At 37.1% G+C, this 72,089-nt stretch overlaps 1 protein-coding gene across 2 annotated transcripts; it reads right to left on the minus strand.

Annotated features, from left to right (window-relative positions):
- Positions 1 to 816: 816 nt before the first annotated feature.
- Positions 817 to 58,594, minus strand: LOC134747637 (putative uncharacterized protein DDB_G0271606). Of its 2 annotated transcripts, none has more exons than XM_063682243.1 (7): positions 58,578 to 58,594; positions 55,849 to 55,981; positions 55,321 to 55,391; positions 5,492 to 5,617; positions 2,649 to 2,924; positions 1,751 to 1,954; positions 817 to 1,407 (listed from the first exon to the last, which is right to left on the minus strand). In XM_063682243.1, the coding sequence occupies exons 1-7, from the start codon at positions 58,587 to 58,589 to the stop codon at positions 880 to 882; spliced, it is 1,350 nt and encodes a 449-aa protein (XP_063538313.1). In that variant the 5' UTR covers positions 58,590 to 58,594; the 3' UTR covers positions 817 to 879. The 2 variants fall into 2 exon arrangements, with proteins under 2 accessions (XP_063538313.1, XP_063538312.1); XM_063682242.1 differs by having other exon boundaries at positions 1,751 to 1,957.
- Positions 58,595 to 72,089: the final 13,495 nt, after the last annotated feature.

The raw sequence follows: 72,089 nt of genomic DNA on the forward strand, positions 1-72,089 counted from the left end.
CCAGTGAAGTGTTTTCTTTTAATTTTAAAAGTGAGACTGAAAAATGTACGTTCAGGAGCGAGATTTATAAACTATACCAACTTTTAGGAAACTTTCTGCTATTTGCTCGACGCTGACAATAGGGTATTCTCCTACTAGTCAAATTGCTTTTCTATAATTGAACTTGTGTTTAAAAATAACTGCTATCTTGTTTTTCTAATAATTATCTGGTGCTTGATTTCATGCATAGTGTGAAATAATTTATTTTAAATACAGTCAAATACCCTATTCTTTAGTGTCCTCTAAATAGGCCGATTTTTTATTTCTTGTCCTGTAGATTTGGATTCAAATTTGATAGGTTTAAAGAGATAACGATACGAAATCCTAATTAGTCCCAGTAAAAATGTATGAAATTCTCCGCCAAGTGTGGTGTTCGTAATACAGGGGATTTTTTTAAAGACATACCTACAGAATAGGGAACCACCACCACCAAATTTTTTAATCAAAATCTGAAGAAAAAATCAACAACAAATAAAAAATTGGCCCAAATCTCTTATTGACCATTGATGTTACATGTCAATGTTTAAGCTTGGAGAGAATTCGTTCATAGCATTTTTTCCTACGCTGTTTGTATCATCCGGCAAGATGGAAAGGTCTATGATGATGAATGTTAAAAATTGATAATCTAAAATTTATTGGCTTTACATCGTGACATGACCCATGACCATATTAGAAATAACAATAAAATAAGGCTTTTAAAACATTAATACATATTTAATTAAAGTAGTTACACTTTGTATAAGAATATGGCATCACAGAGAAAAATACTTTCAGCACCTCAATTTTCTTACCAATTAAAGAACTTACCTAACGATTACATTACGAAAATTTTCCTACACTTCATTGGTACTGCCCGAAAATAGAATGGGCGAATTTACCAAAGTACTGGACTGGGGGGAAGTTGGGAGCGGCGGCCTGGTAGGCTGGAGGTTGTGACTGGTAAGCCTGGGCCTGGTAAGGGACCACTACAGGTCCTTGGCGGATGAAGATTTGCCGCGGTTTGGTTTGGATAGGGATGAGGTTTTGAGATTCTGGTTTGGAGATTTGCCGAGCAGGAAGTTGTTGGACTTGGTATTGGGGCTGAGGTTGGTACTGGATTACTTGAAGTTGAGGTTGAGATTGATATTGAATTTGTTGCTGAGATTGCTGCTGCTGCTGATTTTGTTGAGGTTGAGGTTGATATTGCAGTTGTTGTTGAGGTTGCTGCTGTTGTTGAGCTTGTTGTTGCTGATATTGTTGCTGTTGTAGCTGCTGTTGTTGTTGTTGTGGTTGGTATTGAAGTTGTTGTGGTTGAACGTAGGTTGCTGTAGGGGCCCCTACGGAGAAACTGGCGTAGCTGACGGCTCCTTGAGGTTGTGCGTTGTAGTTCTGGAAAAAGTAAAAACATCTTTCACATCTCGAGGATTACAAGAAAGGGTTAGTGTGTAGTAAGATATTGCAATTTCAGCGGGCAGTTAGCAAAAGGCCGATGACATCGCCAATATGTTTGGAAAAAACAAAACACAAGGAACCTGTTTAAAAAAAACTTACGTGTTAAGTTTCGTAAGGAGATCTATACCCAATAGTGGGTGAAAAGGGGTCGAACAAGAGAGAGATTTATAACTTGTTTACAACCTGTTTGTAGTATTTAACTTAAATTGGCCTCGTTTTTAGTAACTTAAGTATTAATGACATTGTTACTCCTGATACCAAACTCAGTTTAAATCTTCACCTGTTGTATTTGTGGCTGTGGTTTAGCCCTCTCTTCCGCTGCCTTCACAGCTTCAGGTTGTCCGGTCTTCAGCTCTCTCTGGGCTGGTCTTTGATGTTGCTCCTCACTTATGCCTTCATCTGCGTATGTGATTCCAGGCTGAGCTTGCACTAATCGGATCAGAGGCGGCTGGTATCCTTGGTTCTGGTATTGAGGGGCTGGGGCCTGCTGTAATAACAATAATAAATATTCTTTATACACCACAAAGAAAACAAAATTTAAAAACAGATTTACAATGTATAAATAAAGGTAGCAGCAGGCGGTCGTTCTGCGGTTATTAATAATTTCAACGGAGATGGTGGGATGACCTGGATAGCAGCTTCCTGAATAACTGACCAGAGAAAACACCAAATCGGGAGTCGTGGAAATCAAGGGGCCTTTGCCCATCAGTAGGACACGCAGGCAGGTTAGGCTAAGACACACTAAAATTTTGATATACGTATATAGGTTGTAATAAAGTAGTAGTAGTAGTAGGGTGATCAAACTTTCAGACTAATATCAGACAATAGACGTGTCCAAGAAAAATTCGGGCTTTTAAGTTTCACAGACGAACTTGATAGTGCAACATGGTGTCATATTCTGTTTCGTGGTAACTAAATGGTCAAAGGTAAAATTTTAACTACCTGAGCAACCGGATAATATACAGAGCCGAACAGCGAAATCTACCTACTTCAATTATCAAGCCACCTTTTTTTGGTTAATAACACTTTGTTTAAAAAAAACTAAAAACTACTAAACAGTTAATGGCAACAAGAACCACTACGCCAAAAAACATAATATGCCAAAATATATAGCAGCAGTGTACTTACTTACTGTACTTAGTGATGTGATATGAAATAAAAAATGATTGAGCAATAACCTGGTATTGAATCGGTTGATTAAAGGCTTGCTGATAAACAGGGAACTGCTGAATAGGCTGAGGTTGATACACAATCTGCTGCGGCGCCAACTGTTGAGGATACGGTTGGTAGTTGACCGTCAGCCGAGCGATGGCCTGCTTGGGGTTGGGCAGCTTCGGGTTGTATTCCTGCAACTGGATGGCATTCTGCTGGGGCTGGTAGGTGATCTTGTGCTCGGAGTACGCCAGCTGGGATGGGATTGGGGCTGATATCTCGTATGTTGTGGGTGATGATAGCTGTAAAGAAATTGAAAAATATGTTAAAAACCTGACCATTTTCATTGATTCATTCCTTAATTGTTACCAATGTATTGCATGATCAATTAACCATTTATCATCACTATACCTTCCAAAATATTCTCACAACGCCAGTGTTTCTCAGAAGTGTCTCAATTCATTAATATAAAGTTAAAAAATAATATGATGAATTTTTGGGATCCTTCTTAAGCGACGGTAAAAATATACCACGTAGTTTCTAAAAGATTTTCAGGTATGGCACATCATTAATCATTTCTATTTGCATAGCTAAATCAATAAGAAGCTCTAAAAATAAACGATCAAGACACTTAACGGGTAAGTTTGCACAGAAAACCTATTCAGACGAAGTGGCTAATGAAAATTCCATTTAGTTTAATGGCGACTCATTTTAGGATAAGGACTATCATAAACATTAAGTTTACATGCGCTCTAGATAGTTTTAGCATTATTGTTGTTTTCATTAATTTTCTCCATTTTGTCTTTGGTATCGGCACCAGAGTTGAGGTCACAAAACACATGTCATGTAATGCAAGATTAACTGCAAAGTGTCTTCAATGGATTTGGACCATTTACGTTTACTCAATTATTCATTCACTAACATTTTTGCAATCAGTACTCCGTAGTTGTGTGTGTAATAATTTGCCTGATTCTCCTCAAGTCTCCTGTCAATATATTTATATACATACACCTATATATTATTATTTAGAAATATATCTCTCTTATCATGTAAGCCATTCATAGTCATTTCTATTCACGGCGGAATTTATCACCCCAACGGGATCTATTAAATGCTGTATTATCCCCTTCATCTCCATCTTTAAAGATTATATTCGGATGGCGACTGCAGCATTGCATTAAATAGTGTTTTGTTTTCAAGTCTATAAAATGCATGTATATGTTAGTCTGTAAGGTATTTTGTAATTTGGGCCTTGTTGCCTAATTTAAATTTTTAAATAAATAAAAATAATTGCCGCATTACGTTTACAGAGTTGGCGAAGGCGTCAATTTCCTTGATAAATTGCGTGGCTATCGTTGCTGAAATGTTGTCGCGATTAGAACGTACAATCCGTCATTTTTTTTTATTACTCTGTAACTATAGCCGGTCGAACAACTTTGTCAGTAGAAAAAGGCGCGAAATTCAAATTTTCTATGGGACTAACCCTTCCCGCCTTCACTTTAAAAAAATTGTCGCTCTTTTCTACTGACGGAAATAGCTTGACAGACTTTATTTGCCTCGCGCTGTATAATCCGCCATTTGGAAAAAATCCGAGAACTGAAACGACATAAAAAATATCAAACTTGCTCAAAATTTCAAGAGAGAGGTTAAAAAATGCGTCTTGTAAAGGACAACAGCAGGATAGACATACGAGTCAAGCATTCTGTTGCAGTCGCCATCCGAATATCACCTTAACAGTCGAACAGGATCGCAATGTGTCTAAATTATGACTTCGGCAATTGAGTTGAGGTTCTACTTGTAACATGCTAAGTGTGAATAATTAGTTTACTTTACGACTACTGGGAACGCTTTGTCATAGTAATTATGGGAGTTCTACTATCGTTTAGTAGTTAATGCCGTTAATGGTCTTGAATGGCGTCTTGAAGTATCCTTTAAAACTGCGTAGTCTAATAGACCGTGGCACTTAAGTCTATTGCTATTATATTCGGCATGTGCTTAACATCATCATCATCATAACTCTTAAGAGCCTGGCTCTTGTCGGTGGAGTAACCGCCACTCCGATCTTCTTTTTGCCACTGTTTTGAGCTCCTGATACGTCACTACATTGATTTTCTCTTGGTCCAAAAACGCACGTCTCGGTCTTCCTCTGCCTCTGCTTTTTTATTCTTATGTGCTTAACAATTATCTTAAAAAGTGATGTCGCAGCGCGTCTCCGTTGCCGCTTGGGTTAAAATGGTTTCATATGTCTGGCTGTTCTCGTATATCCGCATATCCCAATTGATGGTCGACCTTATGCACATTGCCAACGTCCACGAATGGTCAACTAATGAGGGCTACCGTTTTTGTGCTCACCAGTTGCCGCCACTGTAGATGTAGGTCCAGAAAAACAGATCTAAAAATTCTTCTATGCTTAATTTTATAAAATCAATACGTTCTCATATACACAAAGGTATTTTAGCGTCTAAATGTGCCATTTTTTCAACCTGTTTAATTTTGCATACATATTTTAGTTGGCACTTTTTTAAACCACTAATATTGAGATATATCTATTGTTTTTGTTTATAATCAAAGTTGGACAAAGATTTACCACAATTATAAATAATGAGTGAAAATTCCCGATAAAAAAGCTTGAAAACCTCAAAAGTTCTATGCATTTGACGTTTTGAAAGACCTCCATCTACACTAGCGATAGCGCTTCTAGCGGCGAAATTAAACGCGGTAGCCCTCATTGTGTAAGAGATGGCCAGCGATTGCGGCAGGGATGGGAAGACCATGGCCGGTCAGTACGTCGGATACCTTGGCCAACTCTGTGGCTGATAGCGACGCACATTGTTGGCCTTTTCACCATTAGTTAGTTGTGTAGACTTACACGAGGCTGATAGACGGGAATTGGAGAGAAGAGATGGCTGGCGATGGCAGCAGGGAATGGAGGACCCTGGCCGGTCAGCACGTCGGATATCTTGGCCACTTGGGACACTGGCTGAGCGTAGATTTGCTGTAGACAAAAAGTTTCAGTTAGCTTTGCATGTCGCGTCAAAAGTATAGATTGGTAAGCTAATTTCACTGTAAATGATCGTTAAGGCCCCAGTACACAGTGGCTAACGATGGGCCATGCCAAGCCACTGCCATGGGCGACTGTGTGAACACCTACGCTACAATTCCTTTGAAGTGTCATAAAACTGACAACTTCCCGATTGCGCACCACGATAGACACCTGATGGCCAATCGTCCGCCATTGACCCCTGTACACGATGGCGATGGTTTATCATGGAACTTCCTTGCCCACTGTGTACTGGGGCCTTGAAGAATTAACAACGATCACCTTCGTTGGAACCGCCTTTACGAATAAGGTACTTTAGCTCATTAAGCGCTACCATCAACAACTGTTTGGTATGTCGGTAAAAGTCATAGGTTGTTTATAACCTCAATTTTAAATTTTAATATTCACCATTGTCCTATATTAAATACTCCCTCTACCAAAAGTTCAATTTGTTTCGAAAACACGACCAAATTCGATAAGTAAAGTAGTAATAATAATGACTATTTGTAAGAGTAATCTAGTGAAATACAGGCCCGTAACTACACTGTTTATTAGTTCAAGCAAAGATAGATATAACTCCGGTTCAAGTTACTAGTAGAGGTATAACTATGGTATAACTATTCCATTCCCACTCAAAAACTACCTAAAGTATAATCAAACGAAGTCAGCCAGTCGTTTTTTTACCTGATCCTCGACCCGAGTTTGGACAGGCGGTGACGTGGGTACAGTCGTTACAGAGGCCGTGATAGATAGAGATATTGAAGGCTCCCAGCATTTGGAAAATATTGCTAAATACGGAATTACAGTCTGACAAAAAAGAATAGAAATTAAAAATTGGCAACACTGTAGTGTCGTCCCGTTTTTCTTAGATTAATTTGAAAGGGACGACACTTAACAGTGTTGCCACTTTTTAATTTCTACTCTTTTTTGCCAGACTATAGTGGTGCTTAAAACATGCATGTGTTTTGAAAAATTCGAGCTACACGAGCTACACATAATTATTTATATAGACAACAGTGAGAAAATTTAAAGGAAACTTATTATAAATTTTACAGAATTAGAAAGAGGAATTAAACTTTTGCGGGCATATATTTGATTTATGTAAGTTAAGGTAGGTACTTGTTACGAGTTATAAATAGGCAGACCAGGCTAACTCTGCACAAACTTTTACGTGACGTGTGGAAGTGCCATAATAGATCAAAAAATTTAATTAAAGAAAAAAAAATCACATTCCTTTAATTAAAAAAGAATTGGAGTAACGCTTGCAGACGTTTCTGCTTCATAAGAAACAGTTTTGCCGTAATAGAAGTCATATTTTATTTTATTTTTGCAATTTTTCATAGTGACGTCCTGTCATAGAAAAGTCGGTCCAGAGATAGCTCGTTCCGATTCTAGTTACTTTATTTTTAGAGTTATATTTCATCTTATACATGTTCAACAAATATCTTTCACAATTTATTTCTTCAAACTGCTGTCAGTTTTCTCTTTGTAATTTTGGATATCACTGTAAGTGAATGTCTGTCTCAATTTAGAATAAGCAAAGATAGATATAACTTCGTAATAGATAGATACAGTCTAAGGAAAAAACGTGCCTCGAAAATCACGAAAATTTGATTCTCGTTCAGAGGGCGCTACTAGTTTTGGCCTACAGTCGTATAGATGGCGTTGACGGTTTCGTTTGTTATTTAACAATTTTAACGCATATCAGTGAAAGAACATGGGTCAAAATCATAAAAATATTTAATGCAAATAAAAAAAATCATTTATCTATATTTAAATACATTCTATCGTATTTTTATAAATCTTCATTTTTAGTTTTAAAGTGTGTCGACAGATGGCAGTGAATTTACTGGGGTTACAAAATTTACTATGACAGTACCGCTCTAGTATAAGTTACTCTATGGAATAAGGAAACGGACACGCGCCCTGCCGGGCTAGCACATGATTAGCGCGAGAGTATCTCGCCGCGACATAGACTACCCGTCCCCCTTTAATTCATACAGTTAGTAAAAGACGGGTAATCTATCTCGCGGCGAGATTATAACTGTCGCGCCAATCATGTGCTCGGGCTGCTGGTTTTCAAAAAACGCAATCTCGACATTATGCCCCAGCTCCAACACTTTGCATTTCTTTGTAAAAACGCAAAACATTCTCCCATCTCAATAAATTTGGGTAACGCTTGCAAAAATGCCTCCGTGTGCCATCACAAGGAGGGCTATGAATCATAAATTAAGGGTCCAATTTGGGTCAACGAAGGAGCCGTTTCAGCAGAATTTAGGGGCGGCGCAACCCGACAGTCGAATGCGCTATTAGCACGGTACCCCTGGTGACAACCAGTACCTTCACTCCGTGTAGCAGATTAAGTATATAGTTCATTAAAGATCTTTCTCGGTCCCTAAAGGCGGGTTTTTTAGTGTCACGCGGACCGTCCGTGCGGACCGCTCCGCACCGCCAAATTGTATGAGAAAGCTGTCCGCGCGGAGAGTCGTCCGCGCGAACCACTCTAAAACGCTTCCTGCACTTATTATATTACATATTGGTCCGGTGCGGAGCGATCCGCACGGACGGTCCGCGTGACACTAAAACCCGCCTTATTGCTGAGGCTCGCGACCTTCGTTAAAGATAAAGATAGTTTATTTTTCAAGTCATTATCATCCCCATCATCTCAGCCGACAAAGCCAAACAACAAGCCAAGCCAAGCCAAGCTGCTGGACAAAGGCCTCCCCCAAGGATTTCCACAACGAACGGTCATTCGCTGCCCTCAACCAACGGTAAGGGGCAGAAAGGCTCTCGAGTGGCGACCACGTACCGGAAGACGCAGCGTGGTAATGACCCATGACTAGATGGACCTAGATTTCGTAAATCTAGCTTCTAATAAAACAGTTATGACCGAAAAAGTAAAATTTGTCTCAACTCTCCTTGGTCTCCCCTACGTTTATGCAGATTGCAGTTAAATAACTGTTTCCCCATTACCGTGGAACTAAGGAAGATTATTTCTTTAGAAAATGTTTATGTACCAGTTTATGGGCCAAGGGATTAAAAGAAATAAAGACGGGAACAAGATTAACTACATTGTCGTGTTGCGCCGCCATTTTAAACGATGCTGTCTGTTTAATGGAGCAAAACGGCGATGATGCTTTGCGTAGGGATTTATTATTGCGGAAATAATTGCATTTATATTATTCTCTTGATTTTATTCTGTATTTGTAGAGATTCTTAATAATTCAGGCAGTAACTTTGACTCCGAGTGAAAGGGGTGAGAATGTCAAGAAGTAACAAAGTACTCGTAAGGTTTTATTAGGTTACAAATAAGCAATAACAATTTCAGTCAAAGTCCAAAGTCTGGGAAAGTCTCTGTATGTAATTTATGTAGGTACCTACCCAGAAAAGGAAAAAAATTAGTGCATAATGTAGGTAACTAAAGTGTTCCTATAATTAATGTTGTTTTAGACCGCGTTAGACCCGTTGGCCTACCCGCGAATAAATTTCATTATTTTAGCTTTTTTCCGATGTTTAAGCCAAGTTGCACTAGCTGACGGAAGACTGACGTCCTAGCAAAATGTCAATGGAGATATTGGTAAACCATTATCCCGAAAATCATCCCGAAAGTAAAAAGCGGGGTGGAATTGAGATAATTAATGAAGTGACTGCTAATTTGGGTGCATAATATGCTCAAATTGATTGATTGTTATGAGAATTTTTCCAGGCGCTATATTACTTTTGCTGCTGTTACTACGAAAGATAGAGGAGAATGGAAGAGAAAAACATGTTGTGCCGACCCCACATGTAACGTGGGATAAGGGCAGGAAGAAGAAGAAGAAGAGATTCTTAATAATTCAGGCAGTAACTTTTTCGAGTCAAAGGGTGAGAATGTCAAGAAGTAACAAGTATATTACTTTTGCTGCTGTTACTAAGTCCACGCAGACGAAGTCGCGGGCAGAAGCTAGTATTTAATAAAATTGATTTCTTCCCTAGTAAAGTTTTAAGTTTGAATATGTCAAATTCTCTACCAAGGCTACGGCCTGCTTATTGAAGCAAAATTCCAGCGATATTTAAACAATCTGGAGACAAAGCGGGCAGAGATAAGGCGATTAACGTCGGAATTACTGTTGACAACCCTTGGCCACTGTTCCAAAAGCGTTATATTTTACTTAAATTAGATTGCTGTAGCTTCCACGTCTTACGCAGCGTACTATGTAGGCGAACAACACGCGAAGCGAAGCGATGCGGCGCGGGGTGATTCAATCCTTTGATACCTAATAGAAGTGTCCTATGTGAGCGATCTCGTTTCGAACGCGAACGCCATGGGCCAGGCCAGCCGCGCCGCGCCGCCGCGCCGCTTCGCTTCGCGTTCGCGTGTTGTTCGCTTACGTAAGACGCAGCGTTAGTGTTTTACCAGGTGCACCTTAAAGGAACCGGCCTTCGTATGGACTACATAATCTTAAGAATTGGCGCAGGCACTAGCACTAGTGTTTGCGAAGCCGATTGTTATCTGACCTTCCTAGTCCGAAGCGACACTTAGGCATTATTGGGTTTAATCAAGTTTCTTAAGATATCTTTTTTTACCAAAAAGCGATTGGTAAACATCAAATCATGGCAAAGCCAGCTTTATTAAAAGGGTGGTCAATTGTTAAGTTTGATACCTAAATTTGAACTACTTCTTGGCTACGTTCGAAGTTGGTGATGGGGGAAATACAAGCGACGCCAACGCATAACATGGTGAAAATATGAACTTTTGTGGTACGACATTTTCATACTATTTTGCAGCTGTCATCTGTCAAATAAGCAATATGTCCTACAATCACTAGGATGCACGGAGCGATTTGTGTCTAACCTAACATAATATATGTATATGTTGTCAATTCAACGCAAGTATTCGATTTTAGCGCGAGTAGAATCTAGCCCCGGTTATTACTCCCTAGAACTACTTCCTGGGTCCGTCGTGACCTTGCCCTGCTTATATAACGACATATCTTTATATGGACCGTCTCTTAGCTTGGACCTTATATGAGCTAGTGGAGTATTATTTTTAGAGTCCTAGTCCTTGTAGTATGAAGGCGGGTTACGGGCGATTTGATGGATGGAGATCAGAGAGATAGAGGAGCAAGAACATATTATATGTATTTTAGCTTGTACAGTCAAGGAGTTTAATTTCAGTACCAGTTCGTACCAGGGGAATGCAAACCGGTTTTTAATCGTATAAAAACCGGTTATTAACCGAATTTTCATACAAATGAAAACCGGTTTGCATTCCCCAATTCGTACAGTTGAGTTCATAAATATGTATACATTTTACGCGTATACACGTTACGGACTGATCATTTGGGGCAACTCAGTTGATATACAGAGGGCATTCATCGTTCAAAAAAAGTGTATTCGGGCTGCATCTGGCGCTCAATATTTAGCCCACTGCAGACCAATATTTAAGGAGCTAAAAGTTCTTCCCCTGCCCTGCTTGTACATATATGAGGTTGTTAAATTTGTCAGAAAACACCCAAATCTATTTCCTCTACATGATGCCGTTCATAATAAAACAAGTGGAAGGTATCCAAGCAAACTATTTGTTCCAAGACAAAAAGTAAACATATTTAGTAAAAATGTTTATATCATGGCAATTAAATTGTATAATAAGATTCCAAATGACATAAAATCACTAGATATAAATAAATTTCAGAAAAAAATGTTTGATTGGTTACTTGACATGTGTTTTTATTCGATCAATGAGTTCCTTAATTATTAATAAACTAATTATTTTATTGTTGTAATATAATTTTAATGTATTGTAATTGATTCCTGACTTAACTACTATTGTGCCAAGACCTAGGTAATTATAAGGTTTGTAAAAACTCGATATGTAAATATTAAAATATATTATATGCATGTTAGTAATAATCAAGTAGGTATAGCAACTTAGTTGTAAGTAATACATATTTCTACGCCGATAGAGGCAGAATATGCCGCACTTATTGTAATTTGACCATCTTTGTACCATATTCTATGAAATAAACATTTGTATTTGTATTTGTATTTTTTCACCTTATTGCAATATTTGCAATGGATTAAGGAGAAGAAATGTACACATATTTTTACCTATGAACTCGACTGTACCTTGTCACAATCAATATGAAAGTCGCTAGGGACCTCATACTATTGTCACTGTGATAAAGGTACTGAAATTCATTCCTTGACCGTAATTAAAATACTTACATATTTTTAGCCCATGAGACGAACACATGTAAATACAATTTTTTACTTTTTATTTTATAGGATATTTAAAATTTATTTTTTGGGTGTGAAAAATCTGTGTCGATAACATTTAAAATTCTAAGCTTCTCAAGATTGACTGTGTGTCTTCGAACTACCAATAAAGTGTGGTCCTTAATAAGGCTTTAAAGCAGTACCCGACGGGTCTCAATTTGAACCTTATCCATTTGATGTTTCACATTTAACTCCATTTCTCGTGACGGCTGGTAACTACCTAAAGCTATTCCTATTCCGGATTCCATTGCAATGGAATTTGAATCTACCACTTCACTAAATAACAACATTTAAAAATAAACTTTAACACAACTCGTTAAAGTCCATATTTAATTCAAAAGTATTTAAAAAAATACTGGCTGGATTCGATCGGCCATTTTAGGAAACAGTGATGTAACGGTTGCTATTTAAATATGGAAACTGATTGAAAAGTCGTGATTGAGCGTGTAACGTCGACTGATATTACATAGGCCTTATTGTCAAGATATAAAGTTCACTTTTGGCTAGTTGTTTGTTGTATTTATACTATCCGCAAACCAAACTGACGACCGAGAACTTAAAACTTCTCATTCCCACTTGCATAATCGTAGCAGGAGTGAGAGATGGTAATTATGATCTCTGTCGTCATTTGGTTTGTAGGTTCACACGGATATTAGCTTTTTTATGGAGTAATTAAGTGATTAAGTTGAAAGTGGCTTGACATTTTGATCGAGTATGGTTGTATTGCTTGGTAAAGTTTAAAAAGCATTTTAGTTTGTAGTTTGTAATTGCAATAAGTTATTGGGAAAATTAAACGCATAGCCAAAAATGAGAAACTTATACGCTTTTTGCAAAATATTTAAATAATTCAGAGGGCCTACCCAAGATGACAATCGTTTGCAGAAAACGAAACGAAACGCTTTTGTTTCTCTAACACTCTTCCATATTAGTGCGTTAGAGACATAGCGTTTCATTTCTCTGCGAACGATTGTCATGTTTGCTAGGCCCTCAGGGGAATAAATTGTGTGTAATTAATAATAATATACCGACGCTTATATACTGCCAATCAAGTGAAACGCAGTAACTCTATTACGTATGCAGCATACTTAATAAAATTTCCAGACCGATAAGACCTTCAAAAATTCAAGAAAAGAGCGTAATACTCCCTCCATCTTAACGCCCATCCATCCACCATCCATCCATCCATCCATCCATGCCATCCATCTTAGCTCCATCTTAGGCCGGCAACGCACTTTGCTACTCCTCTGGAGTCTTAGCACGGTACGCTTATCACCATGCCTGTCACGTTCTAACAAGTATGTGAGTGCGAAAGTGACGGACTTAGTGATAGGGGAAACCATGCTGCGCGGGCTGGTGTTGCAGATGTCTATGCTTATTGCTTAACGTCTGTTCGTTTGCCACCTATATCCTAAAAAAACTTTTAGAAATAACGACAGTGTGTATAGAATAATGTCTGCTCCGCAAAAGAAGTTGGTACGAAAGCAAAAGTACATTTACCCTTTATCAGGCTCACATCTCAAAACTGAGAGTCGAATGTCAGTCTTACTCATCGAAAATAGGACACATGTTTGAAGTGTATGTGGGAAATATATATCCCTTAGCCTGGTGAAGGGTTAACAGAATGGCGAAAGCATTGAAGTTGAAAGAAACACAATTCTAACAGCCACTCACACAATCACAAAAAAAAGGCACCTCATCATTCTAACGAACTAGCAGGCCAATTCGAACGTACATTGCCATCAGAACGATCTTTGAATCATGTTATTTCGTTATCGTGCGTCTCGCTCGCGGCAATACATGTACAGAAAAGTACGAGCGAAATGCACGACTAAAACATGATTCAAATATAATTCTGACGTCAGTGTACGAATTGGCCTGTAGGTTTATGCCGAAGATGAATGCCTGAAAAGGCGCGGACGGACCGCAAATTGCTAATAATTTCAAAGGCATAATTCAGGCAAATCACCTGGGGGCCTATTTCTTAGTAAATGAGCTAGGTTCTGATTGCTATCTAGATTAAATTTGAAGTGTGATTTGCGCAAGGCGCTGTAACTGTGCTTCTTGCCTAAGAAACGGCAAAATAACAAATGCCTACGTTATAGCAACAACCGCATTATTAAGCGACATTTTATTGTTACTAGGTATTTCATAAAATCCATGTATAAATGTTGAATAAGCAGAAAAACAGATGATCAGTGAAGTACAACATCGTACACCGGACGCCATTCATTTATTATGTAAGACGATTTCTGCCAGTTTTTGACCCCCTCCCTACCCTATGTAAGACAAAATACGAAAAGCCTGACCCCCTCCTCCCTATATTACGTAAGAATCTACAGGAAAAATGAATATACGTTTGGTTTGTTTTTGTTTATTTTTCAAAAAAATTATTTTTGGAACGTTCATTTGTACTGGTAAAAACAACGGTACTGGAGCCCGTTTAAGCTAACTGCACCGTGTTTGATAGCATAGAGTGTGAAACATAAATTCGCCCTCCCCTTTTTAAGAAAAAATAAGATATGTTCGACCCCTGAAAATAAGATATGGATAACAAAAATAGGTTGGGATGGGATCCGTTTAACGGCATATTCGGTATCGTGTTTTTTGATTAGGAAAAAATAAGCATTTTTCACTCTTTATCGTTCCGTACCCAAAGGGTAAAAACGGGACCCTATTACTAAGATTCCGCTGTCCGTCTGTCCATCTGTCCGTCTGTCCGTCGGTCCGTCTGTCCGCCGTCTGTCCGTCTGTCTGTCACCAGGCCGTATCTCATGAACCGTGATAGCTAGACAGTTGAAATTTTCACAGATGATGTGTTTCTGTTGCCGCTATAACAACAAATACTAAAAAGTACGGTACCCTCGGTGCGCGAGTCCAACTCGCACTTGGCCGGTTTTTAGTATAATAGGCTTAGGTAAGTAGATCGAAATATATTTACAAAGATATTACAGTGATATCAGTCTTTAGGTATTTATAATATATCTAATAGTTTCCAGCATTTTCCCTAACTTTGGTAAACTAGAGGTTATCTCAGTTTATTTACGTTTATTATGCATGTACGGGGCATGATGAATTGCCCACAAGTATTTTCCTCAAACATTCCTTTCCTGTTCGGATTCTTCCCTCTATTCCTCCGGGAATATGTGACTTATATGTTTATCGGAGTTATTTGTTATTTACCGACATTGTGACACAGGTTTCACTGGTCGTGGTCGCGGCTAACTGACGTCCCAGCAAAATGTTAAAACAGAGATTTGTGTGACTACCCGACGAAAAGTGTATGAAAAACATAATTATAAAACCCAATATACGTATATTAAATACGTACATAAAAATAAAAAATACCAGTAAAGGATGACTCACGTTAGACCGGGCCGTGTCCGGGCCGGAACTTCCGGCGCTTCGTTTTCTATGGAAAGCATCACATGATCACCTGTCATGTCATAGAAAAGTAAGCGCCGGAAGCTCCGGCCCGGACACGGCCCGGTCTAACGTGAGTCATCCTTAATGCATGTTTATTTAATTAAGCTTTTTTAATTGAATTAAGTAAACTTTATATTATAAGAAAATTGTTTATCCAAAATCCGATCGCTCTCTAAAAATTGTGTCACATATATTGTAACTAGCCCTAGCACAGGCCCCGGTCTTTTTGGGCTGTTACTGCACACTATGTCTTTAAATGCTGGCTTAAATTAAAATGTATAATTAGAAATAGTGAAAAGTTTGTTGTATATATTTAATGAATAAAAAATATAAATATAAAAAAAAAAACTGGGGTAGACCCAATTGTAAATGTGATTTAATATTACGTACGGACATACCTAGGTACGTAGTTTTCTTTCAGAAGTAAAGTATTTGTTTTCCCTGTCATTTAGATTACTTATAATAATAATGACATCCACTTGGCCTAGGCCCGTGCATGGCAGTATTAATCCGGTGAAAGCCGAGAAAAAATAAAAAATAATAATAAATCCGTTTATTTAAAAGACAATATATGTAAAACACATCACAATGTAAAAAATCATAATTAAAATTAAATAAATTAAATTAAAACAGAACAGCAATTTATAAAGAATATTTGGTCGTTGATGACATTTTTAAAATTATTAAAATAAAAACTATATGTAAAAAAAATTGATAAAATAATGTTGTTAAAAAATAAAATTAATTGTAAAATCATTATATTATACGCGACCGACTGTTCCCCGTCTCCATGATTTAGAGTTTTAGACATAAGACCGCACCAATCCCTCTATTACTTGCATCACATTGGATAATAAACGGCTTAGTATAATCCGGACGGTATTCACTCGTGTTTTAAACGCCAGATCGTATTTTCCGGAAAATATAAAAAAAAACAGTCAAAAACATCCCCATCGAACATAATGGATCTCTGACGACTTTACGCGTATGCAAACTCGGGCCCAATGGCCGCTTCAGCAATCGTAAAATAAAATTTGATGGCGCCCGAATCAAATCCGAATCCCTAAAATTGAATGTCGGGTGCGAGCATTAATTTATGCTGCGATAAAGTGGAGGGCCCTTGTGAGTCCACAAAGACTACCTCCTGTAGATTCAGGATTAAGCACTGGCTTTTTCCGGGAATTTTCAGGAGGCCTTGCTAAGGTGACAATTGTACATCGACAAAGGCTTAAGGACTGATTACCAGTCCGCCGGACGACATCGGCCTGTCAGTTGTTCGGAACTGTCAAATTTTTATTCTAACTGACATGCTGATATCGTCCGGCGGTCTGATAATCGGTAAGCCCCTTTACTCAGAATTGTTAGTGATTTCGATTCAAAAGAAAATCAATCAGAAGGAACTAGGAAGAGATTCGGAAGTTTAGTTATTAAGATTTCGATTTAAATAGTAACTAAGCGTTCCAGAGTTTGTCTAGGTCGTCATATTATTGTAAACTTCTTTTTATTTCATATGCATATTACATACTAAAATGTTCTAAGTATTTTTTAATAACTAAATTGATATAACAATTTTGCTTAAGAAAAGACCAAAAGAGTTTTTTGGATAAAAAGTATTCTGTATCATTTTTAAAATCACCCAAACATAAATGCGTCTAGAGTGCGAGTTTATTGGAAGCTAGTTGTTTCTACTTTCTCCTTCTTCTTCTAAATTACTTCTACTTCTAATTACATACTCAATCGTCCGAGTGATTATTGGACTGTTTTAAACGCTCTATCTGACGGTTAGTGGTCTGTGTCCACAATAAGGGCCAAATTGTTGTCGTAGGGCCGTGACCCTGCATACCCAATTAAGTACTCGTCCGCATGTTTTTGAATAAGTTGTAATCCTTCGGCTGCAAAGAGCAGCTACTCTTGCAGCTGCTATTTGCAGACGAAGAGTAAAAAAGCCGGACAAGTACGAGTCGGACTCGCCCACCGAGGGTTCCGTACAAATTTAACTTATTTTTTATTTTCAAATTTATAGTTTTTCGGTTTTTCCCTGTACTAAGATGATATTACTTGCCTTTCATAGTTCTAGGTCAACGGGAATTATACCCTATAATTTTGATTCCTTTAAGAGTCTCGAAAAATACGTTTTTTGCAGCATAAAAGGCCGTAACTTAGAAGTTTGATTTTTCACAGCTTCAAGGGAATATAGACTTACGGACGGACGGACAACAAAGTGATCCTATAAGGGTTTCGTTTTTTCCTTTTGAGGTACGGAACCCTAAAAATAAAGAAGTATACAGGATTAAAAGAGTACACAATGCGCTTGTGACACTGGGAATTGCTCACGTCCACAGACTACGCAATTTTTTTTTTTTTTAATTTTTTTATATATTCTAATTTACAACTTAATTACTAAACATTTATATTCTCATGAAATAAAACTATGAAAACGGATTATATCGCGTATATTGAATTTATAATACATCCCGACGTTTCGAACTCTTTACAGCGTTCGTGGTCAACGGGTGACTGAGGAAAAATTACAAAATGCAAAAATACCCACATACTAAAATAATGAACAATCATAGACTACAAACTTTAAGGCTGGTTGTACATGCAAAATCGGTTCATAAGGCTAGTTATACACTATAATTATTTTTTTCAAGTAAAGATATATATATATACGCGATAAAAATAAACTATGCCGGCTCCAACCCTACACCACGGACCCGAGAAGATTTAATTCCCTTCTAAATTGTAGGAGGGTATCCCAATATGGGACCGGCAACAAACTCGGCGGGACATTATTTATATTCTCGCCAAACTGTTACGTTTGATGGCGAGATGCGCTCAGTTTTTATACACTTAACCTATTAAACTAGTTTTATAATTTAAACTATCAGTTTCATTAGCCATAATATACTTATACAAACTATTGTTCAGTCAAGTATAGTACAGTCAAGGGCATAAATATATATACATTCCCAAAGTTTCAAAAATATGTGTACGCTCTTACACCTCAGACAATAAAGTCGTGTTCACATATTTTTGAGCCATTTGTCTGGATCGATATTTTTGGCTTCGACTGTACGTTAACCTTCAGGCAATATTTTTGCTTGATGCCTATTAACGAGGTGAATAAAATAATCAAATCATTGGGAATTTTCATCATACTTAAATCCCCCAGGAATTCCCACAAACGGGATGCCAATTTAAACTCAAATTGTGATATCAAAATGGTATCTAAATTATGTTAGTTGCCTGTGCGTCCTGCTCGCGCCATTACATGTAAAAACAAGTAGGTACGAGCAAATTGCACGCGCGACTAGGCATAAATTTAGATATCATTTTGATGCCACGATGCAAGTATGAATCGGCCTACAGTGCACTGTCACTTTTCTTAAAAAAGTCCCTAAAAATAATGTATAATTTCACGCCTGTACTCCTCACGAAGGTCACGAAGGGCTAGCACGCTTATAATGACATCGCGTGATATTTTACTTAGGCTGTCATGCTAACTTTATTACCACTTCATTACTATGTTAAAGAAGTAGTAAAGTGAAAAAGAAATCCTTTATTAAGATATATGGTGTTTGTAGTCGAAAAGAATGAAATGTAACCTAATGTATATAAAAAACCGGCCAAGTGCGAGTCGGACTCGCGCACGAAGGGTTCCGGACCATTACGCAAAAACGGCAAAAAAACACGTTTGTTGTATGGGAGCCCCACTTAAATATTTATTTTATTCTGTTTTTAATATTTGTTGTTATAGCGGCAACAGAAATACATCATCTGTGAAAATGTCAACTGTCTAGCTATCACGGTTCATGAGATACAGCCTGGTGACAGACAGACAGACAGACGGACAGCGGAATCTTAGTAATAGGGTCCCGTTTTTACCCTTTGAATAAATGAATTCTATTCTATTCTATTGTATTCTATTCTATTCTATTCTATTCTAGACAGACGGACGGAGAGCGGAGTCTTAGTAATGGGGTCCCGTTTTTACGCTTTGGGTACGGAACTAAAAATCCAAATTAGGTATTAGTTACAGTTCAGTTAGTTTCACTATGTGACGCCTTACGGCATACACATTCTGAGAGCATGCATGTCAAAATATAAAGGGGCCCACTGACTATCAGTCCGCCGGACGATATAGGCCTGTCAGTTAGAACAAAAATTTGACAGTGCCGAACAACTGGCAGGCCGATATCGTCCGGCGGACTGGTAGTCAGTGGGCCCCTTTATACGCTTTTAAGAAAGCACATATCGCTTTTAAATGAGTAATTGAATAAAGCAAGGAGTAGGTAGGTATAACGCCTCGATTATATTACTAGAGGCGCTAACGCTAAGAACTAAGCGTTATTCAAACTTAAAAAATATTAACTTGATTTGAAATCATCAATATTTTTTTGCAGAAAAAGGGTAAATGATACATGTGTTAGTGTAAAATATTGTTTAAACTTTTCTGTATCAAAAATTATGCAATAAATTGTTAATTATAATCTAACATAACATACATTATACGACATGGAAACTGCTAAATAATATTACTTTAAATTCGGATTCAAGAAACTGAGTAGTATAATAAATTATCAATAAACACATTAGGTACTGTAAAGTACTGTATTTACCACAGTAAATCATACGATGTAATGTATTTCCAACGGCTCGTCTACACAAACACCACGTGACACAACCTGCCCTGCCCGCGGTCTGTCATCGACTGACCCTAACTGTCAGTGACGTCACCATGACGCAAGCGCTCGAGACGTCAATACACTACAGGTACATTCTTATAGTGCTATGTGATTTGGTAAAGTCCTTGAACGAGATTGAAAACATAGAGCAACGGGAAGCTCGTCTAGCTTCAAGAAGAAAGGACTTGCCACTGACTGTTAGATCAAATCTCAAGGTATTTAAGCACTCAGCAGGTCACCAGGCTATTGTCCTATTTAACAAATTGCCAATTGATTTGAAGTCGCTCACAAATGCCAACTTGTTCAAAAATAAATTAAAAGCTTTTCTACTAAAGAAATGCTTCTATTCAGTAGACGAATGTTTATTGGATGACGATACAAGATATTAGTTAATTATGCTAGTTTTGTATACAATAGACATATGACATTATTTATATTAATTGTATTCGCACTTGTAATTGTAATAATATGTTGATAATGAATAAGTTGAAAATGAAATGTATATAATTAATTAAAATAATGAGCATGGATTATTATATAATATTTAATTTTAACTATTTAATGTAATTTTTTTATTAGGTTAAGTTAATTATAATAGAAATTCAAACACAATGTTTATTGTTATACTGAATAAATATATGATATGAAATATATGATATGGTACTTTGAATGATCCATAAAAATCATTTACAGGATAAAAACAGTGATCAAGAAGCAAATACCCGAGGGTTTCAGTAAATTCTTTGCTCTCAACACTCAGGTGCTTTCATTTCGACTGGTATTGTAAGATTTGTAAGTATATTACAATACTTGTATTGTAAGCGTTCCTTCTGTAAATGTCAGTCATGTAGCGCGGTTTATTTAAAATATTTTTGTATTGTGATCTAGGATAACTTGAAATATATAAATCATAACGGTTAACATAATTTTTTGGAAACCTCTTAACAAAATTACAAATTTTAAGAATGTACCGGCAGTGTATTATAGTGAGTGGAAAACACTGCGAGTCATATCAAATTAGTATCAAATTAAGATAAGATTGTTGAAGTCCGAATGCCGTTCCAGGAAAAACTAGCGAGAGCCAACCAACATTTCTGTCCGCGGTCGGTTTTTACGACCAAGGGGGAAAAGCGGGCTATTATCGTAGCTCTTTACGTCACGTGCTACTTACTCTATAATGCTCTAGATATTTTAAGGTTAGATTCTGATTGCGACTGCAGCAGCGTTACTGCTGTATCGTTGACGCGGACGATAATTATTATAATAAGGATCACGACTGATATAAAGGGGCCCACTGACTATCAGTCCGCCGGACGATATCGGCCTGTCGGTTAGAACAAAAATTTGACAGTTCCGAACAACAACTGACAGGTCAGTGGGTCCCTTTAGTACTTTTGACAGTTGAAATGTATCTGCAACTGCATCAGTAACTTTAGTATAAACAATATAAATTTAATTCGTGACGTGAATACGCGTTCGCATTAAGTCTAATATTGTATGGGATTTTGTGTTTCTAAAACATTCCGCTTGGTGCGCTGTTCAATATCCCATTTAAAATAAGACACGCAACAGGTAGCAGTGACGTCAGCGACGTCATAATAACGTAATTATGGCGTCATAATGACGTCGCTGACGTCTGTCCGTCTGTCTGTCACCAGGCTGTGTCTCATGAACCGTGATAGCTAGACAGTTGAAATTTTCACAAATGATGTATTTCTGTTGCCGCTATAACAACAAATACTAAAAAGTACGGAACCCTCGGTGCGCGAGTCCGACACGCACTTGGCCGGTTTTTTATCATATGTATAGAGACAAATCTCTTTTTGTCGAGCCATCAAAAAATGGTAGATAATTCAAACACATAAGTCTAATACGCTATTTTTGGTGCTGACTATACAAACAAATAAACACAATATTATGTAATATATTCGCAATAAATGCTAAAGCATAAGGTCAGATATTTTTGCACATAATGTCTAACAACGGTGACGGTATATAACGATCATAGTACAGTTATAAGATTTTTTTCATTTCGTGACAATGTATTTAAATATTCTCACGAAATGTAAAAAAAATCTGAAACTAGTCTAGACTCGTTAAGACTGCTCGCAAAATCAACTACCTTAAATTATTGCTACAAACATTGAATGTTAAATAAAAAGCTTGTAAACATCCATAAAATTAGATTTGAACTAGTAAAAACTAGCCGTTCTTTTATCCGATATTAAAGGGCAGTCTCCTGGCTGGATATTTTAATAACGGGGGTTAGTTCCACATGCTTAACAAGCGTTTGCCTTTAAACCTGCAATGGACTTTGGGCGTATGATGAAAGATTATCGTGCCATAATGCAAGATAAAGATTATCCCCTGGAATTTTAATAACAAAATTTCCGTGAGACACAGACATATTAAACATATTAAAAACGGGTCACTCACGTGACGAGTCACGAGTGAAACATGTCGAGGGTTTTCGACTTAAAATACGTGAGTGACCCGTTTTTAATATGTTTAATAATATCCCCTGGAAGCCTGAAAGTTGCACCCATAACAAAAAAAGTAAGGGCAAATCGCCTAGCGTGGTACGGATGAAAGTCATGTGACGAGAAAGGTATTAAGAATGAATGTGGAGGGAGGTACGAGGGGAGGAAAACCGAGGAAAAGGTGAATGGACTGTGTGAAACACGCAAGTGAATGGTGAGATGACGGGTGATAGAGAGGTATGGAAGAAAAAGACATGCTGCGCCGACCCCAAGTGAATGGGACAAGGGCAAGCGAATGATGAAGGCAAGATAAAGATAAAATATGTGTGTACATTGTATATGTTGTTAGATATAACGTTTTCTTTTGGTTTTCAAATGCGGACTGGTTAAATCGAGCACAAAATCGACAGGAGTGGAAAAAGAGGGAAAAGTAAGAAAGGGAAAGGGAGGGGAGAGGGGAAGAGGGGTAGGGGGAAGAGGGTTAGGCCTACACTACATTCAAGATTGGATCACCAAAAGGCCACCATGATGATGGTGATGATGATTAACTACTACTAAGTAGCTTCCAGAGCTGAAACTATTCAGCTCTGGAGAACTTCGGGAATATGAGCGCAGTTTAGCCCGTTTATTTGTAAAGAGCTACGCTTAATATTAATATCCCGGCTGCAATATTTCCTGCTCGGCTATAGTAAGTAAGTAGTTCGCGACACTGCGGAGATTAAACACGCTTTAATTACATGTTTGCTAACTTACATTCAACATTCGAATGTTTATTTCGCGGATAATATTGTGTTGTTATACAGGATGGCTAAAAAGTAAGTGCATTTCCGTTGCCAGGGCAGTTTTTGGATTATACTGAGCAAGTTTTACTATGGGATCAACCACGAAATTGCGAAAAAAAAACTTATTCTCCCATAGAAAATGGACCAGCCAAAATATATGAAACAGCCAAATTTTTTTCGCGATTTCGGGGTTGGTCCCATAGTAAAAGTTACTCATTATAACCCCAAAACCTTCCTGGCAACGGGAACGCACTTATTTTTTAGCCATCATGTATACAACTGAGCTCATACATATAAATGTAATTTAATTTTTGCATCGTGTAGAGTAATCTAATAGGTTTTCAAAATCAACTTTTTAGGTAGCAATTCTTCTTTGTTCATTCATAACAATAAAATATTGTGTTGAACGTAAGCTTAAAAAAACCGGCCAAGTGCGAGTCGGACTCGCGCACGAAGGGTTTCGCACCATTACGCTAAAAACGGCAAAAAAATCACGTTTGTTGTATGGGAGCCCCACTTAAACATTTATCTTATTCTGTTTTTAGTATTTGTTGTTATAGCGGCAACAGACATACATCATCTGTGAAAATTTCAACTGTCTAGCTATCACGGTTCATGAGATACAGCCTGGTGACAGACGGACAGACAGACAGATAGACAGACAGACAACGAAGTCTTAGTAATAGGGTCCCGTTTTGACCCTTTGGGTACGGAACCCTAAAAATGAAAATATTCGACTAGAATCCGTCTTTGTCGAATTTGAACCGACTGGTACGGAACAAAATGAAATTGAATTATAAACGGCATATTTTCAAAGAAGTTTGATATTAACGATGACATTGGCACAATTTGTCATTACAATGCCATGGAAAGTTAGCTTGGTCGGAATCTATTGGCAAGATTGAAATTGGAACGATTAAAGTACGTTGATTTACATGTAATGAGAGATAAGAAAGATACATTACGAATATTACGATTAAGTACCTATAGAAAGACAGATGGAAAAAGGATTCAAAAGAACTTTTACCACGTGTAACTTGAAATAATTAGATAAAGCTGTGGTTTCTTAAAACTGCTGATCCTTATTTAGCCGTATTATTTTGTATGGAGAAAACAGAGCTTAACGCCTACGACTATTAAATTGCAATTTAGTAAACGTGTTATAATATTATCATTGTATTTAAATTACAATTGTAATTACAGTAGCGGAATATAATCTATGGAGTACTTTTATTTTAAAAGAAATGCTACAGAGGCGGTTAAATAAAACACGGTGAAAATTTAGATACTTATTTCATGGACAAAACGATACTTGATGGTTCCGGACACCATATCTAGTTTAGTTTTATTTGTTATTTTTTTTGAGAAATGTCATTCTATGTATCGTAAAATGGAACACATTGATTAGCGACAGTAGGTAGGGTAGTTTTTCGAATATTTTTGACGTTTATAAAAAGCCAGTTGAAGGTAGATCGATTTGCTGGCCACTCATTCTAGGATTAATAACAGGACATAACACACTAAACAAACACCTACATATTATGGGTAAAACGGACAGCCCCATGTGCAGAGCGTGCATGGCAGAAGAAGAAACAACAAAACATATTCTCCTAGACTGTAAACAGGTAGAAGTATATAGGAGCAAATACCTAGGGAATCCATGCACACTAAAGGAGGCAACTAGCAACCTGAAGACTTTGCTAGGCTTCATGGAGGAGCTGGGGTGGTTAGAGTAGCACTACCTCGTTTCACGCAAAATAGGGACATTGGATGTCGAGTTGCGGAAAATGCCTAGCAAAACTAACTAACTAACTGGCCACTCATTCTCGTATGCGCAAGCTCGTTCGTCGTGATAAACCCAAAAATGTGTTAAAACTGTCAATTTGTGTGCTCAAAACCTTCGTCGCAGCCACTACAGCATCAGCTCGCCGTTGGAGAGTGTCGGTACCGACCAGCCGTTCGACATGCAGACACGGGGTGAGTTGGCTTTCGATTGATTCGCTTTCACTGGCAGTAGATTGTTAAATTTCTCTCGAAATACAATTGTCCTACTCGAGGGCGATTGTACAATACTGCTTAATGCTTGTGACATTTCTGGTAAGAAAGCTGTAGACTGTGTAATATTGGGAATTAGATGATCGCAATATTCCGGCAGATTATTATTTTTCAGATACATTTGCATAGTTTTTTGGTAATTTCTCAAAAACGGCTCTAGCGATTTCGATGAAATTTACAATATAGGGGCGTAAGAAAAGGACAATTCAAGAGAACAAGAGAAAAGGACAAGGAGCAAAGGAATTTTGTATTAACTATAAGTGGAAACTCTTTTGGCCTATGTTCTTACTATATCTTTTACCCTATTGTATTATTATGTGCTGTATGTTTCCCAAATAAATAAATAAAAAAAATTCGATCAAACTCGGGTACATTTTTAAAATAATTAGTTTCGCAGTAGCCCGGTGGGTATTAAATTATAAAGTAAATACAAACCTCCTGTTGTCCTGAGATTCGCTTTTGAGTGTTTTCAAATAAGAAATTCAATATTTATAACATACATTAATTGGTGTGTGTGAATTCCCCAATCCGCATTGTGATAACGTGGCTGCCTATGTTGCTACGTAATTTTTTTTTTTAAATAAATTAAATAATTAATTTTTTTTTTTTGTAAATTGGGACGTAAGTATGCATATATGATCGTGATGATGATACAATCATTGCTTACATGATATAAAGTTTAATTTAAATATATTAATAACGGGTCACTCACGTATTTTGTCGAAAAACCCGGTGTGACCCGTTATTAATATATTTAATATGTCTGTGCCTCACGGAAGTTTTGTTATTAAAGTTTAATTTCACGGATTTTCGAATGAATGCCTGCAAGAAAATAGGAATATGATAAGTCACTGTAGATGTTTTGCCAGGTAGCAAAATGACGTCAGCGACGTCATAATGACGGCATTATTACGTCATAATGACGTGGCTGACGTCATAATGACGTATAAGTGCTACTGGGGCGCTACTGTATATGGAGATTGTACGTCGTCATCGGGATGGTTTTACGACTATATTTTTAGGCGCATGTAAAAAGAAAATGTGTGTGAAGTAATAAGAAAGCTATGAATAGAAGTTACAAAAGGAGGTACAAATTAAATTTTCATTATATTACCTATGTACTTCTTATAATACTGCGAAGGCATAAGAAAAAACCGGACAACTGCGAGTCGGACTCGCGCACGAAGGGTTCCGTATCATCTGTGAAAATGTCAACTGTCTAGCTATCACGGTTCATGAGATACAGCCTGGTGACAGACAGACGGACAGACGGACAGACGGACAGACGGACAGACGGACAGACGGACAGCGGAGTCTTAGTAATAGGGTCCCGTTTTTACCCTTTGGGTACGGAACCCTAAAAATGAGCGCAAGAATAAGGCATTAAATTTAGTTCTTATAATATAATGCCTTTTTCGGTAAATAATTGAAAGTTACATACGGTACAGAAACTGATGCTGATAATATATGGGGCATTTTCTATGAAAAGGGACCTTATTGTCGATGGCGCTTACGCCGCACAGCGTCGCGCGGCATTGTATTTATTTCGGAGCATCGTTTATAATGGCGTAAGTGCCATCGACAATAAGGTCCCTTTTTATAGAAAATACCACATATAATTACTTAAGCAGGAAATCAAACTACGTGTAAGTTACTGATAAGCAAGTCTATACATCATTGTAGGTCACAATATAAACTCTCACGCAGTTATTCCAAACCCTCACCGAGAATAGGCATACTTACTATGAAGTTTTAAATTCTGAACCGTCTTTTTGGAGCGTGATTTAAGGGTGCATTTCGACCGAGATATGCGCGGAATCGTTGCGAGGGATGGGTTTTTAAGAAACAATAGAATCGCTCACAGCCTAAAAGGATCAAAATCCTATACTTACCTATAGAGTAATTTTGTTATGTCCGACCATACTATGAGGGGTGTGTACGTCATACTAAACAACTTTTACTATGGAGCCCTTTTACTATAAATAAAATACATACTCATACATAATCACGCCTATTTCCTATAGAGTAAATAGTGTATTACCTATAGAGTAATTTTGATATGTCCGACTGTACTCTGAGGGGTGTGTACGTCATACTGAACAACTTTTACTATGGAGCCCTTTTACTATAAATAAAATACATACATACATAATCACGCCTATTTCCTATAGAGTAAATAGTGTATTACCTATACAGTAATTTTGTTATGTTCGACTGTATTCTGAGGGGTGTGTACGTCATACTGAACAACTTTTACTATGGAGCCCTTTTACTATAAATAAAATACATACATACATAATCACGCCTATTTCCCGGAGTGGTAGGCAGAGACCACGGATTTCCACTGCTACGATCCTGACATACAAGCTCTTTCGCATAAAATTCCTCATACACGCTCGCTCATTGCTTAAATTTTATGATTATACTTTGAACATTATTGTGACAAAAACGCAACATGCAATTAGTTGTAAAAAAATCTGTCTTCTTAAAAAAAGACTCGTTTCGTTTTAAAATGAGAGCGTAACTCTTGGGAGCGGCTTTTCAGCGGCGGATTCGTGTCAATCTTAAGTATTTTTTCTATAATCTGGAGGTCACATTCTGGTCTCACTCAGCTAAGTCAATGCCACCAGCTATGGGAACTAGACCAATCCGTTTGGATGCTTGATCACATCCGCGCTGAGGTAACACGTCGGGCGACTTGTCGGCACACCGGTCGACGGAAATGTCACATATCTTACGTCCATGTTACATTTGCGTTGCCTAATTAGTAATTACGTAGTGAGACATGTGAATTAGCCGACGGAAAGGAGAAAACCGAAACACCATTGGGCTAATCTAATTACGCCAGCTTGGCAAGCGACAGTGAAACTCCCAAAAATGTCAAATTCATATCCTAGCTGGCGCAGCTTGAAGATGTTGATGTCAACTTTAGCACAGAATAAATAATAGTACTAGGTACAGAAGATACACCTTGCGTACCACCGGACTAGCTCTGTGTTTTTCTGCAGGAGAGTTTGCCTGTCCAGTCGAGCATCGGTCCCCACACACCAGCCTCGTAACCGCCGCGCTCAACGACACCTGCCGTACCATCTCAGGCTGCCTTAAGCCGACCCCGCTCAACAAGCTATACCCATTAGTTGGTGTGGCCCCCCCTGATATCCGCCGGGAGGTAGCCTGCGCTATCGAAAAGCACAAACAGGAGAACGACCAGCGGCACCCCTTGCATGGACACATCCCGCCACCTGCTCGTCTCAAAAGTCGCAGGAGTTTCATGCGGAGCACCAGCCCCCTGCAGGGTGAGCCGCCCGATGTGCGCCGCTTGCTGTGGCAGACCCGGTGCCCCCCACCGGACGGGTACGTGCAGGCTTTAGAGCAGCTGCCGCCTAGCTATAAAGAACCTTGGCCAATTTGGAAGTCCTTAAATAGGCTCAGGTCCCAAGTTGGTCGATGTAAGCAAAACATGGCCAGATGGGGACTGCTCCGTAGTAGCCTCTCAACTCAATGTACCTGCGGCACAGCAACGCAAACAATGGCACATCTACTGGTGTGCCCCGCATGCCCACATCACTGCTCGGAGCTGGATCTGAGGGACGCGACAGCCATGCAGGGCTGTCAACACCGCTGCCTACTGGGCATCCATCGTATGAAAAGGAACCTCGACACGAAAAGAAAGAAAGAAGATACTCTCTAACAAAACGCGTATACGACAGATATGACCGCAAGGTGGCGCAAGCGCGAGCAGGCGTCCGTTCCGTAGCGGTGCGCGGCAACTACTGCTAGACACCAAAATTGGTGTGGGCCGCATGTACTTGTAGCGACGCGACGAAATCGCGGAGTGGCCACGCCTGACATTAGCTATTCTTTTCCGAGACCACGGGCACAATGGCGTCTTCGAAACGTCAGAAGTAATTTACAACTTATGAAATAAAACTATGAAAACGGATTATATCGCGTATATTGAATTTATAATACATCCCGACGTTTCGAACTCTTTACAGCGTTCGTGGTCAACGGGTGACTGAGGAAAAATTACAAAATGCAAAAATACCCACATACTAAAATAATGAACAATCATAGACTACAAACTTTAAGGCTGGTTGTACATGCAAAATCGGTTCATAAGGCTAGTTATACACTATAATTATTTTTCAAGTAAAGATATATATATATACGCGATAAAAAACTATGCCGGCTCCAACCCTACACCACGGACCCGAGAAGATTTAATTCCCTCCTAAATTGTAGGAGGGTATCCCAATATGGGACCGGCAACAACAACCGGGTTTCTTTGTTTGTTGCCGGTCCCATATTGGGATACCCTCCTACAATTTAGGAGGGAATTAAATCTTCTCGGGTCCGTGGTGTAGGGTTGGAGCCGGCATAGTTTTTTATCGCGTATATATATATATCTTTACTTGAAAAATAATTATAGTGTATAACTAGCCTTATGAACCGATTTTGCATGTACAACCAGCCTTAAAGTTTGTAGTCTATGATTGTTCATTATTTTAGTATGTGGGTATTTTTGCATTTTGTAATTTTTCCTCAGTCACCCGTTGACCACGAACGCTGTAAAGAGTTCGAAACGTCGGGATGTATTATAAATTCAATATACGCGATATAATCCGTTTTCATAGTTTTATTTCATGAGTAACTATTGCGGTAACCGAAGACAATATTAATTTACAACTTATTTATTACGAAATTATGTCCCGATAAAAACATACGGTCCAGGCTGTGAACTGCGTTCCTCCCGCTCTCTCAAACTCTCCATCCCTTCTCACCGTACTGGTTTTATGTCCAACTCTTTCGCCGTTGAGGCAATCCGTCTCTGGAATTCCCTCCCTCTCTCGATTCGACAAGCCCCAAGCAAGCCTGTTTTTAAGCGTCTACTCCGCAAGCATCTTCTGTCAGAAGAATTTAAATAATGTTCTCCATCTTGTATGTACTAATATGTATTAGTTTATCTTTTGTATATCATATAAGTATTAGTATTTAATCATAATTTTGTTAGTTTACGTTATTATGTTTATATATATATATATATATATATACATAATATTTGACTTTTTTTTTGTTCTATTTCTCGTTATAATTTATGAATCTATCCTGCACCAACAGTTATGTCTTGACCTAATGGTTGACTGGTAGAGAATGCCTTTTGGCATTAAGTCCGCCATTTGTACATTTTTCTTTGCTTGTGCAATAAAGTTTAAATAAATAAATAAAACTATGAAAACGGATTATATCGCGTATATTGAATTTATAATACATCCCGACGTTTCGAACTCTTTACAGCGTTCGTGGTCAACGGGTGACTGAGGAAAAATTACAAAATGCAAAAATACCCACATACTAAAATAATGAACAATCATAGACTACAAACTTTAAGGCTGGTTGTACATGCAAAATCGGTTCATAAGGCTAGTTATACACTATAATTATTTTTCAAGTAAAGATATATATATATACGCGATAAAAATAAACTATGCCGGCTCCAACCCTACACCACGGACCCGAGAAGATTTAATTCCCTCCTAAATTGTAGGAGGGTATCCCAATATGGGACCGGCAACAAACTCGGCGGGACACATCTTTTCAAAACATCAGAATGTCCAGCATCATCCAACACTACGGTCTCACAGTCTATGTCTCGCTTGCTCCTTTATCAGGTGGACTACAGGATCCCAAGCTGGTGGTAGAGAAAAGCCATCTTCCCTATTAAAGTTTGGATATTTCTTAATCTCAATGGCCTCGCGCAGCATTCTGGGTATGTAACGCTTCTCCTTGGCAAGAACCAGAGGCTTATCAAACTTGATTGAGTGATTGGCTTTATCCATGACATGCTCACAGACAGCAGACCTAGGTCGACGGTGCTTGACATCAGCTATGTGTTCCTTCACCCGAGTGGAAATGCTCCGTTTCGTCTGCCCGACATATGATAGGCCACACTCACAGTCCAGCCTGTACACTCCTGCAGTCTGTAGAGGGGTATTGCATTTTACAGGCCTCAGGAATTGTGACATCTTCTTCATTGGCTTGAAATATGTTTTTATAGAAGCACGCTTCAAGATGTGGCTGATCCTGTCCGTGACCCCCCTGACAAAAGGCAGAATGGCAGGCCTGCGCTCGACTGTGGGGATCTTAATGTGGGACCTCTGGTTGACCCGCGGTATCCTGAGCTCGTTTGCCTGGAGCGCGCGCCTGGCATGCTGGAGCTCCGCGGCCAGATGCTGGTCATCACATATCCTCTGGGCTCTCTGAAACAAAGATTTGCCTACTGTAACAAGTTGACTGGGATGGTGATGCGATTTGCCATTTAAGTACCTATCAGTATGAGTAGGTTTCCTATACACAGTGCGACCTAGGGTGTTATCCAAAAAGTAGTGTTTCAACTTTCTTGGATCACCTAAATTCCATCCATAGCAAAATAAAATTTACTATGGAGTTGGAAAAAGACTGTTCTCTCCCCTTCTTAGATGTATTGGTAAAAAGAAATCCTGATAACACCCTAGGTCGCACTGTGTATAGGAAACCTACTCATACTGATAGGTACTTAAATGGCAAATCGCATCACCATCCCAGTCAACTTGTTACAGTAGGCAAATCTTTGTTTCAGAGAGCCCAGAGGATATGTGATGACCAGCATCTGGCCGCGGAGCTCCAGCATGCCAGGCGCGCGCTCCAGGCAAACGAGCTCAGGATACCGCGGGTCAACCAGAGGTCCCACATTAAGATCCCCACAGTCGAGCGCAGGCCTGCCATTCTGCCTTTTGTCAGGGGGGTCACGGACAGGATCAGCCACATCTTGAAGCGTGCTTCTATAAAAACATATTTCAAGCCAATGAAGAAGATGTCACAATTCCTGAGGCCTGTAAAATGCAATACCCCTCTACAGACTGCAGGAGTGTACAGGCTGGACTGTGAGTGTGGCCTATCATATGTCGGGCAGACGAAACGGAGCATTTCCACTCGGGTGAAGGAACACATAGCTGATGTCAAGCACCGTCGACCTAGGTCTGCTGTCTGTGAGCATGTCATGGATAAAGCCAATCACTCAATCAAGTTTGATAAGCCTCTGGTTCTTGCCAAGGAGAAGCGTTACATACCCAGAATGCTGCGCGAGGCCATTGAGATTAAGAAATATCCAAACTTTAATAGGGAAGATGGCTTTTCTCTACCACCAGCTTGGGATCCTGTAGTCCACCTGATAAAGGAGCAAGCGAGACATAGACTGTGAGACCGTAGTGTTGGATGATGCTGGACATTCTGATGTTTTGAAAAGATGTGTCCCGCCGAGTTTGTTGCCGGTCCCATATTGGGATACCCTCCTACAATTTAGGAGGGAATTAAATCTTCTCGGGTCCGTGGTGTAGGGTTGGAGCCGGCATAGTTTATTTTTATCGCGTATATATATATATATCTTTACTTGAAAAATAATTATAGTGTATAACTAGCCTTATGAACCGATTTTGCATGTACAACCAGCCTTAAAGTTTGTAGTCTATGATTGTTCATTATTTTAGTATGTGGGTATTTTTGCATTTTGTAATTTTTCCTCAGTCACCCGTTGACCACGAACGCTGTAAAGAGTTCGAAACGTCGGGATGTATTATAAATTCAATATACGCGATATAATCCGTTTTCATAGTTTTATTTCATGAGTAACTATCGCGGTAACCGAAGACAATATTAAATAAATAAAATAAAATACGGTCTAATTAAACAAAGTGTCATTTTTATTAGTCTTGAGCATAATTATATCCCCACTCGGTGTCCAAACCATTTTTCTCAAAACAGCCCTACCTAAGAGTGCAATTTTTAGACAAAAGACAAATCTACTAACATGTTTCGCAACCCTCTGCCAGTGTAACTTGACTTACATGGTCTTAATAACTCTTTATAATCGGAGGTCAGAGTTAAGCTGCAGCTTTGTCGCCGCCTTCTTATTTGCCATTTCAGGATTGTTTTGATGTTGTCGGGTCACGTTAAGGTAAACACGTTATCAGCTAACGTTTTGGAATTGTATATCTTGTTTTTGTTTTTATGTGGAGAAAAGCGATGTTTTGCTTTTTGGGGATGAAACAAGAAAAACATTGGCAAATATGTACATTTTTAGTTGGAAATTGGAACCTCTCGTGTATAATAAAGAAAGAGTATAACAATTTCGAGAGTAACCGGCCTTTGACAACCATTCGTATTTATTAGGTATATTTATTTTATTTTATTTTTGCATGCAATTATTTTTCTGATTTGTCTGTCTGTCTGTCTGTCAGTCTGTCTGTCACCAGGCTGTACCTATCTCATGAACCGTGATAGCTAGACAGTTGAAACTTTCACAGATGATGTATTTCTGTTGCCGCTATAAATTCAAATTCAAAAATAAATAAATAAATACCTAAATGTAATCATCGGTTATTGACATTTGTAATAGGGTATTTGACTACTAATAGTTCAATCAATCAATTTTTCAGGTAGTATGGCTCCATCGATACTGTCGATGATTTCGCCAACGTCAAAGTGGGAGCCACGTGGGATGGAATTAATATTTCTTGATTAAAACATATCGGCCATCGGCCATAGCCAGTGTACGGTAAACAATAAAATTATGGGCCTCTAGGGCTCTAGCCAGACACGGTTAAAGGTAGAAATACCAAATGCTCTTAGAGCACGACGTTGTTCGGTGGTTGTTGTAGTTGTCTCGTAAAACCGATAGCTGGATTATACGAGAAGCACGTGGACTACCGGCCGTTGACTCCAAAATGGTGGTTAAACACGCTTTGAGATTAATTCTTCATTCGCTGCACACTACCACATTAGATTACTGTATAATAAAGCTCGATATTATTACACTTTAAACAATATTAATAAGCAAAAAACAAAGGAATTAATCACGAGGCTACTATCAAGATGGCGTTCGAAGTTTCGAACCGGAAGTCAGTTTTTTTTGAACTGTCAAAACGATTTGCTACTATGGAATTTATATGAAACACCTACCTATGTGACGTCACAATCAAATTACCTACTCTTTATAGTTTTATAGTTTTATACGGGTTTTAAAATAGAAATTGTGTCTAAAAATAACTGCTGTCTACGTATCTCTATTAATCTTCTGATGCTTTATTTCTTGCATGGTGTAAAATAATTTATTTTAAATACAGTGACATACCTTATTGAAAAATAACGATCATTATTTTTATCTAATAAGAAACCATAAGATTGGAACCGATGAACTGGTTTTTTAAGGTACATGATACTACATACTTAATGCTATCTGAACTAGTACCACATATGAGTTGGGTGTGGTGTGAAAGCGGTCCACATTACCGACGGGTTCTGAAGGATTATGTCAGTACAGCTAATAAACATGAATATATTATGGACATGGATATTACGTCTAATGAAAGTGGGCTGGTTTACAATAAGGAAGAAGCCTGTCAGGTGCCTATTTATCAGCAACGGAATATAAATATACGCAACCCAGTATATTTTTGACTTCGAAAAAACGGTATGACTGACAGTTATCTGACACATATCACTAAAAGTTGTCCCTTCTCCATCACGCAGCACAATTTCCCACTATTCAAAAAAAAAGGTTGAGATTGGTCAACAAAAGTTTTTATTGACTAAAATAAAATTATATGTCAAAACTTTTGCGTGGCATAACAAAATATGTGGCATTCTCAACAATGTCAACATGTTCGCAGACCGCAGTACCTACAGTTGCTCGCGGCAAAATACCTACACGTGCGGAGGTAATTTTTAGGGTTCCGTACCCAAAGGGTAAAAACGGGACCCTATTACTAAGACTCCGCTGTCCGTCTGTCTGTCTATCACCAAGCTATATCTCCGTTCCGTATGAACCGTGATAGCTAGACAGTTAAAATTTTCACAGATGATGTATTTCTGTTGCCGCTATAACAACAAATACTAAAAGTTACGGAACCCTCGGTGCGCGAGTCCGACTCGCACTTGGCCGGTTTTTTACAGTACGAGTAAATAGCTTGTGCCTTTTATTTTCGAAAAGACACATTTGGTGAAGTGAAACTGTTGAGAATAAAGCTTTTAGCTATTTTGCTAATAGAGTAGGTATGATGTATTTTTTTATTTATTTATTAAGAAACAAACAGTAATTCTTTAACATTAATCAGTAAATTAAGCAGCAGGAAATATACCTATAGTTTCCTTAAATTACATAATCCTTAAATTACATAATTAATCTAATCTAATCTAATCATATCAAAATACATAGCTAATGCACTTTTCAATACATTTTTTTTTAATAACCTGTAGTATCCCACTGCTGGGCAAAGGCCTCTCCCTTAGATTTCCATGACTCCCGTTGTTGAGCTGTTTCCGGCCAGTTATTAGTGAAGGTGTCTAAGTCGTCCCGCCATTCAATACATAGACACAAAAAATCGTATATACATGCAAACAAGTTTTAAATACTTCTAATTAAATATCTGTCAGTGAGCTTATCTTCGTGAAGTCCAAGTGATTACTACATATAAAAAGAAAAGTGAACACAGTCATCTTAAATGTACGCTAAATTAAATCAAATTCAAATCGATCAAACCGTCTAAATGGCTTACCCATAAAATGGTAGCATACTGGAGTGTGCAGCTGGTTTTTTGTCCAAGTTATAAACTAGGTTATAAAGAAATATTATTTTTCATGTCAGTAACTAAATTAAAGTTCTTTATGTGCAAAATTTTAATCTCGAGAGAAAAACAGTGAAAAGTTTCGTGCAGCTATTTTTTTATGAGTCTGTTTAAGCAAGTTTACTACTGAAGTTTTTTAGGAATATAAAAGAATTTAAAAACCAAGCAAATATGAAATATTTTTTTATATCTTAAGATGTATCTTAAGGTTTACTACAAGGCAAAAATAAAGTCATTCATAAGCCTTAGATTTTTAAATCAATGTGCTATATTTACAAATACCTATATTTAAATTCGCAGAGAATTTATCAAATCTCAAGCCAAATATATAAATGTGACGCCATAAGGTACCTTTACCAGTGCGACGTCACAAATGACAAAAATATCTGAAATACTTCAATCTTCACATATTTTTTTAAAAATACTGTCTTGCTAACCTAAACCCTAAAAAAACAAGTTACATTATTGATTATGGAATATATACTGGCGCTTTCATACTCTGTCGCTTGCGAAGTTATTGAAAACTTGCAAATTTAGCTTGTATCCGACATAGCCTAAAAGACAAATTGGTCATAATTCATATAGTAATTTATAATAAAGTACCACGCAATATCTCTGCTGAATAACATTTAACTTTGTACCAGCAATAAACGTGTTTAATGCAATTTAATGACATAATAAACAATTTTAATAACAAAACTTCCGTGAGACATAGACATATTAAATATATTAATAACGGGTCACTCACGTGTTTTAAGTCGAAAACGCTCGCTGATGACGCTCCTCGGTACGGAGTGAAACATGTCGAGCGTTTTCGACTTAAAACACGTGAGTGACCCGTTATTAATATATTTAATACATAATAAACAAGTTTATTAAGTCGAATCTGATTTCAGCAAAGAGGGCCTAGTCAAGATGCCAATCGTTTGCGCCGTAGCGAACGCAACGGTAATGTATCTCTATCACTCTTCCATATAAGTGCGACAGACAGACATTATCGTTTCGTTCGATACGGCGCAAACGATTGTTACGATTGGCATGTTGGCTAGGCACCCAGGTTATTCAAAAATAACCCAGAGCTACGATTGAGGATACAGATTGCTGGGATACAGATTGTCTCCTAGTCAAAACAGTTTCTTTTTTCGAATTGTCAAAACGATTTTGCTACTATGGAATTTGTATGAAACACTAGCATGTGACGTCACGATCAAATTACCAACTCTTTATAGTTTTATACGGGTTTTAAAATAGAAATTATACCGACTGTACCTTGGTATTTCGTATAGTAGCATGTTACTCGTATATCAATTAGGCTTATTATTTTCGCGGCGACAGAAAAATTAAAGAGCAGCAAACTATTTGCAACTAAAATAATAACTTGTCAGCGATTAAATATTTTGGCAATCATTTATATTAAATGAGCTTTAAACTAAGGATATTTTAAAATTCAAATAATGGCAGCTACTTTAAGGTAGCAGAAATAATAAACAAGATTACTGAAATCATAGGCGAGGTACTATAAATAATGACTTGGCGACTAATATTAGCAGAAGGATAACAAACTTTATATTAGTGGCAACTACAGGTCTCCATCTAAAAAAGCATTTTGGGCTTTGATTTGCTGGCAGCTTAAATATTAAAATGGGTGCTATATAAAAGTAATGGGGAGTTATTTTTTTAGTTTTCGAAACCATAATGTAATGAAAACGGCGACAAGCGCGTTCGTTTGAAGTGGAGTGCGGGTCGCGTATTTACAAAAGCTAAACTATTTAAATTTGAATTACCGATTCCAAGCCACGGTTGGCAAATGTTTTGTAACTGTCTACAAAATGGGAATCTAAAATTACACTAAATCAGTAGGTAGGTTAGGTTCGTTAGGTAGCTTTAAATGCCCGAAGGGCAAACCGCTCAGAAATAGGAGCCCCGCGAAGCGGGGCTCCGTCTAGTTAGCTGGCCACTAAATAAAACTATAGACCAAAATTATTATTTATACATGCAATTTTCAGCTTTGATTAAAGCTCTTAAAGAGTCGCACAAAGTATTTTTTTTATGCAATCTCCATTGAACAATTAGACTAGGCCATTTTCAACTTTTTATCCGCTGTCATGTTTCCGCTTAATTAGTTAATTCAGTCGCCAAAACAAGAACTCGATGCTAGTTTATATTGAAACAAATCCGAAAATTGATTACTTAGCTGCTACTTTTTAGTTTATACTAGTCTCCGCAATTAGTCGCCAACTTATTATTTTTGCTACCCCCTTTAATTTTTTATAAATCCCTAAATCAGATTAATTTGTCGCCGCGTTAAATACATGCCTATCAATTATAAAAACAGCAGTGTGTCATAAAGACTACAAAGTACAAATATCGCTCGTCACGCGCGCCGACGCGACAAATGCAATTTGTCACCGAGTTTATTGGTGTCACCGCGACTACTTCGGCAATGGGGATAAGCGTGAAACGATCTTCAATGGCGGGTTCTGTACTAGTGAATATACGCTTCAGGAAAGTATTTAGTTTTTATCAGCTATACATACCTATGCAGACAAATTTTTAAGCAAGTGGGTCAAACACATTGTAGAAAAGCCAGAAAAGGTCACTTTTGTGGACAATACAATAATAGTTAACGACTTGTAGGTACATATGTCCTGTTTTTCTAATTTGAGTCAAGTGCTGAAAAAATGTATCCCGCCGGTAAACGTGCAGCGGAAAAAATAAAAATTAGCTTTAGACTTCCTTAACTTTGCGATGTCTACAAAAAAGACGTGAATGACAAAGTGACGCGACTTACTCGTAGTGCCAGTTGCACCATCCGACCCTGATGGGTCGGTTGCAACAAACTGTTTGTCATCGTTAGAGTTCGCAAAATTTTATTGTATGGAAAGTTAGTTTTGAATGATTCACGGTTAGTTTCACTAGACTTATATTGACCGGGATATAGACCGTGATTACCTTTTGTATTATTTGTGAGCTCCCGATATTTCGACGCAGTTACATGCATCATGTTCACGGGTGACTGTGAAGATAGCGGGTGGGTGTTAAAGTTGTGTTTTTCCCTTAAGAGTCCCCGGCAAGCTCGGCCGAATTGCACCTTCCCATACAAACGTAGTTCCGCTCTCATTTTAAAACTACGTGTTGGATTGTAATGAAACTTTGCACATACAATGACATGAGGTATATTTAGGTCTGAAATTAGTTTATACAGCTCCAGTTTACAAAACAAACGAAATAGAGCACAAACAAGTTTTGTATCAAAAACTTAAATTCGCTGTATTTTTTTAACTATTGTATCTGAAGCTACATAAACTAATTACACACATAGATATATCTTATCCTATTGTAAGTACAAAGTTTCAGAGCAATCTAGCTAGTCGTTTTAAAATGAGAGCGGAACTACTTTTGTATGGAGACCCGAGCTTGCCGGAGACCCTTAACATTATCTGTCATCTGCGCCATTGTTAAGAAATCCAATTATTCCTATAATAATGAACTTATTAAGCGCACAATATTGAAGGTATAATTGTTAACGAGTATATTGTTTCAGCCTATTGTGCGCTGTTATTTATTTACTTGGCCCTGGGCGGGTCTGATTTCGCTTATAAACATACAGTCGCCATCAGATATAACGGAGCGACCAAGGTGGTCACAAATATCTGAACACGCTTCTATTGTCAAGGCGTTAAGTGCGTGTTCAGATATTTTTGAGCGCCTCGACCGTTCCGATATATCTGATGGCGACTGTACAATAAGACAATGATAATGGTATAAATATAATTAGGAATACATGGAATTAAGGATGGGACACGATGTAGAAATGTTGTTACCAGTTTTTTTATTGTTCTTTGTTGTTAATAGTGTTATTTGTTGTATAATAACTTGATTTGTTTCCAAAGTTGTATAGTTAAGTAGTAAAATTACCATGAATCGACCATAGTTATATGGTTCGTAAGTAAATTTGCCATTTTCAATCAAAAGGGTACATATTGTCGCTTGTCAGTAAGGCGCTATTTCCATATAGCTTCAATTAGAAATCAACCTTATCGACAAGCGACAATGTGGTACCTTTTGGTTGAAAACGACACAAATGTTTATTTTATAGTTCCGTGGTTATTTTCCGTCCAACGGAACCGCAACACGAGATTAAACAAATTACTGCCATTCACACGCGCGCGACACCCCTGATGAGCTCGAAACAGCGCAGGTGACAACCCTTTAGTACAATCATTTCAAAAACACCGCCACGGTAAAAAAATTAGTTACAGCTGTTTTTTTAAGCTGTTCGTAGCTTCTCGAATTTTATAAATTTTTAAGTGTGTACATGCTTTGTTTATGTAAAAACAGAAGAAATTTCATTGATTTCATTGTTACTTGCCCTGTTTTCCTTTGTAACGTAATTTTGTTCCAGATTATAGATTGTACCTATTGTATTCATATTTCATATACATATGATTCAATCTAATATCAAACGAAACCAGCATACCTCTTAAAATTAAATGAGTATGAATGTAACAAAAATGTTTTTAATACAGTTGCTCAAAAATTGCTACTTTTCTTTCGTGGCTGTTTAGCGTGCGGAAAGTTGGTTTTCGCGAAGTAGTGCTTTTTACTTTTCCAATTTTTTAAAATTTTTACTTGTTCCAATTCATGACTACTTATTGATGAGTGTTAATATTAGTTTCATTTAAACGTCGTAATCAACATAAAAACCTACTGTTAATGTAAGAATACGAAAAATATGCATATTTCATATGTTATTACTTACCTCTTCATCATTATAAGTATTATAACACGTTTATTTTTTAATGTTGAAAAACCGTTTTTAATAAGTTGTCTGAATGGAACGGAACGCCTGTCAAAGAAGAGGCGTATTTTCTTACTGCAAGAATGTTTTAAGTTTCCAAAGGCAACATTCGATATTGTTTTTATAAATATACGATACACAAATAATCATAAATAACGATATTTAGGTAATAATACTACAATGTTTTAATATTTACAATTGTTTCTGTCTTATAGAACATGCATTTGAAAAAAAAACTTATTTCATTGAATAATAACAAAATCTATTCTAGTCGAATAAAAGCTAGAAAAACACTTCTTCATAATGTCAATATCAATGATATCACAGAATTAATAATATAAAAGTTTCGAATTCCGTTCCTTACTTGTTGCTTTTCATTTTTTCGCAACTGTATTAAAAAACGTCGTTCGTAATGACATACTTTCCGCACTAGCATCGAAATGTACTATTTTGTGCCTATTAGTAATTTAGTAGCATTTTCAGTAAAGCAGATAGGTCAAATAAAGAAATCCTCCTAATATACTGGATAACTACTGAGAAAAAGAAAAAATCTGGGTGGAAAAATTGCACGATTCAACAATACAATTATAACAATATCTTATTCGATATAATAAAATTCAAGCTACTAAGTTGAAGACATTCTAAAATATATTATGACTCGGCTAGATAAATAGCGCCCGAAAAATGGCGAGAATTTAAGTGCAAACAAGTTGCCGACATGAAGTGAAAAATAGTTTGTGTGAATTGTGTGGCAGCCCTGGGTAATTTGGCGTCGAACGGGCAGTTTGCGGGATATATGACGGTGATAACCCTAGACTTTAGTGCGAAAGTAAAAGGTGAATCAGCAAATAAGTCTTGTTTGTAGATAAGAATGATTAAATGATTTAGTTCGATTCGATACCTATATACAGGTTGGAAAAAATTAATAGGCCCTTGAGGGAGCGCCTTAAAATCTTAAGTTAGCTCATTTTACTTAAAGGAAACATTTTTTTAGTTTTTTAAAGAACCAAAACTGCATTCAGATTTTATTTTTTATTTTGCTTGTTAAAAATATTCTTGTACTAAATATTAGATTTTATGGATATTTTTTACGACAGACCTAAGACCTAATGTTTCTTGGAGAAATGTTATCATTAACATTAAATGTATCAACTAGTAGAATTAAATACAGAGTATTTATTTTTTGGAATTTTTTGTCGATTCGATTCCCAGGCGAGACAAGCGAATTTTGAAAATTCTTTGAATGCAGTTTTGTTTCTTTTTTTTTTCAAAATAAAAGAATGTTTCCTTTAAGTAAAATGAGCTAACTCCCTCCAGGGCCCATATTTTTTTTTACACTGTAGATTTTTTTAAATAAAATACGTAGAATGAGCTTCCGATTTGGAATAGGTACGTTTTATTGGTCAGTCAGCTGCACAGATAGTTCACCCCCACCTGGAAACAAATTTCTATCCAGGGGGGTTAGTTATCTCTGCAACTGACTATATACCTACTTTGCCACTACCTATAGATTCCCCATGTTTTTTTTTTTATGAAATAGGTGGCAAACGAGCAGACGGATCACCTGATGGTAAGCGATTACCGCCGCCCATGGACACCCGCAACACCAGAGGGGGTTGTAAGTGCGTTGCCGGCCTTTAAGATGGGAATACGCTCTTTTCTTGAAGGATTCGCGCACGCTTTGAGATAATGACTTATTATATGTTATTAATGTGTGATCAATTATAAATATATCACTATCGTGTCGTTATCGTGCCGTATGTCGCGTGGGACCGTTACGTCACGGCTCCAGCGCTGTACACCACACCCTCCACAGTCCACACATGGTACGGCACAACGCAAAAGTTACAAGCTTTTAACATTTAGAAGGTATGAAACAGTGTGAGGTCTATTTACAATAGGGTACCTATTCCATCGATTTACTCGTTTAACTTTTTGTAGGAGTACCAATACTACAAGCGGTTTTTAGGGTTCCCTACCCAATGGGTAAAAACGAGACCCTATTACTAAGACTCCGCTGTCCGTCTGTCTGTCACCAGGCTGTATCTCATGAACCGTGATAGCTAGACAGTTGAAATTTTCACAGATGATGTATTTCTGTTGCCGCTATAACAACAAATACTAAAAAGTACGGAACCATCGGTGCGCGAGTCCGACTTTTTAAATACCATGTCGGTGGCACCCAAAAATACGACCCGCCTGATGATAACCGGTTTTCGTAGCCTATGGTCGCCTGCAACTCCAGGGGGTTTACCACTTTTCCTTTATTTCTAAGAACCAGGATACGTTCGCGCTTTTTAGAATAGAGAAGTACATACCGCTCCAAGGAATCCCTTCTGTCGGTCGAGAAACAAGAAGGCGAAATCGACGAATCCAGAACGAAGTGAAATCAGAAATTTATTTGCTTAAAACATGGTGACAAAGGTATTTAAGACATGCAAATATTAGTACTTATTCTAGTTAGTAATGTGACTTATGTGCATAATTTGTGGTGGGGGAAATACAAGCGACACCAACGCACGACGTGCTTAAAAATATGAACTTTCAAGGATTTGCCACACTGGATGCGTTCTGCGGGCAGCGGTCAGGTCAAACTTCAACTTCAAAGGTTGCTGTCAACGTTGTTCATACATAATGCGGGTTTGACCTGACCGCTGAACGTAGAACGCATCCAGTGCGGCAAATCCTTCATGGGACGATATCTTTATACTATTTGGTAGCTGCCAACTGTCAAATAAGCAATATGTCCCAAATCACACCCACCAGGGCGGCGATACAGACATGCACGGAGTAAATAAGTACGCAGTGAAAATTTATTTCCTCCGTCCGCTTTCGGTCATGACTCGTGTGACTCGTGTCCCATTTTATTACCCGCCGAACGAACGAGTTTATCGAATTTAAATAATTCATTGCCTATATGTTTTCCGTTTGTTTCGCAACTCTGTTCGCAACTTCTACCTGTACACACGTGTATGTACTGTACATGTTGTGCATACATAATTATTGGGACAAAGCTCCAACAAACTCGACCTGCAGTTTAAGGTGCCGTAGGTCCCTTTGAAAAATCATAGCGCTTTTTTAATCGCAATACTGTTGCCAAAATTTAATAAGCAGTCGTGAGGCATAAATAAATCGCACTTTAAAATAAATCGCACCTTAAAACCTCGTAACAATTTTTGCACAAAAGCTAAAAATATAAAAAATTCTTCTAAAAATGAGCGATAGGTATTTTGTTTTTTGGTTAAACATACAAACAAATTTAAATTAAAAAACATTATATCCGATAGTGATCTCGCTCACGCTAACGATCAGTGAGAGTGAGAGAAAAGAACCTGAACCCACGGGGGGGGGGGGGGGGGGGTTAAATACCAAAACCCCGTTATCAATGTTGATGTTCAGTTGTGTTCAGTTAATTTAGAAATACTCGTATCGCTCCCGCGTAGCAACTTCAGAGGGCCTTACCGTGAAAACCGATCTTTCTCTGTCGCTCTATTTACGCCTTAATTAAAGGGAAAGAGAAAGATAAAAATAGCACCGTTTAAATTGAATTTGGTTTATTAAGGGTCCCCGGCAAGCTCGGTTCTCCATACAAACGTAGTTCCGCTCTCATTTTAAAACGACTAGCTAGATTGCTTTGAAACTTTGTACTTACAATAGGATAAGGTATATCTATGTCTGTAATTAGTTTATGTAGCTTCAGATACCATAGTAAAAAAAATACAGCGAATTTAAGTTTTTCATACAAAACTTGTTTTTGCTCTATTTCGTTTGTTTTATAAACTGCCGGGCTAGCACATGATGCCTCTTAAAAAAAGTCCCCCGTTTCTTTGGAATTTAACATACCTTTTGTATTATTACCTTTTGAATTAAAAAAAAAGTTTTTGGAATGAGTTTTTTTTTAAGTAACGTTTTTTTTCTCTAAAACCGGTACTCATTTTAACAGCATAGTATAAACCGAACTTTTTCTTTTAATGCGAGTTTAAAAATCATCATTACGAAATGAATTCCCAGATTTCCTTCTAAACCAGAAGTTTATGTTATTAATCAATCTAAATTACAATCACTTCCGATTAAACTGCAAGTTATTAATGTCATTCGACATTCATTAATCCGATTAGATGGGAAAAGATCTCGAACGTATTATATTTAATTAAACTTTGGAGCCGCCATGTCGTCTTGGGACCGAGTTGGACAAGATGGCCGGCGTGCCGCAAAATGGCGGTTACGCGGGAAATTGTGTTATCGGATTAATTAAGGATGTAAATGGTTAACGGTTTGGGTAAGCATATTGTTTATAATCTGGCTAACCAATAGGGGATATTACTGCAATGTTCTGCTACCAGAGTGCAGCACTAGCCTTTTTAGTAAACCATAGAGTAATTATATTGTACCTTTAACAGGTTTTTTAACAAGTTTTCAGAGATAATAAAATATTGATTACAGAGGACCTACGGGGAAACGCGAATCCGAAATTTCGCTATCTGCCTCTTTATCGCTCGAATAAGCAAGTGACAGAGATGTTAGATAACGTAATTTCGATTTCTTGTTTCGCGATTGACTCTCAGATTGTGGTACGCAGTTTCGCGTAATATTCCCTATTTGTCAGTGAAAAATACTCTAAATTCAATACTGCAGTGGTATTGGGGACATAGTTTGATATTTATTTAGTGGTAAGCACTAAGTTTAGTTGCTCTTTTGCGATATTTATTCGAATTTTATGTGTTTCTAAATTGATCAAACGGTGATTTTTCGTTATTGACGAAATTAAAAATGTTATTAGTTTAGTACTGATATCACTCTTTAGCAGCAGGTTAGTTTTTTTAATAAAATCTTACTAACTCTTCACTAAACCCTAACCTAACACGAAATGAAGCCAGTTTATTTAGGTACCTACTTTCAATTTTTGGATTGTAAAATATTCATAACTTATGAATCATAAGTATCAGACATAAGAAAGACAATCAAGAATTTCTTTGTGATAGACTCATCGATACAAAGACAACGCCGCGTCGCACTCAATATTATTTTAGCACCAGACTTTTAAGAAGCGAGCTTGCGAAATGAAAGTTCGCAATTTTGATCAAAAGTGGATTCTTCCAAAAATAAGTATTTCTTGGAAACTTCCAAGTTCGCAATAAAGCGTTTAGTGTAAGTAAAGTGTTTTTTGATTGTTCTTAGCGTTTGCATAAGGCCGGTGGAAAGGAATTAGTTTCGGGATTATGGAAATACATAAATAATTTGTAGAAGGAATTTTTATTTTGCCGTAAAATTGTGTTTGTAACCTCCTACGTAAATGGAAAAACAGTTTAGTTCATTTCATATTCGGCGTTCTATTTTTGTGACATGCACAGCGAGCTGCAATAGTGTATGGCCAGTTGGCCACTTTATGAATGGAATTCGTTGATGAAGTGGCCATGCACTTTTTAAGGTTTACACGAGTACCTTTTATACTTATTTATGTAGTGCTGTCTGAGGGACAGAAATGTGTGATGTACTTAAACTAGATTTGGCTGTTTACTTTCTTTTAACTTTGTTAATTAAGTCTGATGTTTTATGGGGTGACATATTGGTTGACTCGAAAAAGCCCTTTAATCTTCTTCTTCTTCTTCCTCGCGTTATCCCGGCATTTTACCACGGCTCCTGGGAGCCTGGGGTCCGCTTGACAACTAATCCTAAGAATCGACGTAGGCACTAGTTTTTACGAAAGCGACTGCCATCTGACCTTTCAACCCAGAGGGGGAACTAGGCCTTGTTAGGATCAGTCCGGTTTCCTCACGATGTTTTCCTTCACCGAAAAGCTTTTTAATAAAGAATAAAAATAAAAACTTATTTATGTAAGCGGCCCCGATGGATAAACAGGTTTTGATTTCGTTTCTATTATTTCAAGTGAATTTATTGAACGTCTTTTTGTTGACCTTTGAAGTTTTATCTGCTTGATAATAAAGTGTTCCTCTTTACATTTTTCTGATCCTATATAGGTATAGATGGTAGAATTATAAAATTTATAAATGTTTCAATGTTTAAAGACAATATTACACTTTTTAAATTTCGTGTTCGCACACCTAAAAACTGCTGCGTTGCAATGTTTTGCACGTATGTACATATATTTTAATGACGTGGTAAAATTTTAATTATGTACGTTAGCGTTCTAGTAATTTATTAAACACGTTTTATTCCACACACGTCATTCAGCATTAAGAGCGTTTTTATTCCTAAACGTTAAATATACTGCAGTGGAATTAATCCCGCAGCACCAAACAATTAATTTTAATAAAAGCCCGTTTTAATACAATCCCCATTTTATTTACCAGTGAAGATTAACAGATGCAGCGACCCGTGGGCCCGGTGAGTACAGTCGGTGGGTATTTTTTTCCCGATTTATACTAGGATTAAACTTGTTAGGTACACCGAACTATGCTACCGCGTTGTCTAGTGCCCGGTTACCATATTTTTCATCATACCTATACAGGTACTATACAGGGACAGGTACACTTATACAAGTGTATATCATCCATCATTAAAGTGATCTTAGTGGATATCATTACATCATTGTGCTAACAACTAGCTTCTCTGAATCACTGTTTTATTGGCTAGCTTATCCGTTGGACAAACGTTGGAGTTTAGTTTATTCAGTTTTTAAAAAATCTCGAGAGGTAATGGAGAGGCAGGTAACGAAATTTTGATTATTGACGCGTCGCGGTAGGCCTTCAAAATCCTTAGTCGTTTCTGAAACTGACGAAAGGAGTTCGAATCGAATTCTTTGGACAATTCGCCACCGCTATGTAATACAAAATATTTTAATTATGTTTACATAAGCAGCTCGGCCATGTTTCAGGCTCGGCATCGGGTAGCATGAGCTCAGCATGAGACACACACTGCACAGTGCACACTAATGTGCAATAGCTTATTTATTGATGGTTCATTTGTTTTACTTTGGGCGTCAACGAACATAATATTCCGGTTTGAAAAAATGATGTATTTTAAGTCATCAATTTCCATTCTGGCGGTCAGGTGTATTGTTTCCTAACAGGAATTTATGTAAAAATGGAATGAAATATTGTATTTTCATTTGACGTTGAGAGAATTTCGTAAAAAAGTTTGCCTGAAATTGTTTTAAGGTGGGTTAGATGAACGGCAGTTCATCTAGTAAGATGAAAAAAAAGTGTTGAGGCGATTATCTTTCTAATACCAGTACCTACGGATTGCAGATACTTATTTAAATAAAAGACTGACAAATATGATAACCGGGCTGCGTGGAGGAAAATTGGAGAAGTGTATGCCCAACAGTGGGCGCATACGCGCTTAGAAGAAGATATGACGATGAACGTTTGTGAAAATTAGGTTAGTTAGCTTCACACATTAAAATGAAGGCGATTAAAAATCAATCAATACCAAGGAGTACCGTAGGGAATATATCTGGGACCTACAACATTACTAAGCACATAAATGTATTTTGTACCTATATAATACTTAATAGTATTTTAAAATAAAGACCGGCCCGAGAATTCTAAGACCTAATTATTGCACACAATATTTTATCTAAGACAGCAGCAAATACCTAGAATTATTAATAAAATCAAAGTAAATAATTGTTTGCAGATATTTGCCTAGAAGTAAAAAAAAACAAGTTGCATAATATTGTATAAATATTCCTAAGAACTGCTGTTAGGATCCTAAGAACACAGCGCCGGGGCCCCGCGCGCTGCACTTCTTTTGATGTTGATTTAGATCTCACTGGCAGTCATTTAATCTACAAGAGACAAGAGTACTGGAGTAGAACAATTCTATTAAATTAGGATAATAACGTAAATAATAACATATATTTATATATTTGTTCCTGAGTCATGGGTGTTTTCTATGTATTTAAGTATTTGTATATTATATATATCGTTGTCTGAGTACCCATAACACAAGCCTCCTTGGGCTTACCGTGGGACTTAGTCAATCTGTGTAAGAATGTCCTATAATATTTATATTATATTTATATTTATATTAAATAATAACATACCAGGATAAAGGTCAATTTTGTTTAATCTTACAGGAGACCCAAATAGGCGCATTTATTAAATATTTTGCGTTATTAGCGTTCAATAATAGACGATCCCTTATGAAATTATTTCAACAAAAGGAAAATATTTTTGGGGCAAATTAACCCTTATTCGGAGATATTCACCCACGGAAAAGATCTTTCTGCTCCTTTATAAGGCTACTAAGAGGCCTTTAAATCTTAAAGCGTGAGGTATTTTAATTTTACAATGAATTATACGCACATTTTTTTCTTTTCATAGACGTGGACAAAGAGAGATTGGATACTTCAATACCTTAAGGCCGTTCCATCGGTTTGCCGCTGTCTTTGTCACATTTCGCAAGAAAGAACGGGAAAGAACATACACGCCAAGTGTCAATTTTGATCGAATTTTATTTATTTTAAAAACGTTACCTTACAATATCGAAATTCTAAAGCTATGAAATTACTATTTATGTTAAGATTGTTTTTTCTTCTTTTTTTGTTTATAGTATCACATAATAAATAACCGAGTAAAGTAGGATTAAAAGTCAGAGTTAGAGGTTACTTTGGGAATTAATTGTATCGAGCGAAGTTTCATAATTCGTGTATCGGAAGCTATGTTGTTAAAGATAATATAGTCAAGAACTACATATATTTTTTCAACGTCTACGAATATCAACGCCTCTTAGAAAAACATGATCATATAATAAGATTTTTCGCCTTGTGGCTCAGGGAACCGCCTTAACCCTTCATATGATACCGTAAAATTTTGGCTGTTCGAAATATGAAATTAATATTGATATGCTTAAGTTGAATGTAGGGATTCACTGGTCAGTACTAAAGCATAGGAAAGGTTAATTGATTGCGTTGAGCATAATTAATTTGTTATATTATATAGATTCTACTGACTAGAGTAACAACTGCGATATGAGCATACGCAATGGGCAAGCTGGAGCACATTCGGTCCGCTTTTTCATCAATACCTGTACGGTAAAGTGCTCAACTCCTTCAAATTAGACAAAGTGAGAAAGTGAGAGTTTGAATCGGGCGATCGCCCCGTCTGTTACGTTATGTCTCAGTAGGTACTTTCCTCATTTTACACTTTTATTTCCTTCCTTCCTTCTAAGTTCTTTTCTTTCCTTTTAAGTACTCATACTCATTTAATCATTGCTTTGTGTGTACAAAAAGATCTTATGATTATTATTATGTTTCAACACAACCCCACCAGTTGTTGTTTACTCCAGTAAATCCATCTAGGGCATTAAAATAGTTCAAAGCCATCTAATGAAACGTACATTTATTACCTGCAGATTCACTTTTGATTCTATTACCATGTTTTCCAGTTCGCTCATTCGCTTAGCTTTCTAATTTCTTATAATTAATATTTTAATCATCCATTCTAATATTTCACAAATTAATGATCAATTTAATAACGTTGCCTAAGTTCCTCATTTTACGCTTGTATTTACTCAAGAACTGGATCAAGGGTATTTGAAAAGAAACCCAAAGCCATCTGTTGGAACACACAACGAACAGTTCCACTTTTGATTCCTCCAACACGTCTTCCTGTACTCTCCTCAAATAGCCAATTTGGCCAGTAATGACCCATTTATCCACGTCGCAAACCTTTTTTTATTGCCCGCGGATATTAAAGCGTCTTTGTTACGTTTCAATGACGCCTTAAATAAATTTGCTGTAATTTAGGGGACTGTTTTTGTGCTGAAAAGGTTTCTGTGGAAGCATTTTACGTTGTGCATAACTGAAAGGCGCAGGACGCTACCTAGTGGCACCATTTCAAGTATTGTATAAGTTTATACGTCTTTAATTAACAATAAATAACAATGTTTTGTATTATTACGTTAGGTTAGTTGAAGCCGTTATGCCAAATAATCTATTCTATATTGTACAGAGTGAAATTAATTTAATTGCCACAACACCAATTTGAAACTTTAAGAGTGGCTAAAACTCAAACTTTAACCCGCAAGATCAGATAAAGTTCATTCGATAGAATAACGAATCGATAATATATCTATCGGTCTCGGTCTTTGTTATTTTTTTTGGTTTAAGTATTGTGATGGTATAAAACATATTTTATATATCACCAAACATGTCAAAACATTTAAGTTTGCACAAAATTAACGCAAAAAGTAAAACCAGCTCTGTTGAGTGTTTCTCCTTCACAAAAATAATATTTTTATTAAGTTTACGTCAACCTTTAAAGCCAGCTTTCCCTTTATCTGTATCCCATGTAGCGTGGTCCTGTCACTCGTTGAAATGTCAAAAGAAAGCGCCTTTATCACGCTTTCGACGAGTGGTTCTGAATGTCAGGGTAAATTAAAATCAGCGACCACGAATCTGGTTCAGACAGCTTACATAAGCCACAGGGCATACAGTGTAGTTAATTTTATCTTCTTCCAATAAAACAAATGCAATGACATTTCAAGTATTTACTTTAAACACTTGTTTATCGCTATAGGTATCAAAATTTGAATGAAAGCACATGATTGAGACTGATTTTGATTTTAATCTCCACTAAAGTCTACATCTCACATAGCTTAGCCTATCTCTATATTAGATATTTACTAATAGCATGTATCTATGTATGTATACATATTTATATATTTAGGGGATCTCGGAAACGGCTCTAACGATTTTGACGAAATTTGCTATATGGGGGTTTTCGGGGGCGAAAAATCGATCTAGCTAGGTCTTATGTCTGGGAAAACGCGCATTGAGTTTTTATATATTTTCCGAGCAAAGCTCGGTCTCCCGGATATTAGGTTATAAATCTAGCCATTTACTAATAGCTTATCAAAAATAATAGAATTTATGCAACGTAAACAATGTCATCCATTTCCGCGTATCGGCGTCGATCCGGTTCGCACAGATTCAGACTTTATATGCAGTAGGGTTATGCGGGAAACCGGTTTCCGTGGGAAATATATTTAGTCCGTACCTTTTCACTTTATTTAAAGTAACTTAACAACGTAAATTTACTGAAAACTTGTTGAGAAAAAAAGAAGATGACGATGATATTGATAATTGATCAATCGTATAATAAATTGAGACGAATAAAGTAAGTATTATTAATTTTACCGACACAAAGGTATTTATCTATTTTTTTTAACTAGCCTAATTTAGTGTCCCACTGCTGGGCAAAGGCCTCCCCCCGTTTCCTCCACTCGACCCTGTCGTTTGTAGTCTCCCGTAAACGTATCTATAAATAAATACCGGCCAAGTGCGAGTCGGACTCGCGCACCGAGGGTTCCGTACTTTTTAGTATTTGTTGTTATAGCGGCAACAGAAATACATCATCTGTGAAAATTTTAACTGTCTAGCTATCACGGTTCATGAGATACAGCCTGGTGACAGACAGACAGACGGACAGACGGACGGACAGACGGACAGCGACGTCTTAGTAATAGGGTCCCGTTTTTACCCTTTGGGTACGGAACCCTAAAAACGAAATTCATCAACCTGGTTATTGCCATTTCCCGTAAAATAATCTTCAGTACATTCGAACTTAAAATAGTATTATTCGATCATTCATAATATTTACTAGTAAAAAGTAAATTTTATCATAAGTACAAGAACATTTAGAACATTTAGAAATAAATAAATGATAATGATTATGATTATGATTTAAAATACTGCTAAAAAAATTATTCAACAATCAAAAATCATATCCAAAAACAATAGTAAACAATACACTTAACCCAACTTGATTATCATGGCACTCCCTTATTTACGAAAGCACACATAAAGTATGTACCCGAGAAGGGACCCTTGTAGGATTCCAGACACGCCCAGCGAGTGATAAATGCCTGCTGTCAGCTTTACTGTGTGCGGTGATTGCTGACCTATATAAGTGACACGTGTTATTCTTAAGTAGGTGACTTGACTGGAGAGTGGAGTAGATAGTTTTTTTATTTTGTTTTCGCAAACTTAGGCGGCAATTTTTTAGAAACATCGCGTTTCGCGGTATTTATTGAAAAACACACGTCTATACCATTCACATACACATTACACATACTAGTATTTTATATTTTATTGTTACAATAGTAATTACTGTGCAATGTACCCATTTCTCACAGACAATAAAGATTATGATTATGATTATGATTATTATTACTACGTACTACTAGCCACGCCACCTATCCTATCACGCGTGTTCTCATTAGCACTATCATTCATAATATCGCGCTTTTATAGTTAAAGTATTGTCGTTCTAATAAAGTGTTTATTTTCGGCAATATTGTGAGTTATCATTATCTCAAGCAACCAACAGAATATAATTGGTGTATGTGACACTAGCAGCCCATACATCAATTTGGTGCGGCCTTCAACAATGACCAACGATTTGGTTCCAACAGTTTCCGGATCTAAAGTAACCCTCGCCTACACTTATTATACACTTTAGTTCACAATAACTTCATAATTTCATTTAAATCTATCCCAACTTTCTTGCTCCACCGGCCCAGTTTCACTTTTTCTTTCGCCCCTTTTTCTCGATAAATACAGTCCACCTTTGGCACTTTTGCTGTCGAACATTTTGGTGGTCAAATGACCACTTCGACTAAGTCTAAACCACTCTGACTAAGTCAGTAAGTAAGGGTAAAGCATGTAGCTTTTATTCGTTTAGTATATGGAGTATTAGTCTATTCATTATTTTATTATTATTATTGTTGGGGTGTTGTGGGCCTGTGAGTGTCTCGTCGACCAAGCAGTGATCTATTGTGACGGCCCTTTAAAGTTCGTTACTAATGCCCGTTGAGTCCAGAAAATTCCAGATTCTTTGGGCCGTAATGTTCTGTACCTCATAGGGTTGCAGTTTGTGCCGCCCTAAGTGGATACTTCTTTTTGACATTAGTGGTCCACAGGAACAGAGAATGTGCATTGCAGTCTCCTCTGACTCCTGGCAGAACCTGCATGTCGCATCCTGTTTCTTCCCAATTCGGAACATGTGTTTGTTCATCTTACAGTGTCCAGTCAATATTCTAGTCACTGCGCAGGTTTTATATCTTTTGAGCCTTAGAAGCTCCTTAGCAGTTTTGCCGTTGAACCCTTTGATTAGAGCTTTCTAGTGTTCTTATATAATAGTCTATTCATACTTCTACATCTAATTATTGTCGTTGAGAAATTTGTTTTATCTCCGACAAACTGGGGCATCCAAGAATTGTGACGTAAAATACAATTCAAGTTCAATACTACTGTCATCATAACTCAGAACTTTCGCAATGAAAGTTTCGAGTAAAATCATTATACTGCCTTGTCTCGATACAAGGCATGCCAGTTGCCAACTATTCGGCAGAAATGCTATAAAAATCCCCCCCTTTTCCCCCTTGGAATTATCACGGAACTTTTATATTAAATTTCTTCGCAAAGTTCTTTTGTAAGGGCAAATACAGACAGGCCTGCGGCGGCGGTTCAATATTGGAATTATCTTTGAAACGGAATCTACATTTTAAACCAATGTTAATATTGATTCATCAAAAGTTTTGCTATGTGGAGATTGTTTTAGGTATGTAAAAAATCGCACCCAATGCTTTACTTGTACTCGTATGTGTTTTGCTCAAACTCCTATGTTCAATTAGGATTATTTAAAATAGTTGATGAATTATCCTTATGTTATTATGTAGCCGTGCGATTGCCAAGTCATTATGATTATTAAAAAAATAACGGTATCTAATATTAGTTACGGTTTTAACACCCCCTGGCACTGACTAAAAAACCGACTTGGTTTCACACATGAGATAGTCAACACGTGAGAACATCATGTGTTGATTTGACGCGGACGCGAAAGTTGACAGTTTAGCACTATTGTCGATTAACCCCTGGATAACAAAGAGTGGCATGAAAGAAAGTCGAACTCATCTTCGCCCAATATAACACCATAAACTATAATAAATAACCCCTGCAGAAAGTAAACACCGTTCTCCCCAGTTTCCTTGCCCCCAAACGTCATTGCTTGATATATGAAGTCAAGAATTGCCACGCGATGCCCTCGTACCATCGATACAGTTATTTGATCGTTCTTAAGTCTTATTGTAACGTCATAAGAGGTTAATTTTATTGTTGTCAGTACACAGCGTTAAATATATGGCAGTCCCCGTGAGTCAAGAGATTGAGATTTTTATTTATGAACTAGTGGAGAAGATCGTTGAAATTTATTTTTGTTTTGTTGTTCCTCTGTGATCTCAAACAATGGGCATTTTCAAATCTCTAGTAGGTACTTGAAAGATATTGGATTAGCTTAAGCTAACGGCCCGATTCAAACAATGCTTATAAGATGTCACACCGATACGATACTGATCTGTCAGTGTCGAAAGAACATTCCTTCAACCAAAAACGTTAATTTGAATCGGGCCGTAAGTTGCTTGATACAGAAGGAAATGCTTTTGTTATAACAACTATCCATTCAAATATTTTTACCTAACTCAAATACCTAACTGAAGTAAAATTGACTTTTAAGCTAAGACTGAAATATAAATTAAAGACTTACCCGGACAGGAGTTTTTTCAGTCTGTGAGTCTTTGGAGTCAGCATAATCAATTCCCGGGGTGGCCGGCGTCACTGTTGACAAAAATTTTATGTTTTAATTCAATATAAGTTAGCTTAGCTTGTTAACTGAATGAGTGTTTAACTAGAATAGTGTACTTAACCTTGTTTTAATCATAAAATTCACTGTACCAGTAAACAATTTTTATTTTATTTTTTGATATAATAATAATTAAACAGAAATACATCATCTGTGAAAATTTCAACTGTCTAGTTATCACGGGTCATGAGATACAGCCTGGTGACAGACAGACGGACAGCGGAGTCTTAGTAATAGGGTCCCGTTTTACCCTTTGGGTATGGAACCCTAAAAATATTTCGGACAATTTTTTTCCTTTATAAATCGATACCTATTTCTTGTGATATTCAGTAGAAAAAACATAAAAGTTGATGGTTATTCAAAAAACAAAATATGACACTTTTTCCGAAATTGCTCTTAAATACTCTATTGCACGCGTGACAATATACCGACCTGTGGGTAAAATGGCGGGAGCCCTCTTCTGAACAACCCCGTCCTCTGCCCTCCTCTCTGTCCTTCTGTCTTCCTTCTGCTTGCTTCTGGCTTCGTCTGCGTGGCATGCTGCCACCAGCAACAGTGTTGCCACCTTTAATTAAGAAAAATACATTAATGAAGTGGCCATATTCCAAACGAATATTATAAGTAATGGTATTATGAAATAAAACTATGAAAACGAATTATATCGCGTATATTGAATTTATAATGGTATCTTTTAAACTAAATTGTTCATTTGACTGATGGCCTACTGATTTAAAATGTGATGTAATTTGCACTAAAATAGCGTCATTTCAAGTAGGTAGCTAATTTGTGTAATCTTAAATTATTGATTAATTTACTTATTATTCCACAAGTAATTCCAATGTTGCAGTTATGTTACTTATCAATATTGTTATTGTTGTTAGTTTTATTATTTTAAAATATTTTCAAAGAACACTAAAAAAGTCCTGCAATTAATCATATAAATAATTAAATTAAAATCAGTGGACGTATTTGCGTTCGAAAAAGTACCGTACAACCCAAGTGATCAAAAATTAAGTCGAATATAATCGCACGAAGGTGCAGTTGTGACTTTTATTTAATATCTCTGTTCTATGGAAAATATGTTTATAAATGAAAACATTGGTATTTATACTGATAAAAACTATTATTTCTTGAGCTATCCGACTCAGAATCACGAGGACTACTTTAGCTTAAAATAAAGAAAAAACTTACTGATGTAATTACGTAATAAACATTTTGGGCCATAGTTCTAGTAATGGGCTATAGTTGCCTCATTGCCTGGTTTTACCGTATATAAAAACCAGTTTTTAGTAGGACATTTTACCAATTTCGAACGATAATTGATCCATAAATTTCGCAGATGCATCTAAGTACCCAATGATTGCGAAATACTAATATTTATGGTCACGTTCTGAACTTTAGCTAAAGGTAAGGCATAAAACGAATAAGATAAGGCGATGGTTAAATGTTCGTTCCGTTTTAAGTTGCAACGTGGACTTAAAACTCTATGTTGATACTTAGCTGATGCTCTTTTAGAGATTGAAATTTATCATTAACTAAAATAATATTTAACCATACCAACCAACCATAGACAAACCATATAAACCATGGATAGCTTAAAATTATAGTGTAATAACGATTTAAGTCAAATACTTAGATACGCTTTTTTTCCTATATATGGTGTTATTTAAAGAGATGTTTCCACTTTGTATAGGTATATGATGTTGATGAATCATTTTTAGGGTTCCGTACCCAATGGGTAAAAACGGGACCCTATTACTAAGAATCCGCTGTCCGTCTGTCTGTCACCAGTCATATGAACCGTGATAGCTAGACAGTTGACATTTTCACAGATGATGTATTTCTGTTGCCGCTATAACAACAAATACTAAAAAGTACGGAACACTCGGTGGGCGAGTCCGACTCGCACTTGACCGGTTTTTTTAAATATATAAGTTTATATTGGTAAGAGCTAGCGGTAAGAGCGTGCGACTTCCAATCCGGAGGTCGCGGGTTCAAACCCCGGCTCGTACCAATAAGTTTTTCGGAACTTATCCGCGAAATATCATTTGATATTTACTAGCCGCTTTTCGGTGAAGAAAAACATCGTGAGGAAACAGGACTAATCCCAATGAGGTCTAGTTTACTCTCTGGGTAGGAAGGTCAGATGGCAGTCGCTTTTGTAAAAACTAGTGCCTACGCCAATTCTCGGGATTAGTTGCCAAGTGGACCCCTGATTCCTATCCTGGATTCCCTCAATAAGCTATTGCAAAAAAAAATGGTAAAATTTTCGAATGGCAGAAATCGCAACTTGGAAAACCGGCCAAGTATAAAGTGCGAATCGGACTCGCGCACGAAGGGTTCCGTACCATTATGCAAAAAACGGCAATTTTTATTATTTTATTCTGTTTTTAGTATTTGTTGTTATGGCGCCAACAAAAATAATACATCATCTGCGAAAATTTCAACTGTCTAGCTATCACGGTTCATGAGATGCAGCCTGGTGACAGGCGGACAGACAGACAGACAGCGGAGTCTTAGTAATAGGGTCCCGCTTTTACCCTTTGGGTACAGGACCTTAAAAACTATTTCCGGAAAATACAGTACACGCACTGAATAAAGGGGTATGCTGTATTAATTCACTACAAAACACTGACACAAACTTTTTTCTCACTTCACTGTACGAATGATAATAAATAATAACAACACTAACAACAAATGTCTCTCCTGTTCCTGAAAGTTTAGCTTCCAGTATAATTTTGGTTTACACCGAAATGTGCATTTTAAAAATTTTACATCATTTTTTAAGATAATAATGCCACTGTACAATAATTAAACGATTTAGGAAAAACGAATTTTAAAACGTTTTCGAGGTGTCACATCATTAACACCACTATAATTGAACTATCTAAGAAATTAGACGCACGTACACATAATTTTCGACCTATCGTCGAACCATTTTTTTAATTCACATTCGAAATTCAAAACCCGGTACATTTTTAATGATTTAAACGCAACAGTACATAATTGAACTAGAGATATGCACTGACTCAGTATTTTTAATTTTTAAATTCAGATTCGAAATTCAAATCCTTCTACATTTTTCCCGCCCGCTCCTTAGAAAGCACACGTCATTTGTTTCTTTCTAACTACACGTATTAAATAGCAGAAAAAGCACTGACCAAAAGCTTCATGTTCACTGCGTAATGACGAGAGTATGTATGTGTGGGCGCGCCGCGTGCGAGCTCACTTATATGCGTAAGCGCAACCAGTTCGACGATTTGCTGGGATATAGTAATGACTTGTGGATTGATCACTCCGAGAATTTATATTGAAATATTGTTTTTTATAACCGTGACGGTGTTAATATCTAATATCCACAGCTATAATATTACTCAAAAAAATATATTTGTAAAAAAGGTAAAAACGGGACCCTATTACTAAGACTCCGTTGTCCGTCCGTCTGTTTGTCTGTCTGTCCGTCTGTCACCAGGCTGTATCTCATGAACCGTGATAGTATTTCTGTTGCCGCTATAACAACAAATACTAAAAACAGAATAAAATAAATATTTAAGTGGGGCTCCCATACAACAAACGTGATTTTTTTGCCATTTTTTGCGTAATGGTACGGAACCCTTCGTGTGCAAGTCCGACTCGCACTTGGCCGGTTTTTTTATTTAAATATGTACAACATGTAATTAATAATATAACATCGACATTAAAACAAATGATTATGATACCGTTAATCTATTAACTTGTAGGTGGTAATTTTAAAAATGCAATTAAAAGAAATAGTTAAATTATTATCAACTGATCGTTACATAAAAAAAATATATAGCGAAGCATAGAAGTAGGGTGACTAAAATTTGCCAATTGTAAACCCAAACTGTGATATTTGACGTATCAAAATATTATAAGATTTTTTTTGCTTTTTTCGAGTTAACATAGCAAGAATCTAACTTATTTTTAACCGAGGAGCCAATGCTACACGCCCCGACTAACAGGTCGAGTTACCCCACGTCCGGCCGCCCGGCCGTCTGTCGCGAACTTTTACCCGCGCGCACTCTTACCCAATGCTATACAGAATGATTTTTTTATTTGACATATACTGAGACTACTGAGAGTGCTATGATATGCAAGTCACCCCGAAAACTCCAAAAAAATGCTGTTCCAAACGCGTGGACGGCGAAACATGTCTATAAATATTTCCTATGGAACAGCGGATTTTTAGAGTTCCGTACCCAAAGGGTAAAAACGGGACCCTATTACTAAGACTCCGCTGTCCGTCTGTCCGTCTGTTTGTCACCAGGCTGTATCTCATGAACCGTGATACCTAGACAGTTGAAATTTTCACAGATGATGTATTTTTGTTGCCGCTATAAAAACAAATACGAAAATGTACCGAACCCTCGGTGCGCGAGTCCTACTCGCACTTGGCCGGTTTTTTTGAGATTTCTGATTTGGTTCCATACTAAAAAAACTTTTCATCGTGACTTTTAAGGTTATTGTTATCTTAGAGTATGGTAATTTGTCAGATATAACACAATCACCCTGTATCTAATAACCTGTCATTCTTAACAGCTCACTTACCGCTCAAATTGACAGGAACATTAGTCATCATCAAGAAATGTTTACATTTAAAATGCACAGGAAAAAACATATTAAGCTTTAAAGTTTCGTTATGCAATTGGTACTTCGTTTAGTTTTATTAGCCCTAAGACTTGTAAACTGTATATCGGAAGACGAACTGCCGGTAGGCCTCCAACGAGATGGAGCGACGACCTGGTGAAGGTCACGGGAATTCGGTGGTTGCGAGCGGCACAGGATCGGTCGGAGTGGCGAGCCTTGGGGGAGGCCTATGTCCAGCAGTGGACGTCTATCGGCTGACATGATGATGATGATGATGATGATGAAGACTTGTAAACTCATTCTTAAATACGAGCGCAGTCTGTGACCACTGAATTTATCATACAAAGTAGATGGAATGACTGCGTAGATAGGTATCTGTCTGTTTCTCACGGAAATTTTGTTAATAAAACCAGAACCAAACCAAAAAATTGTACCAAAAGCCAATTTTTTTAGGAAATACCTACTTTGTATGGCAAAAGGAGTGGCTGCAAAATCGGGAACAGAATAGAATAGAACATTTTTATTCAACATCACATGAAATGGCAGAGTTAACAGATAGCGTAGTACATTTTTTACAGATAAACCTTAAATTTAGACTTACAAAACTAAGAAATTGAGTTGCACATCAGAGAGAAATATTCATGCGTGTTAAATAGGAGCTTGCCTCAGCATAATGTTGCAGTGTATTTACTACAACGCTGGTTTTCAGGCAGACCCTTGATACATTATCCCTTACTCGCTGTTAGTCGAAAACTAAATGGCTTAGAATTATGTTAACATGTATGTATTAGTGTAAACTATGTTTTAGAAATTGGACAGAACAATTGCTGGTATAGTGCGTAAGCAGAATTTAATGGTCACATATGTATTAAAGGAAGTATGTAAGCTTATGATAGATAGATATGAGTGCAAAAATACTTAATATAAATAAGAATAAATAAAGACATAAGGTGCATAGATATAATCATTTTAAATATGACGGCGTGGGTCTAGTACCAAGAGGTAGCGAGTTTTGTATTGCTAAAAGATATTGTTTAAACCGCAATTTAAAACTACTTATTGTATTTAAGTTTTTGAGGGGTGGAGGTATATTATTCCAGCATTTCGTTGCTGTATATTTGAAGCTACCTCGAAATGCAGCAGTATGGTGACGTGGTAATACCAACTCGTCACAAACCGATCTGATGCCATACAAGCTCGACCTGCTAACAGCCATAGTATATAATGACAGGCCGCGAAAAATCTAAGAAAAAACAAATTCAGTTGTCGTAGGAGCAAATTCGGTATGAATAACTTAATTAACTTTGTGACTACTTCCAACCAAAATCATTATTTTTAATGTTTACCTTAAATTTCATATTTTGAAAATAAATTTGTCTCTTTACTTCCGGGACGTTTGAGATGAATGTAATAACAATATTAAAGTTCCAGAAAAGATGTCGAGTTGCTTAAGAAGTTGGAGCTGTTTAAACCAATTTAGTCAACCAACTGAACCGGTAAGCTTCTCAACAACTTTTGAAACGTTTTATAATAACACTGGAAATGCACGTTTCTTCACTTCACGTTTATTATTGCAAGCATGCTAGGAATATAAATAAACATATTTATGTGTCAGTTTAGCACATTTAAGTCTCTATTTAGAAAGAAGAAAGAAGAAGAAAGAATGAAAGAAAATACATTTATTTGACGCCACAACATAGTACATAAAAAAGAAAAGCATGCAGACAAGAAAACATTTGGACGCCAAAAAGGATCCCCACTCAGCATAGTGCCGCGGCAAAGCGTGGCGCTGGTTTTCTGTGGGGACTTGGCTTAATCTAAAAATAATTTTAATAAATTTAAATGTCGTAATCCCTAGTTTAGTCTTCCTTACATACATACATATGATCACGCATATTTCCCGGAGGGGTAGACAGGGACCACGGATTTGAACTTGCTACGATCCTGATATAGGTAGATCTTTCGCTTCCTTTACTTTTATAAGATTCCTCATTTCGGTTTAGGGTGCTCCTGACCTGGCCTTTCTTCAGGATTTCCCGGATCTTTAGTCTTTTTAGGGTTCCGTACCTCAAAAGGAAAAAAACGGAACCCTTATAGGATCACTCGTGCGGCTGTATGTCTGTCCTGTCTGTCTGCCTGTCCGTCTGTCACAGCCTATTTTCTCCGAAACTACTGGACCAATTAAGTTGAAATTTGGTACACATATGTAAGTTTGTGACCCAAAGATGGACAATGTAACGTAAACAAATTAATTTTAAACACGGGGGCCACTTTTGGGGGGTAAATGAGAAAATTAAAAAATAAAGTTTGTCAATGACCTCAATGTGAGAATCTCAAATATATTTTTTTTATAATTTAACGTTAAATAGTTTAGGAGTTATTCAAGAAAATAGGCAAAAAATGACCATTCCCCCCCTTTATCTCCAAAACTACTGGGTCAACATTTTTGAAAAAAATACACAAAATAGATCTTTACCTACAGATCACCGGAAAACGTATTAGAAATGTGCGGTCAAGCGTGAGTCGGACTTAATTACTTAGTTTTTTATCCGACCCCTACGGGTTTTTTAAAGACATTTCACATAAAAAATACATTGTCGCACTTGGCCGGTTTTTTTTAGAAATATTCCCTTCTTTATACAGATACCTTTATTGTATATCAAACGGTAACCAGTGATAGAGAACCTTGCTACCAATTTGACCCCCATATAATATTTTATGTTCAGCGGAAACGAGTTTGGGCTTCTTACATTGATAACCATGAGAACAGTTTTGAGTAAAATCGAGTTAATATATTATGCGTAAATTTTGTATGAAAAAGCCGGCACGCTTGGCTTCAATACAAATCGTGGTATTTGCGTCATCTAGCGTATATATTAAATCTGTGGATATACCACATGTCATTTGTATGCGCAAAGTATCATTACAATCCAAAACGTAGTTTTAAAATGAAAACGGAACTCCGTTTGTATGAGGTGAAATTCGGCCGAGCTTGCCGGATACTCTTAAGGGCCTTAGTCCTTTGTCTAAAGCCAAATTAGCCATTACCCATTGATCCTTTCCTGGAAACTGTAAGGCTCGTGTATACGACATGTTAACCCCTTGCCGCATACGTAATCATATATGGCAGATATGATATTCAACACTATTGAGAATTATTAAAGTTCAAATTTCAACTAATATATTTTATTACATGCAGTACGGGGTTAAGTATATTTAAGTAGCCGTAACAAAGGTAAGTAGGAACACGTGTGGCCCATTCATTGCTGTCTGTCCGATTGTTTGAAAGTTTTGAAACTCGATTTGATGGAATACCTAGTCGGGAAAGGTTTATTATCTATGGAGATATTGGAGATATTTAAGTACAGTGTTTGGACAGCTATTATTGTGGAAACGTTACGTTAACCGTACCGTAGGTATAAACGATGAATTTTATCATAATATAATATGACATAAAATAGTAGAAATTAAATAAAATAGAACTAAAAAAAATCCATACTAAATAGGAAATATTACGCAAAACTCTGCGTAGTGCGCCACTACCACAATCTGAGGGTCTATCGCGAAACTAGAAAATAGAACTAAAAAAAAATCCATACTTAATAGGGAATATTACGCAAAACTCTGAGTAGTGCGCCACTACCACAATCTGAGGATCTATCGCAAAACTAGAAAATAGAACTAAAAAAAATAGAACTAAAAAAAACATACTAAATAGGGAATATTACGCAAAACTGCGTAGTGCGCCACTACCACAATCTGAGGGTCTATCGCAAAACTAGAAAATAGAACTAAAAAAAATAGAACTAAAAAAAACCATACTAAATAGGGAATATTACGCAAAACTCTGCGTAGTACGCCACTACCACAATCTGAGGGTCTATCGCGAAACTAGAAAATAGAACTAAAAAAAAAAACCATACTAAATAGGGAATATTACGCAAAACTGCGTAGTGCGCCACTACCACAATCTGAGGGTCTATCGCGAAACTAGAAAATAGAACTAAAAAAAATAGAACTAAAAAAAATCCATACTAAATAGGGAATATTACGCAAAACTCTGCGTAGTACGCCACTACCACAATCTGAGGGTCTATCGCGAAACTAGAAAATAGAACGAAAAAAAATAGAACAAAAAATAACCATACTAAATAGGGAATATTACGCAAAACTCTGCGTAGTGCGCCACTACCACAATCTGAGGGTCTATCGCGAAACTGAAAAATAGAACTAAAAAAAAACCATACTAAATAGGGAATATTACGCAAAACTCTGCGTAGTGCGCCACTACCACAATCTGAGGGTCTATCGCGAAACTAGAAAATAGAACTAAAAAAAATAGAACTAAAAAAAACCATACTAAATAGGGAATATTACGCAAAACTCTGCGTAGTGCGCCACTACCACAATCTGAGGGTCTATCGCGAAACTAGAAAATAGAACTAAAAAAAATAAAACTAAAAAAAAAACCATACTAAATAGGGAATATTACGCAAAACTGCGTAGTGCGCCACTACCACAATCTGAGGGTCTATCGCGAAACTAGAAAATAGAACTAAAAAAAATAGAACTAAAAAAAATAGAACTAAAAAAAAAAACATACTAAATAGGGAATATTACGCAAAACTCTGCGTAGTGCGCCACTACCACAATCTGAGGGTCTATCGCGAAACTAGAAAATAGAACTAAAAAAAAAACCATACTAAATAGGGAATATTACGCAAAACTCTGCGTAGTGCGCCACTACCACAATCTGAGGGTCTATCGCGAAACTAGAAAATAGAACTAAAAAAAATAGAACTAAAAAAAACCATACTAAATAGGGAATATTACGCAAAACTCTGCGTAGTGCGCCACTACCACAATCTGAGGGTCTATCGCGAAACTAGAAAATAGAACTAAAAAAAATAAAACTAAAAAAAAACCATACTAAATAGGGAATATTACGCAAAACTGCGTAGTGCGCCACTACCACAATCTGAGGGTCTATCGCGAAACTAGAAAATAGAACTAAAAAAAATAGAACTAAAAAAAATACATACTACATAGGGAATATTACGCAAAACTCTGCGTAGTGCGCCACTACCACAATCTGAGGGTCTATCGCGAAACTAGAAAATAGAACTAAAAAAAAATAGAACTAAAAAAAAACCATACTAAATAGGGAATATTACGCAAAACTGCGTAGTACGCAACTATCACAATCTGAGGGTCTATCGCGAAACTAGAAAATAGAACTAAAAAAAATAGAACTAAAAAAAAAAACATACTAAATAGGGAATATTACGCAAAACTCTGCGTAGTGTGCCACTACCACAATCCGAGGGTCTATCGCGAAACTAGAAAATCGAAATTTCGTTATCTAACATCTCTGCATCTCTTGCATATTCGAGCGATAAAGAGGCATGCAGATCAATGCAGATATCGAAATTTCGGATTCGCGTTTCCCGGTAGATCCTCTGTAAACAAACCGCCTTGATGCATCAATGTCATATTTTATTGTCTCTGAAAACTTGTCAAAAAACTGTTAAAAGCACAGTATGTATAAGTTACTCCATGGTTTACTAAAAAGGCTAGTGCTGCACTCTGGTGGCAGAACATTGCAGTAATACCCCCTATTGTATATTCAGCTTTTTACGTCAAAAATGTGACAGTAGGAAGTGGCGCCCTCAATAATTTTCTACAATTTCTTGTCAACTATAAATATTCGCTTAAACTACAAAGGCATATAATTTAGGTGCCAGCAAGAACAATGTGAATTTGCACGTGACATATCGTCGCTATACTTACTCAACCTCATATCTGCAACAATCATTGATGGAAATGTCGCTTTTCTTTCATTCGGAATACGGGTGTTTTTGTCATCAAATGAGTGTTGCAGTATGAGGTTGAGTAAGTATAGCGGCGATATAGGGCTTACAGACGTGTTAAGCTGCCTACTAACAGGAACACTGAATTGACCATCGGTGAACCTTGTGTCGTTGAAATAAGGATTATGTGCAGTCAGGTACAGTGGTACTGACCACTGCACAGATGACTAGCGTATTAGATGAAGCAAGATACTCGCCGTCACTATGCATGTCCCGTGAATATTATATGTACTCGATCTTTTATTCAAAATAAAAAACCTGAAATTTCGTCTTGTACCTGTATATGTGTACCTGAGATAATTAATTTATTGGTACTTATATATTTAAAAAATACCTAATTTTGAATAGATATTAGTGGAAACTTGCGTGGCGTTGCGTTGCGTTAGATTTTTGGATTTGTATTAAAAATCTAAGTAAAATTTTGTATGGCAGCTTTATCTTTTTTATTAATCTTGTCCACATTTACGACTACTTTTCATATAAACTATTACATTAAGTTTTAACTGTATTTGTTTAAGTATCTAGTTAACTAGGTAAGTAAGTATTCTTTATTACACCATCAAGAAAACAAATTAAAAAAAAAACAGATTAATATGTAAATAATGCGCAGCATGCGGTCTTATCCCTGTAAAGTACTGTTTGTTAAAATTCAACAAAACAGAAAAAAAATGCATTCACGCGATGGCACGAGACAAAAATACATCTCATTTTGAATTCGATTTTTTTTAATATAAAATTTGAGAGTTTCTCTTCATTTTTAAAAGACCAAAATTGACGTTGACAGCTGCTGATCAGTGCTTTCAAAAGGCAGGCTTAAGTTGTATTGTAAATGATAGTGTAAATCAGTTTATATTCCTGCTCGTAATTGGTGGAATTCCACATAAAGGTCTAAACTTTGTCAGGGACGTGATGCGTACGTATGGCAGCTACCTTAATAACCTGAAAAATCTGTATTATATAGCGTTGAAATTAAAGCTAAGTTATCAAACGTTATCATGCCAAATATCGGCTTCCTAGCTTTATCAGAAGTGTTAAAATAGCAGTAGTGTCACGTACCCGACACTTTGCTGGAATTCCCAGTTAATAAAATGATTTACTTTAACGTTGTAACGTAACTGTAAACGGCTCATGCGGAGTCTAATAAGTATGTCCAAGAATGCACGTTGGCAAAGAAAATAGTTCGCACATACTGACCCAGCCACGTGTGGTTGCTGTTGCATTAGTTGCAGCTTAAATGCAACTTACACAACGTCGATTAAAATATAATGTGTGGGGTACAATTGCGTAAAGGCGTTTAGGTTTTTAGTCATATATGTACAAAGATGCAGAATAATACAAGCCTTATTGAATTCAGTATGGGATTAAATATTTTAATAACAAAACTTCCATGAGACACAGACATATTAAACATATTAAACGAGGGTAGTTTCTTACCCCCCCCCCCCCTGCCGCCACTGGCGCCCGAGCCGAGTCATCGGGCGCGGAGGGCTGCGGCCCGCAGTCTGCGCCGGTCCGTCAGCGTCGACGCAAGCTCCTGATGACGCTCCTCGGTACGGAGTGAAACATGTCGAGCGTTTTCGACTTAAAATACGTGAGTGACCCGTTATTAATATGTTTAATAGGGATTAAATATGTCGATTTGTGTAAGATGGTCCCGGAATATTTTACTTTTTTATGTTGGGGTACTAACTATAAAGTAAGTAAGCAAGTGTGGGTGTACTTAACCCTAGAGAGCTCCAGTTTGACAGTAGTATGGAACTCTATATTATTAAGGACACACGTGTGACCGTAAGGCGCTCAGGCTTCCATTATGTTAACAATGTTTGCCATATTTCTCACCTGAAACACCGGGAATCCTAGTTTAAACTAAACCATCACTATTTTTAAGTCTGTTTTATATGAATGTAAACATGCAATACTTGTTTTTATATAAATTATGTGTACTTGTGTTCTGCTTATGTTTACTTTTGTATTGGCGTTTGTAATGTTTGTAATTGAGCTCTCAATATCACTCGGTGACTGACCGCACGCGCGACACCGTATATGGCAGGGTCGCCATGTAAGGTGAGGATTCGGAGTTGAGTAGAAACGAGTGTTCAGCTTAAATGATGCTTTATTACTGCACTAAATACATGAGTAAATGGTTCTTATATATATCATATGAGCTACATACATAACTATATCTAGTATACACTAGACAATAAAGGATTGTCATCTTCGTTATGGCCCCCGGGCCATTATAGGTACTGTCTGTTTGTCGGTCCCGTTAGTGCTAGACCGCATTGTGTGCGGTTAATTTACTTAATTCAGACATTTCAGACCACAGACCTCGGACGTATTTAGAAGGCCTTGGCCTGTCGCTAATGTCTTTGAGCATTAAATGATTTGCAATAGATTTATAAACATTTTAAGTACGAATTTGTAGAAAATAAACTAGGATTTCATAAAGTACTCACAAGTATTTCAATGGAAGAAAGACGACCAATATTGTAACAATTAAGTACTCGCATAAATAAAGTTCCATTGTAGGTACAAAATTTAAAAACTTTAATTTTTCATGTACAAACTATAACTTATAGTTTTTACGATACCTCAATGGTGATTGGAAACTTAACCTCAATGGTGATTGGAAACTAAACCTCGATGATGCTTCGTAAATAAGTTTGGAGAAACGAGGTATAAAATGAGACATCGACGTAAACAATAGAACACGGAGGAGACAGTAAAAGTTATAAAAAATATATTATACGAGTATGTATATCTTGAGATCCCTCTTCAGTATAATTTTCAGTACAGGATTCCTGCCCCGTCTTAATAAGAGCCGGAGTTCGTTTCGAACCACGACCACGACCTCCGGTTTGGGAGCCGCATATCGCATGCCTCACCACTCGGCTGCTGGCATTTGAGAGTTCCTAAGTATTTATAAAGATGTGGAATATTAGAGACTCATAGGACTATATGGGATTTCGAGAACTTAATACTTTTATAAACTGAAAATAGATATCATACACTAAACGCCGGCCGGCCGGGCCGGGTGGTCTAGTGATCAGGACGTTAGCCGCGTAAGCTGAAGACGCGGATTCGATTCCCGCCTCGGCCACCGGTGGACTAGGTCACTTTTTCTTTAGTGTATGATATCAATTTTCAGTTTATAATTTATATATGTATAGTAGTGTGACTAATAAAATACCAAAAAATATTTCATAAAATAGTTTGATTTATTCCCTAGTTTAATACTTTTAGGCATAGAGTAACTTATACTAGAGCGGTACTGTCATAGTAAATTTTGTAACCCCAGTAAATTCACTGCCATCTGTCGACACACTTTAAAACTAAAAATGAAGATTTATAAAAAAGCGATAGAATGTATTTAAATAAAGATAAATGATTTTTTTTATTTGCATTAATTATTTTTATGATTTTGACCCATGTTCTTTCACTGATATGCGTTAAAATTGTTAAATAACAAACGAAACCGTCAACGCCATCTATACGACTGTAGGCCAAAACTAGTAGCGCCCTCTGAACGAGAATCAAATTTTCTTGATTTTCGAGGCACGTTTTTTCCTTAGACTGTATCCATCTATTACGGAGTTATATCTATCTTTGCTTTTAGGTCAAATATTTTATACCACCTCAAATGTTATATTCAGTGGTGGGCAAGTACGGCTTGTGGGCCAACTTCGGCCCGCGAAGGGATTGTTAAATACGAACCTAACGGAAATTATATATGATTCAACAATTTTATTGACAAACTTTTCCATAACATTTATTTTATTGATGATTTATTAACTCTTCTCTGAATTTTTTTTAAATTTATAGACCCCACCTCTGAAGATGTCTGTCCACTGTTATGTAATAACAAACGGTATAAAATAGTTATATAACAGCACAGAGAACTAGAGTGGTCTAGTTCTAGTATTATATAAAGCACTCTAGTGCCCAATACTTGCAAGTTACGAGCTAGTCCTCACGTCTCACTTTTATTAACACCATAAAACAATTTCATGCGCGGAGATTTTCAAAATTTTTGTCTAAAGGGGCCCACTGACTATCAGTCCGCCGGACGATTTGGGCCTGTCAGTTGTTCGGAACTGTCAAATCTTTGTTCTAACTGACAGGCCGATATCGTCCGGCGGACTGATAGTCAGTGGGCCCCTTAAAGCCTGTTCACACTAACATTCATGAAACTCATATAAGTACCGATAAAAGGGTACACGTAAGATAAGGTACAGTTAGATATAATAAATCAAATCACTATGTAATGACTACCTACGTATAAAGTTGATGAAATGGCAAGACCAGCTTTTTGGTATTAAAAATAGTTTTCAGCGCAAAATCATGCTGGACCACTTTCTGGTTTTTAGGAAATATTTTATTTTTCATCGCACTTTCTTAAGGGTAAGGTAGAAACTTTGGGTAAAAAGTTTTTTCTACAATAAACGATTGATCTAAAAAATCTGGTCAAAAAGTTAGCTACTATCTAGTACAGTCGCCATCAGATATATTACACGCCTCTATTGTTAAGGCGTTAGAGTGCGTGTTCAGATATTTTTGAGCACCTTGGCCGCTCCGATATATCTGATGGCGACTGTACACCTGGCAACGCGCCACCCTCCCGAGGTGAGTTTGTTTCCTTAAACAAAACTAACTGCAACAACTCGCCGCATTACCTAGTTTATTAAGTTTTAAGTAGCTTCCTTATTTAATTTTATATACGAACTTGACTGCAAGTTACCTTGCACTCTGCCAAAGTAACTACATTATACTTTACGTTCTTAATTGCTTGGTTTATGTTGTAGTGTTACATAATTTACTTCATGCATATCGGCCCTTTAAAAACTTCTGCTTAACGATGACTAAAACACTTTGCATGCTGCAATTCAGCTAAATGTGTGATGCTTTTTAGGGTTCCGTACCCAAAGGGTAAAAACGGGACCCTATTACTAAGACTCCGCTGTCCGTCTGTCCGTCTGTCCGTCTGTCCGTCTGTCCGTCTGTCCGTCTGTCCGTCAGTCCGTCTGTCTGCCTGTCACCAGATAGCTGGACAGTTGAAATTTTCACAGATGATGTATTTCTGTTGCAGCTATAAAAACAAATAAGTACTAAAAAGTACGGAACCCTCGGTGCGCGAGTCCGACTCGCACTTGGCCGGTTTTAATTTATAATGTCTAAGATCTTTTGTTAACCACATTTAACGCAAATAAAGAGCTTACTTACTTACTTACTTACAAATTAGTAATCATATTACTAATAATGTAATATCGCCATTACTCCATATCAATAAAACAACTAACTGGTTAAGGCATGGATCGATTTCCCACGATATACATTTCTTTTGAGAGTTACGTAAAGTGCCGCTTTAATAATATCTTGTTTGACATGTGATAATGGCATTCATTATGATAGCTTCTATTGAATATGTGTTTTTGTATTATTGTTCAACTATACAGCGGGCGGAGTGTCTACGTGATAGAATCAGAAATGAGGATATCCTTAGAAGAACCAAAGAACCTTGCGTGTCCACTACTAATTAGACGCGAAATAGTATTGAAGGATGGATATATTAAAAAGTTAACAGTGATATTTCTGGTCCAGAAATGTCTTAATGTTCTAGTTTTAGAAAAATAAATTAAAATCAGAATTGGGCTCTAGCCGGCCTAGCCAAGGTGATAATCGCTATCGCTTCGACAACGAAACGCTTTGTGTCTCTCTCTTCCATATTTGCGACAGTGACAGTTGCGTTTCGATCGCTACGGATCGTTAGCGATTGGCGTGTTGGCTACGGCGCCTGATATAAGTAACAACTACTACTGATATGTTGGTAACCTGCCGAAAAAATACCTGGTTTTCGAGTATCGCAATTTTTTCATCTATTTGAATATTCACCCTATAGAAATGTTGGCTTGACACGATTGTTTTCATCCATTACCTTATTTAGTCAAGTAAAGTATAAATGTGTTTTGTACGTTCCAAAAACGCACTTACTAAGTAGCATACCACTCATACCAGTAAGCAGATGGGGCGCCAGAATGAGATTATAATCTAATCCTCACGTATTGCATAACCTCAGACACCGGTCGAATACCGGACGAATTCTTGCCGAATATAGATCAACTTTCACGATATAATGTTGTCTTATTGAGGTTTAAAAGATGAAATGAGTCATGCATAATTGACATATTGAGATGTAGA

The sequence above is a fragment of the Cydia strobilella genome, chromosome 15 (assembly GCF_947568885.1).
Source record: "Cydia strobilella chromosome 15, ilCydStro3.1, whole genome shotgun sequence".
NCBI classification, from domain to species: Eukaryota; Metazoa; Arthropoda; class Insecta; order Lepidoptera; family Tortricidae; genus Cydia; species Cydia strobilella.

Excerpts from the sequence above, each read along its gene's own strand:
- LOC134747637 (XM_063682242.1), bottom strand. Across the intron at positions 5,618-55,320 it reads CTGAAAAAACTCCTGTCCGG|CAAATCTACGCTCAGCCAGT; the intron begins GTAAGTCTTTAA and ends TTTTGTCTACAG. Across the intron at positions 1,958-2,648 it reads ATCAACCGATTCAATACCAG|CAGGCCCCAGCCCCTCAATA; the intron begins GTTATTGCTCAA and ends TTGTTATTACAG.